General features: G+C 31.1%; 5 protein-coding genes and 1 long non-coding RNA gene across 6 annotated transcripts; 2 read left to right on the forward strand and 4 right to left on the reverse strand.

Annotated features, from left to right (window-relative positions):
- Positions 1-1,016: 1,016 nt before the first annotated feature.
- On the reverse strand, positions 1,017-3,897 carry LOC145642217 (GDSL esterase/lipase 7-like). The gene is made up of 5 exons (XM_081693325.1): positions 3,572-3,897; positions 3,359-3,486; positions 2,726-2,974; positions 1,477-1,726; positions 1,017-1,377 (listed from the first exon to the last, which is right to left on the reverse strand). Exons 1-5 carry the CDS (start codon positions 3,831-3,833, stop codon positions 1,157-1,159), a joined length of 1,110 nt encoding a protein of 369 aa, XP_081549451.1. The 5' UTR covers positions 3,834-3,897; the 3' UTR covers positions 1,017-1,156.
- LOC145642218 (uncharacterized) lies at positions 3,654-6,943 on the forward strand. Its single transcript, XR_014115659.1, has 4 exons — positions 3,654-3,781; positions 3,879-3,934; positions 4,035-4,075; positions 5,932-6,943. It is a non-coding gene; the product is annotated as an uncharacterized LOC145642218 (long non-coding RNA).
- A 5,965-nt stretch (positions 6,944-12,908) lies between these two features.
- LOC145556507 (uncharacterized) lies at positions 12,909-14,596 on the forward strand. Its single transcript, XM_081618166.1, has 3 exons — positions 12,909-13,049; positions 13,655-13,725; positions 13,871-14,596. The coding sequence occupies exons 1-3, from the start codon at positions 12,953-12,955 to the stop codon at positions 14,069-14,071; spliced, it is 369 nt and encodes a 122-aa protein (XP_081474292.1). The 5' UTR covers positions 12,909-12,952; the 3' UTR covers positions 14,072-14,596.
- An 11,949-nt stretch (positions 14,597-26,545) lies between these two features.
- On the reverse strand, positions 26,546-35,836 carry LOC145556508 (GDSL esterase/lipase 7-like). Its single transcript, XM_081618167.1, has 5 exons — positions 35,602-35,836; positions 34,930-35,045; positions 28,313-28,534; positions 26,899-27,154; positions 26,546-26,796 (listed from the first exon to the last, which is right to left on the reverse strand). Exons 1-5 carry the CDS (start codon positions 35,834-35,836, stop codon positions 26,546-26,548), a joined length of 1,080 nt encoding a protein of 359 aa, XP_081474293.1.
- A 1,569-nt stretch (positions 35,837-37,405) lies between these two features.
- Positions 37,406-42,984, reverse strand: LOC145555463 (GDSL esterase/lipase 7-like). Its single transcript, XM_081617200.1, has 5 exons — positions 42,744-42,984; positions 42,250-42,371; positions 39,085-39,330; positions 38,006-38,258; positions 37,406-37,620 (listed from the first exon to the last, which is right to left on the reverse strand). The coding sequence occupies exons 1-5, from the start codon at positions 42,982-42,984 to the stop codon at positions 37,406-37,408; spliced, it is 1,077 nt and encodes a 358-aa protein (XP_081473326.1).
- A 1,417-nt stretch (positions 42,985-44,401) lies between these two features.
- Positions 44,402-47,115, reverse strand: LOC145555464 (GDSL esterase/lipase 7-like). Its single transcript, XM_081617201.1, has 5 exons — positions 46,866-47,115; positions 46,532-46,665; positions 45,073-45,315; positions 44,710-44,962; positions 44,402-44,616 (listed from the first exon to the last, which is right to left on the reverse strand). The coding sequence occupies exons 1-5, from the start codon at positions 47,113-47,115 to the stop codon at positions 44,402-44,404; spliced, it is 1,095 nt and encodes a 364-aa protein (XP_081473327.1).
- Positions 47,116-59,005: the final 11,890 nt, after the last annotated feature.

A 59,005-nucleotide genomic window follows, 5' to 3' on the forward strand; every position in this document is an offset into this window, starting at 1 on the left:
TATGAAAGTATATATGTACATATAAAGCTTCTTCAGAATCAGGACTGTGGAACTGTTTGCCTGATTAATCTGAGGTCTGCAAATGTATGACTTGAGGTGGCCATGAAAACGGAAGAGTTGTTCCTTTGTTGCGTAGGATATCTTGGCGATACACATGTGGAGGGAATTGAAATATGTTCTGAAAATTTTCCTGCTGAGTTTCGGACGTACCGAAGAATTCAGCCTAACAAGACTTAGGTGATGAGGCTGTGCCATTGTGTACATCTTCACCTCCCAAGGCAAGATTCAAACCGGGTGTTTTATTTTGATTATTTCTATCTGTGCCTGCCTTTTGCAGTTCCTTTTTTTTTTTTTCAAATAAAATGTATTCCCTCATGCTCACTTCTCCTTGAAACTTCACTGTTAGATTTTATTCGTCTGATTTCTATTATTCTTTTTGCTTGTTCTTCTAGTTAACTTGTTGCTTGTCATGTGTGAGGTTATGTGTTTTTTTACTTACCATACTTATGCTGGGTTTCTTGGGTCTTATTGTTGTATCCTTCTATCTCTATGGGTCTATGGCATAGGAAATGTAAATACCTTTCAAGTTATTCAACAAGGGCATCTTATGAGAATATGAGTTGTTTTCTTTATTTTGGGGTAACTTCTTTAATTCTTTCCAGATTAGCCTCATCTGCTGGTAAAATGATAATATAACGATAACGAATACAGTTATACAGGTGACAGCTGGATTTTCCATATTGGGCTAATTCAGTTAGATAATATTCAGGTGATGTGTCATTCGATTAAATTTTGGTTTAGTTCTCGTAAAATTTTGGTTGCTTCACATTGAGGGTCTTTCGTCAATAGGATAATCATATGAAAATCATTGTGATTTATAAATGTTATGGTTGGTTTAGTTTAGGTTAGGTCAGTTTCAGTTGGGGTCCAAATTGTTTTATCTAATTACCAACTTACTTTGTGTTTCGGGTCAAATAAGTTTTTCCAGGTCTAATGACAAAACAAGTAATAATTGATTTGGTGTCATTTCTACTTTCAATGTTTTATTACATAAGAGAACAATGCAATGCAAATTTCTTGCTTAAATAATAAGCTAACATAATGCTATGATAGAGAGGGTTTATAGGAGTGAGTGACTACATTGAGCTTCATGAACTTATAGTTGTGCTAACTGATAGATGCTGATTGGAATGCAGTCAGTGGCATACTGGCTGTAGCCTCTGCGTGCTATGATTGCATTTACAGCTTGGGTTGGGTGGAAGGAATCCCAGAAGACATACTTATTTCTGTCTGGACATGGTTGCTGCAAAGGAAGACAGGTGACTTCCCCTCCCGCTTTTCCATTCCCGCAGCAGGCTTTGGTTGCTTCAGAAAACCCTGTAACAGAAAGCAGGGACATTAACTAGTTAGTAAGTGTTACTCTTAAAAAATATGCACCTTAAGTAATATCAAAGTGTAGTTGATGTTGCTTCTCACCATATTTAGAAGGATTGTGGGTCATGTCGTTGAAGAGATCGTAAATATTCTGATAGACAAAGTAAGAACCTGGAAGGCTTTGGTTAAGTGTATTTGTCATTTGAATTAGACGGCTATTGAATGTAACCATCAAATTATTGACGCTTTCTACACAGCCGTTGTCTTTTGACTTAGATAAGAAAGAAGGTATACATCCGAGGGGACCCGATCCAACCAGCGCCATTTTTCTTGCACCTAGGTTATATAGTCTCTGTAATCAGAAGGAAACAAAAATATGATGAGCTATGAATCTATGATAGTGTATTTAAGCTGCTGTAATGATTATGGTATAGTAATATAGCGCGGAGTTGCTGAAGTGAGGTTAGGCTGTAGTTGTGGTTGAATGCATGGATTTTAAACAGGGTAACTGGTTAAGTAGGAAATTATAGGTGGTTTGCTTAGTTTTAGCATATCTGTATGTTGTACTTGCTATTAATTACTGAAGTCAATATTGACTTGTCATTACATAAGTGAATTGTGCTATCTAATATCTATATGCCTCAGAACAATTGCTGTCTTTGAGATTGGATTGATATTTTTGTTAACATACTAACATAAAGGACTTAATGTGTTTATTAACAAAGACACTACATAAAACCGTAATTTTACATTAAACTTTCAATTACTATGGACTATAAACTAAACTGTCCTACTTTATTGTGAATTAGGTCACTCAGTTTTGTTTTGGATCAACAGTTTAACGGAAACAGCCTCTTTACAGTTGTGTAATAAAGGTAAAAGAACCTCTTTTCAGTTGAAGGTAAGTTGGCATACATATGAGCTCCTTTATATTATCTTAGGTGAGAGTTTCTCTTTGGAAGAATAACCACCACATACATAGCAGAGTTATTGGTGTGATAAAATTATGGATGGAATTACTATAGAATACTTTCAGCTATATCTTGTGGTGAATGGTATTTTATTGAAAAAGCTTTGAGCATCATTAATTGTGAATTATTCCCTTTATCCCTGTTCAGTTAATACGCTTTAACTTTAAACACAACTTGGACCATTTGTTTTGCTAATATACTAAAGCAAATGTTAGTAAGTTAGATGTTAATTACATATATTGAAGGTGAAAACTGAAAACATGTCAACTAAATAGGGATGGAGGGAATATTAAGAACAATCAGATAAATTTGAAGATTAGACCACACTTTATTTTTTGTCTTCTTAATATGTATTTAAAAAGTATACGAAGGAGTCTTACTGTTATCTGGGAAGTAAGTGTACTCATGAGGAGATCAGCGAAGGATTCCCCGTCGTAGATACGACTGCTGTCATATCTCTGAGGTTGCAGATAGTTGTTGAGGTAGTCATTGCCTCCAATGTCGATTAGAAAGACCGACTTTGCGAGATATTGGCTTAGCTCCTCCTGGTTTCGGAAAAGCATTGGCAATTTCAGTGAAAGTGTCTCCTGAAATTGGGATATCTGCCCATTCAAGGATGTCCGCTGCCCCTGAAAAGTATTTTTAGTGTACAAGTGTTAAATGCTGCTCACTGTCACTTTCATATACTATAGTCAATTTATCTTCAACTCGATTAAATTTGATATCAACATATTCATGGCGTCTTAGGTGGAGCTATATGTCATTATCAACTTGATTACTTCCTCTTATGTTTTTTTAGTAAAGTTTCTCTTCTAAAATGTAATGTTTTTGTTTCTTGCACATATAATACTTTCATGAACCCGAGTGCTCATGAATACATACACGTAAAAAAATAAACATTTTGTTGATAAGCTCTAGAATCATGTTATACATGGTAAAATGGTTGCTTAATAAAGAGCATGTTTATTATTAGAAAGATTTTATATTTTCTATTCAAGCATAACTAAGCTTACATAATGTCTTCCAGTCTCATCAAGTATCCCTGCTGCTGCTGATGCGTAGTTGATTCCTCTAAGGATATTCTTGCCAAATGTTGTAATCGAGAAGTATGGTGGTATATATGGCAATCCCAGATACCGCGCTGTTATGAGCATTTAAAAAACAAACAAGTCAGCATTAAGGAGCGAAAAAGATTAAGAAAGATGGGTGTGTAAATTCCAAGTTACCTCCATAATCTACGACAGTTAAGCCGTTGCTGAACCGGCCTGACGGACCTCCAGTGTCTATCCCATAAGGGAAGTAATTGGCCTTTGCTGCCGTGAACAAGTAGTTGTTGTTTCCATTATCTATCAAAGAGTCACCAAAGATGAACAAAGCAGGGGTGATTGGTTCAGTTGCTGCACCATCTTGAGCATTGGTTACCACATTTAGCTCAGGTAATAATAAGCAGAGTAATGTGACAGCGAAAATTACTCTTGTCTTCTCCATTTCTCTGCGTTTCTCTCTTACTCTATATGAATGGGTTTGTTTCAGTTTGCAGAGTGCAGACTTCGCTCGATTGCTTGGCTGTTTATAACTGCAGCGAAAGGGTCAGTGTTATTACCCTTGAAGGATAAAACAGTAAAGTCATAGCTTAGTTCTTATTGATTTACTTCTATTTTTGATGTGTTTTTTTCCGTTTTTTTACAGTCGCCCCGTGTTTGCAACTTTGGATTCTGACTGCAGTCAAGGTAAATGATTATGAGTTTTGGTCCACATTTTTTACTTGTTGCATTTTCAAATTTTTTGTAGTTGAACTGCATTCAATATGATAAACATACGAGTAGGCGAGTAGCAGTAATTTACTCGTATTATGGGGTCATGGTATCGGCAGAGGTTACAGTTACAGGGATGGATAAAACCAGAGTAAATGCGCTTCATTTCTCTGTTTCCAGTTGTGATTCTGGAGCCGTCCCTGTTTCCGTCTGCAGTTTATGCAGAGCTACTAAATACTGAATAACGTGGCTTTTAGTTCGTTGTCTGGGTTTATATTTTGTTAATTGTTTTAGCTCTTACATTTCCGTGCTTTTTTCTTTTTCTAATTCCCCTGTAATTCTGTTAGTTTTGGGTATCGGAAACAGAGCTCGCAGGGATGCAGGAAAGGACTAGCATAAGTAATTTGGTTGCCCTTTGATTTGTGTTTCATTCCAACCTTTTGGGGAAAATTTGGGTCCGATTTTCACCAAGATTAAAGTTAAAATAAAAGGAAAATCTCCCATCACCTATGCCTTAGTGATATTAAAGTGTGTTGTGCTATTGGCTCACAAGTCAAAAGTCCTACTTCCTACTTCAATCTTGTACAATCATGAATTCATGATGATCTTAAATTAATATGAAGAATTGAAGATATGTACTCGTAGTATATTTGTTATCTTAATTAACTTGAATAATTGAATGGATATCAAGGGAAATCTTAAATGGCTGTACTATCACTTCTCAGCTTGGAAGTTGGTAGTTGGATTTTCACCTTTCTCAACCCCTTGGTTAGTTGGGAGTTTTTACTATACCTGTGTCCAGCCTTTGAATTAGGGTTTTTTCATAGTCCGATATACTCCTTCGTGTCCTTTCTTAAGGGCATGTTCACATTTACTGAGCTGAACTGAACTGAAATTAAGCTGAAGTAAACAGACCCCAAATCTTATGTGCTCCACGATCAACAATAAAAAAAAAAAAAAAGGATTAACTCAAATAATGCATAACCATGCAAGGAGCAGCCTTGCTGTGAATGAGTAATTATCTGGCCATAAGCTCGGTCTGGTGATGTTAAAGATCAATTAAGATTCGTACAAACTACAAAGGCTCTTTGTTAAAGACCCACAACAATGTTTAGTTTGTCTGAGTTGAAACTAGATACTTATGTTCGTACTTGCTTGATTACTAATTCTTCTCTAATTATAGTTATTGCAGTTAGACTTGTGTTAGATCCAAACTGAATTTTGACCTACTTGACCTGATAATTACTGTGAGGTCTGGACTCACCTTGACTAAATTCATCATAATAATTCTAACAGTAGACCTATATATGACCTGACCAAACAAATCCGAACCAAGTCACTGAGCACTTGAACATGACCTTAACAAAACCCGACTTTAATAAATCTGTTTTCCACATACTGTTTAAGGTTCTCCATAAATGGCATATGCAAACCAAGATCCAAAAAAGTTTCCACCTTTAAATTTCAGTTAATCCCCTGAATGTATCAACTACCAGTTCTGCAAATTGCCCTGGTTACTTATTATCCACCATCTTACAAGAACTTGAGGCCCATGCTTCTTATAGATTAATTTCAAAACTACGCAACCACCTCAATTCAATTTATTCTGAAAAAATTACCAAATTCTGACATCTGAAGAGTAAAACCTACCAGCTAAATGCATGTTTAATATTCTTATTTTTTTACTTTGTGTAAGGGACCAGTAAAAAAAGGTTAAGTTTGACCTTCATAAAGGAAAAAATGTACTTAACCAATTTGGTCACTATATTATCTTTGATTAAATTCATTATATGGTTATGTTTATATTTACTAAAACAGGGTTTTATTTGCAGGTGAAATGTAAACCACATAACATGAAACCTTCTATTGTGCAGCAAGGAAGGTGAGAGTTTCATTTATTACTCCCTGCCGTTTCTTTTCGGGCATTCATGGAGGCGGGCCCGCTCTCTGTCACGGATGCTTCATGAGATTTGGCAATGGTAAGATTATTTTAAGTACTAGTTTTATTTTTCTTGATCATCCAAATTATTCGATATAATTAGGAGCATCACAAACATTGAAGTTTAGATGTTTAAAATCCATCAAGTAACTTGTTGAGATATGTGCTTGGTGTGTGTGTGTGTGTGGTTGCGTAGTTTTGTTCTTGCTTGATACGATTTAGCAACTTTTTATTGCATGTATAAGAGATGTAAGTCTCAAAATAATCAACCCCGAAGAGTACTACGAGTATAATGGATTCTTTTTTAATTGTCTATATGGGGCTGGAAGGCTGTCCATGCTCTAAGTCCCTACATTGCTAAGGCACAGTTAATCATTAATACACAGCATGTCGAAATGCTAACTTCTATAGTCTATGGAAGAGGGAAGGCCAGGCAGTAATGTGCTCACTAGTCCAGATTTTCGAGTCTTAAATATCGAGTTTGAATCTTCATAGTGTTAGGTTAGGACTACTTCAGGATTATATAGATAAAACTTGTGTTAACGTTTTATTCATAGTAAAGCACTATGCAACAATTGCGTGGTGCTCTGAAGAATATTTGCTAGTTTGATGATGGGTAAGACACTAAGACCAACCTTAAGAGAGGCGAGCCACGTAACATGTTCTGTTTCAAAGTCTTATTAGCCCCCTCTAATCATATTAACTTTAACAATTGGAATTTAATGTTATTATTAATTTATTCGCTATTAAAATCCTTTATGTTTATGGTTCATCCTTAAAATTTATATGATTTTTGTATAAACCATATAAAAGTTGCAAATAATTTGCTACCTAGTGAAATTATTCATGCACTATAGTAGCATTTCTTCATTTAATCTACTCATACCTATCTGTTACGGATACCAAATACCTAAATCCATCAGCATTTTCAAAATCTGACAGTAGTACGTAACTGCAATAATAAATAAAAATGAATAAAAATACTAAGATTAAGTTAGTTGAATAATGTAGTATCACTGTATCTCTTATTAATTATGTGTATGTTAGAATTTTTTATTTTTATTTTTTCTTTTCATGGCAATTTGGTCGGTAGAATTTTGTCGGTAAAGTTTAAGCAGAAAAATTTGAGGTTTGTGTTAATTAAGTGGGAATCTTGTCTTGGGTTGTTTTCCATTTACCAAGAGAAACAACATTATTATGTTGCTTAACTACATTAGCTAGAAAAAACCAGACAGACTTAATTGTGTATGGGTTCATAGTTCATAAGAATCAAAATCTATATCATTACGTTTGTGGCTCTCTATTACTATTTACGCGGGAAGTAAAAAACCCTCTCGTATTAGGTGACTAACAATTACTGTAATTTACGTGTTGGACTTATTTGTTCATTTACCATGGGGGGTATACACCTGCAACATGACCTTACTGTGGACTGTGAAATTGTGAATCAATTTGGTCATCGCCTTAATGAGCATTTATCTACAATACTATGTACTGCAAAATAGTATAGGTTGCTTGTTATCTGATTAAGGATGTACATCACTACATGTATGGCGTGTGTACTGCATTATTTTCAGTATTCTAGTATTTGATGTCTCATTCAACTATTACTCGTACTTTACTTGTGTTATTGTTATATCAATGCGTAGTTAATTAAGCCGTAAATGTAAATCTGTGAACGTTTATCGGATTTTGATTTGGTACTAAACTATGTGTGGGTAAGGAGAAGTCTTTTTTGTTTTTTTTGGGGCTAAGGGGTGAGATCGAACCCTTCTTACAGAGGTGGAAGGAGGGCTTTCAAACTTTAAGCTAACCTCGATTCTCAAATATATCAATGCTATGTTTTGTGAATCAAGAGCTACAAAAGCTGATGAACCAAAGAGGACTTTTTATTCAAGGTAGATGAAGAAAAGACGAACACGGTTGTGGTACTTGGGAAGTAACCATAAGCAATCTTTAACCTAGATCAAGTTCAAACCTTGTATTGTTTTACACTTATACAATGGCGGAGCTAAACTTTCATCAATTGGGTTCAATGGCTCAACTCATATACTTGTATTATTGTTTGTTCATGTCAATGTATATATTTTAATTATATTTTTTAACAGTATCGAGAAAGACCTTGATCATAACTTAACCATCACCAAAAAAATAAAATAAAATAAATAAATAAATAAATGTCTTTGTCAATGTTTGATGGTACTCTGTATACAAAGTATAATACATTAGTACTACATACATTAATACTACGTATATACTTTCAAGTGTTATCAAAGAGCAAAGTTTTGGGCCAAACATTAATTCTCTGTATTTGTTTGTAATCACAATTCAGAAGACTATCAACCTAACTAGCCAAGTAACGAATGAAAGTCAAATCTTTTGTGTGTGCTTAATACAACCACTAAATAGTGGGCTTCCTCTAAAGAAGCTCTCTCCCAACACCACGTACGATATTTACCCTAACGAAAAAAGATAATATGAGATATTTTAACATTACACCCGGTTGTAGATTTGACACCTTATTAGTAAGATAACATGTATAATTTGCTACTTTTCAGCCAATTAAGCTGGTTGATACTCACTATAATTATAAGATATTTAAAGTTGAAGTTAAAGCAAAAAATAATTGATATTTTTGTGTCAATATTTGTAAGAAGTATTGAGTACGACAATTGTTTCTAGTTTAATTATTTGTCTCATTATAATTTGTAATAATACTTAATGTATTGCTGATATGCTTCCAAAATAAACAACTCTACCTACAAATCCACCCCAATCCCCCATCTCAAAAAAATATCAAATAAATTAATTAAAAAAAGGAAATGAGCCTAAATTTGGAGGAAATAAAGAAAGGAAAATGGGTAATAAAATATAGTGTGACAATAGTTTAATGCAAATTGAAGGGCAACTTTAAGCCATGACATGTGGCAAAAACAGACTTGGTAGTAACACAACGCAAAACACCGTTATCAAGGAAGAACCACTACGGTTTGGTTGGAAATCGAGCCCTCGTGTTCTTAAACACTTGCTTAAAACATTGTGTTGTTCGTTATCTTATTAGTTATTACCACTAAAGATTGGTTTGCCGCTGATTTTTATTAATTCTATGCATTTATCACTTGCCATCTTCTTTATGCTCTCACTTTCATGCTTTTTGCTCTTTGCCAAATTCACCCTTGCCACTATTACCGGTACCCGGTACGCGTACAGTTCTTTACATACTTCATTCGATTTAGAATAATTGTAACGCTTTGATTTAATTATTACATCCATCCTGTGCACAATATTCATGAAGTCATGGTGCGTCTGATTATATAATATAAAGTTCATTTGTTTTTTGATATACATGTTCGTTTTGAATAATATGCTCTTTTAAATTCTTTTTTTTTTTTTTTTTTTTTATGATGACCCATTATTTTTTTAAATTTTTGAATAAAAATGAACATATGTTTTGGCTATGAACATACATGTTCATTAGATTTGGACGTGGAGATTAGACATGTTCTTTATTGCTTTTGGAATTCATATTCATTCATTTTAATATTTATTGTGTATTTGGTATGTAGGGTTCTTGTTTTTTTTAGGTTGCTTAAATCGATCTTTAAAGTTACTTAATTTTGAGAAATCTCATTTGTGTGTTTTCCAAAAGAGTATATTTTTAAAAAATTTATATGAATTGACATATAGTACTAGTATTAAAGTTTATATTAAGTACATAATTTTATTACAATGCATGGATGCTACGAGTACATAGTTACATTCCATTCTTCCTTGAAAGATAGAAATGAACTTCATGTAATGTAAGACCCTATCCACTTCACTTTATTTTTGTTGAACTGAAATTATTTTTATTGATTCTCTAATATAGTTTTTCGTTAGTGTTACTATTTTTTTGATAAACTGAACTTAGAGTATGTTCTATTCACCTAATTTTCACTTATATACGATCTTATCTGAACTTATTAGACTTTATTAAAATTTATTTTAGTTGTAATTTGTACTTGGATTACCCTTATTACTTACTAGAATTTATTTTTCCTGAACTTATTTGAACTAAACTAAACTTATCTAACTTTTGTTTTGAAAACTTATCTCAACTTATTACACTTGAAATAAGTGAAAACAAGTTGAACACAACATACTCTTATTTTTGAAATAAGTGAAAACAAGTTGAACACAACATACTCTTATTTTTACTGAACTGGACTTATTTATAGTGAATATTTTTTTTTAAAGATGAAATGAATAGTGCATTAGATAGTTTTTTTTTTTTTTTTTTAATTTCGATGATTTGTGGTATCTGTGTATCATAAGATTAATAGCTGAAATAAATCACTACGAAAATCATGCAGGTAAGCCAAAAAAATAAAAAATAAAATAAAAAGGGTTACATATTTTTTTTTTAATAATATTAGCTCGCTTTCTCCCTCTCATGAATTTTATTCTAATTATATTTTAAAGTAAATATACTACTACGCGTCTACGCGTACGTACAACCCAAAGAAAGCATCCAAAGAATGTCTAATTTGTCTCCACATTGACATGTACTCGTATTTTAAATAGATCAATGAAGAATAATTAGTCTTCAAATCTTTAGAAATCATGATAATTATATTTGGCCTAATATAAATACAGACCTTGTAAGAATGTCAATTAGCTTAACTAATTAAAATATTGTATAACGGAGTTATAGAGCGCGATAAAATTCCGTCTATATCACTAGTACCCTTAAACCTCTCTATACATCAAAAGAACACTTTGTACTATTGATCAAGATTGTGGACTATCATACATGGACGTTTTTTTTTGTCCAAAATGTATGTAATGAATGTACGTGTAAACTATATATTTCATCTAATTACTAGAATATATATTTCAGAAAATTACAGCTTTGAGTGGAATCTCTGACTAAAAAAGCTTTAGCAAGGGCTTTGACCTTATTAATATCTTATCATTGAATTGCTAAATATGGTTAGTTGATCATCATATAAAATTACTAATATAGTATGTGTAACAGCTTGAAAGCTGCATTGCCTATTTTTTTCCATTTTGTTATGTTCGTTTCCTTAATAAGAGGGGTAAGAGCGAGGGGAGGGTTGTTAATCGAAGGGTTTTGGAGTTATATTTTTGTCGGTGTTTATAGTATCTTAAAATAATAGATCAGTTTATATGAATTTTAAACGTCAGAATACATTGATTATATAGGATAACTAATTTAAGAAATCTACTAAGATATGTCGTTATAAACTTTTTATACTACTCCGTAAGAAGATTATTTGAGTCAATAATTTAAGACAAAGGGAATTTTCCTCGTTATGTATAACCTTATTTCGAAGGAAAACTTTTGTATACACCCGGTTTTCAGTAATTTAGTGTACATCGGATACACTTTTGTCAGATTTAGTGTCACTTTTGTCAAATTTAGTGTCACTTTTGTCAAATTTATCAATGAAGCATAAATAACTTTTATATATGTCAGGGTAACTTTTGTGCGTTTTAGTGTAACTTTTGCACATTTTATTGTCACTTTATAACGGATGTTCAGTAATTTACTGAACATCTGCTTTATTTAAAAGTTTCGAATTACAAGTCACAAAAAACCTAGCTATAAGATTTTTCATGTCCTTTGCAAAATTTAAAACTTCCTTGTGGTAAATGCCTTGCCAATTTACTGATTACCATGCACAGTTTAAGCCACATTATTGTCTTAGATTTTTCCTTAACAATTGTTTGTGATACAAAGTACAACTATAGTGTATGTAACAATATGTATCACTTACACCATGTCGTCGATGTCGAAAAATAAAAATAATCAGGTTGATAATGTACTTTAACTAGCAATATATACGATATGAAGTACAATCTCGAATATGGACGCAAGTGATTAATTTTTTTGTTTTGGATAATCATAGAAGTGCATCTATATCATCTTATAGTACAGCAGTAAATCAGCCTCTTTCAGTCCATGTTGCATGCAAACGCTTATCTGTCAAAACCATCCATAAACATATATTTAATTATGATAATAATATTCAAATTAAACCATATAAAACAACATATTACATAATACAAATGGCCTGACATTGGTTTATGTATTTATGTTTTTACTCTAATGTTTACTTTGTAGCTAATTTAACTAGCGAATCTTCATATATCATATGACCGCATTCAACTTTAGAATATAAACAAGTAATTAATTCTGCAATTTTCTTGATTTAATTTTTAAGTTTCCCAATGCTTTGTCTGTACGAACAACTTATATTCTAATAATCTTTAGGACTTAGGAACCCTAGCTTTGACTTGAGTATCTCTTCAAACTAGCTAGCTCTATAAAATCTTACTTTGAGCTTTTTTTATGCTTCTTCTCTTTTTTCTTTTTTTCCCTACTATACCATCAAAACTAAAAAAAGAAAAATAAAATTGTGTAAAAAGAAAAATGAGAAAATTGGTTTCCTTAAGATTGACTAGCTTAATTTTGGCTGTTTTTCTTCTTATGCATGCTCTAAGAAATTCCTTAGCTCATGCTCATCAAGGTGATTTTTTACATATTTTATTTTCTCTTAATCAATTATTGGAGTAATCATATATTATCCTAAAAGAATGAGATTTAACAATGTTCTTCCTTTTCTTTCATGTAGCTAAGGTATCGAATGCCCTATCGAGGCAAAATCATGTATTTGCAAGAAAGGTATGCTATTTTTCCAATCACTTATCTAATTAAATAATTGAATTCATAGAGATATATCACTATTTACCTCTTTTTAATTTGAATTTCTTTAATAAAAATCTTTGTATTTATTTAAATTATTACTAGCACCAATATTAATTATATTGTTACATATACTCATAGACAAAGTTTTGTGTAGGAACTTGTTGATGCTAATAATCATGTCGAAAAGGCAAGAAAAGGCGCTATGGTAGGAGGAAGGAAAATGATGATTACTCACCATGAAGTTCAAGAGAATGATCATATGGTGACAATGAAGAAGAATCAAACTCCGGTGTTCTCAGGTGCTCCTAAAGTTAATGATACGAATGATTTTGGAGTAAAAGGGGATCTTGATATGCATTATAAAGTTAATGATCATACTACTACAAGTGGTTATAGCTCTATGAAGTTGAATGAAGCATTTAGTGCAACTGATTATCACGGTCCTCGGTCACACCCTTCTAAGCATCACTAAGTTTACTTTTAACCTATGATTGAGTTGTATGTATAGTAGATTGATCTATCTTGGTATAAATAGATTCAAAATTTTGTTGTGTATAGTCTATTGAATCTCCTATTTAAACCTTAAACTAATGAAATAGTTTATTTAGGGATCTAGGTTATTTTAGCTAACCTATATGTCAAAGGTTGTTTCCAAGAGTTAGGAAATTATAGTTAAATGGCTATATATGCATGTATATGAACCCCTATGTATGAATGAAGTTCCTTTTTTGGCTATATACTCCGCCTATTATAATTTGTGGCATTGATTTTAGATTTGCAAGCAACCAATTTAATTGTTTATAATTAATTAGCAATTAATTTAAGAAAATTATGATTTTCATGGTTTATTTAATTTAATTCCTTGGCTTGATAGTATTATCTACAACTTTTTTTTGGAATGCAGGAAATGATCAAGAGAGAAATGCTTTGAAGATCAACTCTTCTTTGAAATTTCATGATAAATCTCACAATAAGGTATTTATACATTATTCATTATATTATCATATATATGTGTACTTAGTAAATAAAATTGTAATTTTCAAATTCATTGATAATAATAATCTTTGACATGGTCTAATAATTTAAGCATTCCAATTCTTCTTTGCAACATGATTAATAGTTGGAGAAGAAGGCAACACAAAGCAACACCAACAAGGCAAAAACTACTCAAGATTTTGATACAAAAGCTAAAAAAGATGATGAATCAAAGAGACTCTTAGACGCGACTAAAGAGATTATGAAGCTAATGCATAGAGATTACCGAGGAAGGGGAAGACCTAAGAGAAGACCACCCATTAACAACCATAATCCCAGACACTAAAACAAAATTAGCTCTTAATTAACCTCAGTTAGGGTTTAAGGTTCACAATTTTGACCTTTTGTAGTTAGTGAACCTGTAATCCTCACTGAGTATATATTATAGTCCTGTATTATTTGCCTTTTTTTGCGGCTTGCTGTTCAACTTATTTTCTAGTTAATTTAGATTAATGTATTAGTCTATAGAAGGAACATAGTATAGGTCATGGTCTTACATGACATATATAGCAGCACAGTTTTTTTTTTTTTTTTTGGCTAGGATTTTGTACAATATATATGCTCAACTTCTTCCTATATGTATCAAGTTTAGCGGAATTAAATAATACGAGTATATGTGTTACTTAGATGGTACTGGGATAAATATATGCTCCTTTCGCCTCTTAATGAATGCCTCAGCTTGTTTGCTTATGGGACGTAATTATTACAGGAATTGAGTTGAATGATGCAAGGTATTTTGAAGGGTAATACTTCTATATAGGCTTGCTATAAGTCTAGTTTACTAAATGTAGAAAGTGACCTATCATTAATCTTAGAGAAAACATCAAGATGTTTCCTTGCGTCAACCAGGGGCCTACCTTTGCTCATTTCACTTACAACAATTCTAGATTCGATGTACTACCTCCGTTTCATATTATTTGCGTAAGTTTTTCGGCGATGTATAGTTACCAACTTAATTTAACAATTTACTACTCACATTGACAAACAAATAATCACAATTTCTTAGTACTAACCTACTTTTGAGCCCATATCTTGATTTTTATAGACAAGCCTATGTTTTTGGGCTCAATTAACTACTATTTAACAGATTCACTTAATTATAATTTGTAAGCTGGGTTTTTAGTTTTTTACAAGACCATAAAGGACCCTAGGACACACTTAAACCTAATTCTATGTATTCTAGTAATTTTACTTATTTTCATGTTGCAATATTTTTAGAGAAAAAAAGTATTGACATTTCATAATTGTTTATAGATATTATATATTGAGATTTATGATGTACATTCTTTATATGTTACGGAGTAACCTTTTTATATATATATACTAGATGAAATCCGTGCGATGCACGGTTTGTTTGAATTTTTTTAAATAATTTTTTTATATATATATATTTATGTGCTAAAATTTGTTATATATAGATAAAATTCCTAATATCAAATTAATTTAAAGTGGGAAATCTCATTCGTCAATTTTGCTTACATGTCATTTAAATTATTTAATTCTTACAGAAATTAATAACCTCGTATTTAATTGGCTACCACTAAAATTTATTAGCCGCACGCTGAAAAAATTAAATCCTACGTGGTTCTCTAAAAACTCGGTAAAAAACTCCCTTATATATATATTAGATTATTATTGTATATATATTGGCATTTTGCGTCACTAACAGATTAAATTGAAAACTATAAAGATTAATCTTAACAATAACTTGTGCTTTACTACTAATATAGTAATATTGGGTGAAAATAACTTGTATCAAAAAATTCAATTCACTAAGAACATTACGTAAATAACATATTACGTATGTATATACTACAAAATTTTTCGAGGAAAATTACAGAATTAAGATGAAGTAAACTAAAGACCTTTCCTGTTCCTCAAAAACGCAACTTTCCCCTGTGCCTCTGCCTCTGCCTCCGCCTCTGCCTATATCGATCCCACTCGAGCTTCCGAGCTTTCGATTGAGGAACACTTACTAAAGGCTGCCTGATAATTAGAGTTGGCAAGCATCAACGCATTGTACGAGCTTTGAGTAGGGCTAGAGCTGTATACAGCCCCGGCTGCGTCCCGATCCTTGCTCACCCTCTCGAAGAGCTTTTGGCACTCAACTTTAGTTAGAACTAGTGTTGGATCAGCTTTGGCAATTGTTAAACTACAACTAATGATCACAACAACAACCAAAAATATCATGTACACCACCTTATTGTTGTAGCTCATTATATCTAGCTTAATGCTTAAATTAAGCACAATTTGATTATATAAGCTAAGGTGATCTATGCTTAATTGTTGGGCTTTTAATTTGTTGTCTTTGTAATTTTGTATATATACTATGGTATAAAGTTTGGATTTTTTACTTTTTAAATTTATATATGTATTAGTGGGAAACATGGAAACATGTAGCCCCTAATAATTCCATTATATGTTGGATTATATAAAAAGGTAGGTATATAACTAATTATTATGTTGAATATAACTGGTCATATTTTCTAATTAGTGATAGTGAAATCTTGCATTAAACCTGCAAACGCATATTTTGAGTTGTTAAATGTTAAATATATTTAATCAAAAAGTTGTTTGTGTTATTATATTATAAATGCAAAAGTCAATAAAATAAACTAATTAAATTTGGAAATGATTATTAATTCTTGTGTTCCTATTTTTTTGTTCCACCTGGCAATTGTGTTTGTCTTTAAAATTAAATGGATTGGAAAGCCTCAAGCCCTCAACACTAACCTCACTCATTTAATAAACATGTCGTATTGTGTTTGACCCGTTTAATTAAACGTGTCGAAAATCTTTGACACTAACCCGCTTTTTGTGTCTGGTTCGTGTCGTGTTATATGAAATAATACTCCGTATTAGCTAAATTTATCAAAATTTTCATAATTTATTAGGGTTTTTTTTTCTTGGACAGGTTGTGTCATATTAATTTCATTTTAGGAATCTCAACGCTAACCTGACCTTTTGAATAAATATGTCATGTCGTGTTGATCCATTTAATTAAACGTGTCGAAAACACTTGACACAAACCCAATATTTTTGTATTCGGTTCATGTCATGTTATCGTATCGTATCGAGTTTTGCCAGATCTAATTAAAACATACTTGTATAAATCTCAATTTTAAAAAAAAAAAAATTTAAGTATATGAAATGGAGTATACTCAACAAAATCGCACGATTATATTAAATTAAAAAGTTATAGATAGAAGAAGTAGTTGGTGTAACAACTTTTTCTCCCCTGATTCTTTGCATAATCCAATATTCCATATATCCCACAAGGCCCCCTTACTTTCCGGGCGATATTAGCTTTTTGCCTTTTGGGCCGCTGTGTGTAATAATTGTAATGCCGCAACTTTTTGATCACTTTTTATAATATCTCATCCTTTCAATTCTCACATACACATTGGTGGGTTTATGACTTTATGGCGCAAATCACTTAAGCGGTTAAGCCCATTTCACCTTGTAAATTACAAGACAATGTTGTACAAGGAATACTACTTTAAGAATCTTTGATGATTTACATATAAAAATAGTTATACGGAATTTTGTTGGAGTTTTCTTGACAAATTTTTAAAATGTCAATAATAAGAGGAATAAGCAAGTGATATAATGCATTTACAATCATAAAACAAGAATAAGTATTATATAAACAGGAATTTTTTTTTTTTTTTGCGTACACAAGTATGGAGAATGAGAATCAATCCTTAGACCCTTTAGAATCGGGGGAGAAGCTGAGTATAGTAGACTTGGCAATCCTAACCCAAATCCGATGACCCAACCCAAATGACCCGATCCATGGCCCGAAAATGACCGAAAACCCGAAACGGACCCGACTCGATCCATACCCGACCCGAAAATGTAGTTGACCCGATCCTGACCCGACCCGAAATTCACCAGAATTGTTTGACCCGAACAGACCCGATACCCGAAATTGACCCGACAAACCCATATCCGAAATGTCCTGAACTAAAATTACCTTATAATTGAACTTAAAATGTCTTGTACCAAAAATTACTCAAATTTTCATCTTTAATCGTAGATAAGCTCATAAACTGAATTGGTAGTGTTGTTATAACAATAAGAAAATATATACAGCATATAAAATTATTGATTTGAGCTTGATTTACAAATGAAACAAACCGAACATGACCCGAACAGATTTTGACCTGACCCGAATATGACCCGAACATACCATGTACCCTACCCTCGAACCAGCAGCCTTCGCGCCGATCCGAAATTGACCCGAAACCCCAATCGACCCGACCCGAATGTTAGCTGACCCGAAATGACTCGACCCAAAAGTGACCTGACCCAGACCCGACCCGAATGACCCATTTTCCAAGGTCTAGAGTACAGTCATCCCTCACTTTCATAAAAACTGAGATATTGTCATCAATTGAATTGATTTGTGCGTCCCTCTAATTAGACCTCTAATATCATGGGGGTTGAGTTGATTTTACTTAGCTCTATTATACACCTAGGCACCTAGCACTAAGCCACCTAGTGCACCAAATTCAGAGTTTTTTTTTTTTTTTTTTTTTTTTAAAAAAAAAATAAAATAAAAAATTATTATTATTTTTTTGAGGGGGGAGATTAAAATTCATTAATAATAAGCCATACGGCACTTACATAAGAAATCGTAATCAAACAATACAAAGACCAATGAAACAATTTCAAGTTCGGAATAAAATGAACTACAATTGCACGCGCAAAATGACTTTCTGAAATACCCTTGACTCATATAACGTTGTCCTATGCAGCCTCTTGCAAGGGGGTCTGGCAATAAGCTGTAGTTTCTGACGTGAACTTTCATTGACTCAGAATCCTGTACTCCTCGACCTGAAATCAAACTTGGTGTCGTACACTTCACCATTGACAATACAATCTCCGATTCAAACACGGACTCCAGCTTGGAAGCATAACCCTTCAGCCCAAACCAAAAGAAGATCAAACCAAAGCCCCATAGCCAAAAAACCCGGTTCAAATCCTGCACCAGAAGATCGGCACACCGATCTGCACACCCCATAGCACACAAACACACCACACAAGAAGAAAAAAAATAACAAATCCGAAAGAACAACACACACAACGACTAAAATAAAAAACAGAAAGAAAATTAAAAACGAGAACTACAAACGAAACCCTAGCAAACGACCCCGCATCCAATCCGAGTACCACCATCCAAGCACCGAGGTTCACCAACCCAACCCACATACCACCGTACAGGAAAGCCCGACCCGCAAGGACCCGCCCGAGAATCCCAAACCCCATACACCCCTGAACCGCGGCAAACGACGGCTGGAAACACCAGACTGAGAACGGCCCTATGCGAGGGACTCAGCGGGAGATAACTCTCCCTCCCCGTTCTCCTACAAAACGTCGCAACGACGACCAAGGCAGTGGAGCAGAGACACGGCGGGAAAGCGGAAAATAAGAGCGGCGGCAAGCCGGCAACAAGGCCGGTGAGGAATAGCGGCGGCCGAAAAGGGGGAGCGGCGCAAATTGCTAGGTCGACCGGACAAAAAGCCAAAGCGAAAAAAGAAAGAAACACCCTAAAGAGGTAGATCGGAGGCTCGCAGACGTTGTGGCATGGGCGGTGAGCCGCACACCCGCCGGCGAGCCTCATGGCCGGAGCGATTTTGAGAGAGACGGTTGGGTTTTTTGGGGGAAAGAGAGAGCGCTAGGTTTTTTCTGGCGACTTTTTTGTTCAATATAGTTTTATTATTATTATTATTATTATTATTATTATTATTATTTTCTCATTTACTCCGTATTTTTGTAGATTTTGAAACGTGCAAGTTATAGAATCCTTACATGCATCTAATATACTTGTACTAGTTAGGTACACCAAAGTGCATGTAATGATTCTAAAAATAATATAAATTCTTTGTATGTCCCATTTATGCATTCATTTTTTTTTCCTGACTTGTTCCAAGTAAGTGAATTGGCATTACTTATAATTTGAGTCAATACATCATCTAGAATTTCTTGAGAATAAAATTGACAAAAAAAGAACTTTAAGGAATCGTAATAATTAAGTTAAACACAAATAAAGACAATCAAACAAATACAAATACAAATACTTTGTGTATATGTTGATAGATGAACATACATTTTATGGAACCAAAAAAAAACATGAAATTTATAATCAGTTAAATAATCAACATTTTATCCAAAATCTTCCACAAACAAGGCAACAATAATTAAGTCAATTATTGATATGATAAACGATTAAACGGAACGAGATCCAAGTGTAATTGAGGTATCAAATTAACCATTAACAATAATCTAGCTTGTTGCACTTCATCATCTTGTATCCTTCTAAGACGTATTATAATGTTAAAAAAACTGTATATATTTGGATCTGTTGATCAACTTGCTAGGGTTTGTAGTTTGTTTTTAATTTGTATGGAATGAAGACTAGCTCACTAGGCACTTAGGCAGTAGCCAACACATGTACATATAGTTGTACCTATGGTACGGTGTGATAACTTCTCCTAATGCTGAAATTGAAAAACGATCAATGTTGCATGTTGCACGTTATCTCTTTCAAATTTCCATTATTGAATAATAAGAGAGACATATGTTATACTACCTCCGTTTTTTATTAGTTGATATGTTTTGATTTTAACACTATTTACATACCTCCCTTTGACCATGTTTTGTGATTTACATGTTGTTGTAATAACTTTTTTTCTCATAATAATAAAATCCTCTTTTCTTCTTTGCTCTCTTCTCTCTTACTTGAGCATTTTAATAGCGGATTGATAGTTTTAACATATGTAAGGAAAAATATAGTCAAGTGAGATCTTGTTTATATTTTCAAAATATCATTTTTTTTATATAATTTTTACTTATCGATAATTAAAAATATTAATGATTTAATTTGTGCATTGGCAAACATAACTTAAAAAAACGTGTCAATAAAAAGGAAACGGATGAAATATGAATTACATGTTAAAATCATAAACAATCGCAACTACAAACAGACTTGTCGTGACTCGTGACTAAGAAGATCTTGTAAGAGGTATATGGGTGGCACACTGGCACATGTCCCATTATCTTCTAAATTCCACGTTGCAAATTAGGTTTTTTAGAAAAGATAAATGCTAACAAAAGTCTTCCAATATTAGATCAAATAAGATGCTTCTAATTGAAAATATTAAATTAAAATAAACATTAATTACATTGATAGCATGATTTTGACATCTATATATATAAAAATTAATAATATTTTTAAAAAGAAAATGCTAACGAACGCCTTGAGGGCGTTGGATAAGCTAGTTAAAAGTAGAAAGATAAAATTAAAACTAATATTAATTACACCGATCGATGCGTGATTTTGTCATACTTTCTCAAATTAATACCACTTTAGGTAAGATTTTAAATGCTTATCCAAGCATATTAATCCGTTATTATCTTATATGATACTCCGTATTATATTATACGACTCAATAATCTTGATTTTAAAGATAGGGATACGGATCCTTGGTAATCATACTCTTCCGACCGGTGATATATTTTTTTAAAATTAGAATTATTCCATTCAACATAAATATATACGGGATATCCTGCGATCTAAGAGCAACTCTAACGACAAGCTTGCCATGCCACCTAGGATTGCAAAGCTATTCTTCCTTCTAGCTAATTTATGCCACAATGGTTAAGCTAATTAGTATTTAGATTTTTCAGCTTTATTTTTTAAATAATTAGTATTTTATTAGAGACAATTAATTTCTAAGTTAATTAGCTTAGCTAAGCTAATTTGCTTGGCATTAGCTTGGCCAAGCTAATTATTAAACTATCCTCCAATGGTTTGGCTATAACTTGAAAATTATTAAAATTGCAAGCTAGTCCCTAAAAGCAACCATTGGAGTTGCTCTAATGGCGCAAGAAGAGTGCGTGCTTATTGGCATGTGGAAATCGCTGAAGCCAAAGCTGTGCTTGAGACTAGTGAATAGATATGGGATACATAAATACATAATGCCATCATTGAATCCGATTGCCAACTTGTCATCAACCGTCTTTCCAAGGGAGCAATCTACTTTTCCAATCTTGACTATGTGCTAGGAGATATTTTATCCTTAACTACTCTCTCCGTCCCTAAATTGCATTCCTACTTCTCTCTATTATGTGAGGAATAAGGTTCTGTTCTCTTACGTTGAAATTCAGTTCAGTTCAGTTCAGCTCAGTTCAGTTCAGTTCAATTCAGTTCAGTTCAGTTCAGCTCCTAATTTCCTTCTCTTATAAAATATTCATTTCATTTCAGTTCAGTTCAGCTCCTAATTTCCTTCTCTTATAAAATATTCATTTCAGTTCAGTTCAGCTCCTAATTTCCTTCTCTTATAAAATATTCATTTCAGTTCAGTTCAGTTCAGCTCCTAATTTCCTTCTCTTATAAAATATTCATTTCAGTTCAGTTTAGTTCAGTTCAATTCAGTTCAGTTCAGCTCCATTCAGCTCAGTTCAGTTCAGCTCAGTTCAGCTCAGCTGAGTTCAGTCAATGAGAACATGCCCTAAATGTTAGAAATAGGAATGTAATTTAGGGACGAGGGGATTACTTATTTTGATTCGATTGTATGGTCCCATGTTAAACACGATGGTAATTGTGTCGCGCATAATCTTGCTAAGCTAGTTCTGTTCGGGTAGAAGAAGTATGAGAATTTTATTGTTTGAGTGAGGTTCCTCCCTATGTAACTATGGATATTTTATCCCTTGATTAATAAACTAGCTATCTTTTTTTTTTTTTTTTTTTTTTTGAAAAAAAAAACGACATCATGTAAGTTTCTTTTAATTCAAAACAAAAGTCAATATAAAATTGTAAATGCAAATAATAGGTGTGAAATCGTTTTTAATTTTTTTTTAAGTAATATACATGGAGGAGTTTAGGTACGTTTTCTCATAAGATCGTGACTTAAATTATTAAGGAGTTAAAATATGCAAATTTACTATCTAAAAATGCATTTATATCTTAATGAGTAGAAGTAGAGTAGCCAAGAGCGACAACATATAGTTTGTTCTCCGGTTTTCATCCCGATAAATATGTCTCACCTGGAAGCTTGAAAAAGAATTTTAAATTGTATTGACATCCGCCATAAATCTAAAGTTTTCAAGCACAACTGAAATGAAATATAGTTTTGTGCGTGATTACTTGTTGGAATCATCTCAATGAGTAGATTATTGATATTCAATTGTTATAATTTATAGTTATTGATAATTACAGATTTTATTGGTAAAAGTTTTACATCAACATGGAAAAATAGAAAGAGTAAGTAGCTAGCAACATAACCGCAACAACTTAGTTTTTTTTTTTTTTTTTTTTCAAAATAATATATTTTAATTATTTTATTTGATTTTTCACATAATTACATTATTTTCAAAGATGAAGGATCTACTAAATCAATATCTCTCATCAGCATATTACAAACTTATCATCACAAAGTTAGCAAGCCAATTAATGTACAAGGTAAAAAAAATTTCTATTTCCAACTAAAAAGTTCACCAAACATGATTGATTCTTACAAAAATAAAATGATTCATTTAATTAAGTAAACATGACAATCTTATATACAAAATACAATTTAGATTATATCAATTTTAAAATCTAATTAATACATGCTTTATGCAATTTGGCAAATTGTTAAACAATTGCAATTGGATAGTTTTATTTACATTAGTTATTTTTTTTGCGGTTTTATATTTATTAATATCATGATTGAAATATGTCAAAAAAAAAAAAAAAAAAAAAACTATTAACTAACTATTTACAATAATATTTGATCTTATAATTTTTTTTTTCAAAACTATTATAATATTTATCAAATTAAATTATTGTTTTTTTTCTAATTTATCATTGGAAGAGAGAAAGGTGGATGATTGGGGTTTGATTGACAAAATGAACGAGTTCAATAGATATGAAACAAGTTATATAAAAAATTATTTGTAAATTAACAAATTGCATGAAACTATTATGTGTATCGATAGAAGACTCATAATTTTCAATTCTATCTCATATTCAATAAATAGTTCAGAACCTGTGTTATAAACGGTTTACAACAATATTTTATTATTCGTTTAAAACATAATCATTGTATATAAAAAAAATTATAAATAAAAAATTATAATAAACATTGTGATATTATATACTATAAGTAATGTGAGATAATGGAAAAAAAGCGAAATCTGTGACAGACTATATAAAAATGTGATTGATATCGGCCGGATCACACATAGAATCCCTTTAAAGCTGTCAATGCACACCCATGAAGGTTATTGCGTGCATTCTCATCAAAATCGACGATGATTGCATATTCTGTGTGAGGTAGAATTGTTCAAAAAAAATCCGACCTGATTTCCCAATGACCAGGTAAATACCCGATAGCAAATTTGGGGAAAAAAAATTGTTTTTGCGGGACGGGTACCCGACTCAGAAAAATTGCATGTTATCGAGGTCGGGACATTAGTCACATTTTTTAATATCCGGGTACCCGGATTCCCGAAAATGAATTAATATTTTAAAAAAAAAACCCTCAAACTTTAGCCCAACCCATTAGAACCCAATGAAAACCCTAATGAGAAATGAGAAACCCCCCCTCAGCCGCTCTCTCTCTCTCTCTTCCTCCTCCTCCTCTCTCTCTCTTCCTCCTCCTCCTCCTCTCTCTCTTCCTCTCTTCACGAATCTTCCTCTCTCTTCCAAAGTAAACTATAATGCAATCAGATGGTTAGATTAATAAGAAATACGGAGTACTATAATGCAATCTGATGGTTTTCGAAAAGAAAAGATTATTATCGACAAGCCTTCACAAGTTCAAGCCTTCACAAGTTCAATCCTTCACGATCTGCCTTCATTCAAGCCTTCACGAGTTCACGCGAGTTCAAGCAACTCAAGCCTTCAATTTGTGGTATTTTTAGGGGTATTTTTAAATTCGTTGTAATTTGTGGTAGATTTGAATTTATGTAATCCAATTGATAGTATTATTGTGGTAATTGGACTAAATCCATAGTGTATTTCGTTGAATTCATGGTATTGCATTTGTCTATGACTATATTCTTCATTGTTCATGGAATTCGTGTTATCCGTAGTGTATTTGTTTCCTTGGTTTTTTTTTTCTCCATTGAATTACAGCAGGATTTTTCTCCATTGAATTACCCGAAACTCCGTAGTGTATTTGTTTCCTTGTTTTTTTTTTTTCTCCGTAGTGTATTCGGGTCGGGACATGGGACAAATTAATAACTACCCGAAACTCCGGGTACCTGGGTTTTCGGGTACCCGAAAACCCGGGTACCCGGATTTGAACATCCCTAGTGTCAGGTAATAAGTCAGCGATTACGCCAGCTGACGCCGCCTTCACCCGGCGGATTGGTATTCGAGTATTTGCATTGGTATTCATGGTTGACAAATAGGGTATCAGAACGACGGAGTAGATTCATATGAATTAATTAGGGTTTTGAAGTTGTAATAGATTGTCTCTTGACACCCAAAATTTATTGGGGGGGCTTTTGAACGTAGACTAAAAAAAAAATCGTTGGCAATCATACCCTTGAGAAGATAAATGTCGTCATTTCATTTTGAACGAAGTTGTAAGCTTTTAGTTGTTGCAACATGGCTTTTGTTGTGAGTTATAATATACATCTTCCATTACTTTTAGTTGCAACATTTGAAAATTTACATACACTATTCACATTTTTATAATGGACTTTTGTTTGTATTGATTTTTTTTGTTGGGCAAAATAATCAAATAGGATTTAATTAAATTTATCTCGATTTACATATATCTATAATTAGAAATACGAATGATTTAAATTATGCATTGGTAAGTGTGAAAGTTAAAATGTTATAACGTTAAGTGAACAGAGAAAGTTTCAAAGAAAATTATCTATTTAGGTGATGAATTAAGCTCAGAGGGTGTGGTTTCGGTGAGTCTTTTTTTTAAAGGAAACTTGTAACAAAGTGGGTTATATCCAGCCTATTCCCCCACCCCTTGAGGAAGATTATTATTAGGCTCAACCATTTTGCCTTCTAACATGACATCAAATTCAACAATCTCCTCCTCTTGCTCTTCTTCTTCTTCATGTGGCTTATCATCCACTACAAACACACATAAAAGCATAAATTAACAACAAAAAAATAAGCCAACGTTTCTTCTTAACAAAATGAACAAATTTATCCTTACTCCAGGTCTAAGTTGAAAAGGATAATATTCATATATACTTAAACATTTTTGTCCAAATAATGTATACTTATCCACGAAAACAAAGTATGAAGTGGAAAAAATTAAAAGGAAATTAGGCAATAAATAAATAAATAAAATAAAAATAAATAGAGAGATGAATTTTATGACATTGTTTTCTAAAATACAACTCAATTAGGCATTAATTATACACTTGTTAATGCATGATGAAAAAAAATTCAAAAGCCCCTCATTTGTGATACAATCATTAATAGGTAGGGTTAAAGTTAACATAAATGGGCATATGAAAATAATCAAGTACCTGAAGTACAAAGTTAACTACAGATGGACATATGAATAAATAAACATTTTTAGGGGTAAAAAAGTTATCACACTGTTAATAAGAGTTGTTTTGAACTTTTTATATAGGTTGAATATAAAAAGTGAATAAAAGTCAAATAAAAAAAAATGTCAAAGATTTAGATATAGTATAAACTGCAAGTACAAATCTTTTATTGAACTTTTTTAAAAAAGTAAAATACATTGCTGTTTCATTTAAGCACTTTTTGAGGTCTCGAATCCTAATCTTATTATGCTGCACTATGAAGAGATGCAGTGTTAGTTTGCGCTTGAACAAGTTGGTGGATATTATTAGGAACACATATATCAGAGCCATTGAAGCAAGCAGAGGCCAAGATATTGTGGCTAGCTTGAGTAGGATGTGCACCATCCCAAAATAAGTATTTTTCAGGGTTTGCACATGGTCTCATATTTGCATAGCATGCTAGATGCCCCAATATTTCTCCGGTTACGCAACACGAATGGCTAACGTTGCTCATACCTAAACACATTCATTTAATAAAATTAGATATAGACACGATCAGATAATGTACATAAAATTTTAAAATCACCCATTGACATGAATCTAACAAAATTTACATACCATAATACGTAGGATTTTTAAACACGTCATTAGTGAGATTATATAATCTCACAAGAGTGTAGAGGGAATCTGGATATGTTGAACCCAAATCTTCGAGCATGGGAGCAAGACGGTCATTGAACATTGTTGCATTCATATTTTTACCCTCATCACACCAAGCCTCATCGTAACCACCGGGTCTACGATATACTGGTAGACATCCAAGGGGACCCACCTCGAGCACTACTACCTTTCTGGCTCCCAATTCATGTAGGATCTGCAAATATTGTCCAAAGATTTGAATAACAATATAAGATTTTTTATTAAATAGTTGCATCAGTAGGTTAAGTCCCGTGCCATGTACGGTCATAATTAAATTTTATAACAAATAAATAATAAATAATGATGTTAATTCAACAATAATTTATCCAAAAAAATTATTTGTAACAAAATAACTTGAATTTTAATTAGTTTATACCAATACTAAATACGTAAAGGTTATTGAATTGGATTATATAAATAAATATAGTTATAGAAACTTAGAAGCTATAAGGTTTTATATAAGAAAATTAAAATTTTAGCTTAAGTTATTACCCATATACGAACTCATATACATTTGTCCTTAAATTGTTGAAACACTTTGATCGACATAATATGAAAGTTTAGTTGAGTTCATTTTATTTTAGGATAATTTGTATTCAATAATCAACTTTTTAAATATATCTTTAGTTATAATCACATAAATGTTTAGAATAATTAAATAATTTTCCAATATATGTTGTGTACGAAGTATACTATAACAAATTGTTTTTGTTCTTATAAATGTTACGTATAATTTTAAAATTAGTACAAAGTATGCTACCAAAATGATTTTTCTTTTTTAATTCAAATAAAATTTATTATCAAATTATAAAAGTTGGAGAAAAAAATTGATATTGATAATATTATAATAATTTTGGAAAAGAATATATTCCAATACATTATTTTTAATCTATGTTAGTATTTTTGTGACTAAAAATTTCCAAGTATATAGATATAGAATATATGTAAAAAATTTAATTGATTATAATTGGATTAAATATGTTGTCAAAAAAACTAAGAAGGAAAGGAAAAAAAGGCAAGAAAATTTTTTCGTCTCGATGTATAAAAATATTCAATTGTTATATTTTTCACTAATGAGCAACAAACGATATTTTTTTTTTTTTTTGGTGTTCCACCCGGTTCACCCTTTGGGCTAATCCGGATTCTGGGTGGTTAGGTTCCAGTCCCCTCCCGATTGTTGTTGCGGGGGATCGAACACGAGTTCTCCCTACCAAGTGTAGTCCCAATCACCACTACACCAACAACCAATTGGTACAAATGTGTTGTTGATTTATATACTCTATCATCGTATTCGTATTCAATACTCCGCTCATACTATATAGCTTTGAGTTACCTTCAACTTCTCTGATAAACTATCGATAAGGGCTTGGGCAAATTCTTGAGGAGAGTATTCTGGGCTCAGCCCACTAAAATAGTTGAGGAGATAATCGTTGCTTTCGGCCCAAATGAGGAATATAGAGTTGCCCAAGTATTGAGATAGCTCTGTTTCGAATGTCAACTCATTTTTAATTGTTTTCTGGAATAGCTCTAATTGTCCATCCAAATTCAAACAACCCTGCATTTGCAATTACCAATATTAAATACTACAAATTCATTTAAATATAAATTCATTTTTGCACAAAATTATAAATAAATACTCCGTAAATAAATAAATAATGAAATTTTTTTTAAAAAAAAAAAAAAAACTCCGTAAATAAATAAACTGAAAAATTCATATAAATATGTTTGTGTTATAAAATTAAATAGAAGGAGGAGGAATTAGAGAGAGAATAGATCAGTCTATATTATTCCATAGAGAGGAGATATATATATACATACAATATAACTAGGGTTTGCTTAGATAACAATATACCCTAGTTCTAGAACATTCCGAAATGATAAAGGAGGATAATGGATATCCATACAATATTTCATAACACTCCCCCTTGGATGTCCATTATCGAAGATTGTGCCTCGTTAAAACCTTATAAGGAAAAACCCTGTGGGATAAAAACCTAATGAAGGAAAAAGAGTACAACATTTTTCGTAATACGCTCGAGATGCTACCTCATTAAAAACCTTACCAGGAAAACCCGATGTGGGACAAAACCATGGTCAAGGGAAAAAGAGTGCAACCGTATTTTCTCCCCCTGATGAATACATAACTTGAGATCTTCTAGTGTCGCAGCAATGAATCCAATATGTTGGATATCTTTAATAAGTTGGTAAAATATCACTTGTTGATCTTTGATCCTCCTAAATTGAAATTGCATCTTCAAGTCTTCACGCTAACATGTGAAGTGTCTTCATTTCACCATATATGTGTTTATCTCTAATATCAATATTTCAAATCTCTGTTTAATAGTTGATTCAAAGGATAAACTTATACGGTTATGACTTCTTCTGGAAGTCGTTGATAATAAATATTGATGATCATTATTTGATCAAACATTCATTAATACGAGTAATAATTTGATGACAAAACTTAGCTTGATATTATTAATATCATTCTTCTCATATGAATTATAATATAACACACGTAATTATATACGCTAATTATGGTTCTTCTGGACCATAAGAAATCATTGTCACGCATAAGTGATCCATTGATATTCTTTAGACGTTTCATAATTGATACGATAGCTCTCTTGCAAATACAAATAGTTAATTTCATTAACTCTCATATGCTCAAACTTCAGGTTGAGATGTTAATAATGTTGTCACGTACATAGATTTTCAAGAGTTTGATAATAATTGCAAATTCAAGATATAAACTTTGTAGGGCTGGATATTACAATAGGTCGTATATAAGTTCTTCAGGAACTCTTCTTAATTCATAATGTGCAATTAAATCGGTGTCATCAATAATTTCATCACAATTATAAGCCCATTGGAATATTAATCTCTTTCTAATTTTTCATCAAAGTTGTAAACATACCTTACTATACTTTGAATGAACATTTACATATATACACCACATTTATTGTATGAAATTAATACATGCAATATGAGATATAGAAAATATGATAACATATTAACATATATACAATAAAGTAATGCATCTAACAACTTCCTATATATGCAATAAATATCCATTAACTTATGACTCACACATGCACATGAAAATAAGACTCAAAATAATGCAAGACACTGTACAGTGTGGATTTAAAAATCCATATTTCATTGGACTTCGGGTCCATGATAAACTTATGATCATTATCATTATGTCGACATCAAAATGTACATACATTTCAGATCCCTTACTCATTAGTCCATTTCATTATGCATATGCATATTATTCATCGATTCCATTATGTACCGGTATTATAAAATTCCTTTAACTTACATTCCGCATGCTATTTTACTATGATATCTGAATACATTTCTCATTGGTACCATCATAACTTTTCTTACATCATAGGCCATCTATTATAATAATTCAGATATCTATACCACTTTTAGGGTATTTCATACACTATGGTATTTATATACTATTACACTATTAGTGTCAACTGCACTATCTTGCCAAATATCATATCTATTAAGCAAATCTTTATTTTGGAACCGGTCATATACAACCTACACTTCAGGTGTAGTGATTCAAGTACAATTGGCAAGATTCTATCTCAATGTATAAACATAATTAATATGACCAAAATGTGTCTTCAACGCTATGCAACATGAGTCATAACTGAATACAAATCAAATCATAAATATACAACATATCTTGATAATATATATACAAAAGTTGGCATATATATAACTTTTGAAACTACCATTATAGGGATCATAAATATTCTTTATTTATTTAATTTTTTTTTTTTCGATTTTTCCAACTTTTGCTATTTCTTCTCCCCCAAAGTTGGTAAAATATCTCTTTTATAGGGGCGTCTAATTCTATACCAACTTAGTATATAAATTTGCATTAAAATTCATTTCATTGGGAGGATCACAATCAAAATTTATCTCTTCTGGAGAACAATTTTGATAAAGAATCATTTATTCATTAACTTTATATTTCATGTGTATTTATTATTAAATTTTCAATAATATTTTCTCTTCTGGAGATCAATGTCAATGGGGAGGCATATGTTGTGCAGTTGTACATTTTTCTTTCTTCTCCTATTTCATATGTGCTGACATATAATAGCCCCAATCAAAAGAATTGTTATACAAGCATAGATCACTTGCTTGTAATTCTACTAGGTGGTGATCTTCTGGATCATTAAAGCTTTAAATAATGTATTTGGTGAGCTTCTGGTTCTTTAATAGTTTACAATAATATATACGTTATTTTGGTGAACTTCTGGTCACCCATTACTCCTTTTTATAACCTATTAACTCTTGAAATTTTCATCAATACAAATTAGTATGAATCACAATCCAAATATATATAGCTCAATCTCAATGTTATGTCTTGCCATTCAATTCATTTCATACATCTAACATTGAGAGAGCGTCAACACAGTATCAAACGAAACTTCAGGTTTCCATAACGGGTAATTATTAAACCCGGATGGCCTAATTTAATTATCACATCCAGTCACTTCTCTAAATTTGAACTCTGGTTAGTTTTCAACACTAGTGATCACTTTATTAAATTTACTATATGCATGGCTATGAATGTGATGTGATATTAGAACACATGTGTTTCTTTATACAATTGGCAAGACAATCAATTAATATTTTATCCAATAATTACTCATACTCCACTAGAGCATTGATTGTAATCTTGATACATGCTAACCTTGTTGGACAACATTTTATACTCTTCTGGAGTACTTTATATAATCATATCACATTTAATGTATTAAAAATGATCTCTTCATGAGATACATAAAATGTGTCACTTTTTCAAATTTGTCATTGTCAATTAGTGCTTCTTTCCTCTTCCAAGGATTCTTATCGTTGTAACATTTTGCATTACTACACTTCAGGTGTGCTAGTTCAATAACAACTGATCTTGTCTAACTAGGACATCAACTTAATATGTACATTTATAGCTAGTATATAAGTAATGACATTTATTCATATTCATCTTCGGGATGATATCTTTCTAAATATTTGATTATCATGTGGTCACGACCTCTATTAAATAAATTATTGATATTTAGGCTAGTGTATCTGTGTATGTACCAAACTGACCATTAACAGATTTAATTATTCATGTGCAAGGATTACATAAAAATAATGGAATAAACACTGTCTCCCCCTAATCCTTGCATATGGGGGTATAAACTAGTCCAACAATCTTTATATTCATTCTCTTCTCAAGCCATAAATTCTTTTAACAATGCATGTATCAAACATAATAAAATTATTCTTATAAACTCTTACTCGTAACTCTTGCCCAATTTTATTAACTTTATATTAAATCTTCTCAAAATTAAAGTATGGGCATGATGCATGAATACATTTTTCAACTAAGAAACTCATAATGTCATACCTAGTTTCTTTAGCTCATAATTAACATTGTTTTTTGCTTAAATAGAGATTCTTATAAACTTTTCATATAATAAAAAAAAATTATGATGTAAACATACTTGTATCCTATTAATCACACAAATTCCTGTTCACTTCTGGGATTGAGTAAATCAAGTAATATATCAATCATCAATTCTCACCTTAAGTTCGGTATTCAGATAGAATATTATACAAATCTTTTGTATATTTATTCTCATGCTTTATAAACTAATATTTTTCTTCTCCGATTTTCATATTATTTTACTCATCATTCCGATAATTCAACTTTACGTTGGCATATAACACCATATATAATTAAATTCAATCACACATAAATTAATATTTCAGCATTTGTGTCGTGTTGCATGACTTGCATCTATATCATATTAGCGGAAAACTATACTTGAGATATTAATCACAAGATTTATTAAGGTTATACATTAAACTTATAAAGCACATAATTTATCATATACATCACCCACAATTTTACAGATCATATGCCATATGTGTAACACTTTAGAGAAATTAATTCATCATAGTTGGAAACTCCACATCACGTGCGTATATCATATGGGAATAAACATGGCTCTTATCATGGTTTCAGAAATGACAACTTACTTCATGGGGAAAGCTTATGATACGCTAAATTGCTCAAATATATCTTCTAATTCAATATAACAAATATTCACAAAACATTCATAAAAATTTCAAGACATGAAATCTAAATTCTCATTCATATATACCACATAGAGTAGTATACTAGTGCGTACATATTAGACTTGGTTCTACCTTCCTGATTAAATTAGTCTCTTGCCATATCATACCTTTTGGTTCTTCTTAGAGACACAGAGAAATAACTAGTATCATCTAGAAAATATTAACTTGGCACATTCTCCACGATCAACAATTACATAGTCTAGGTCTAAAGATCAGGGTGGAAGTTTAACAACTTGAATCATTCAAACCAAACAAACAATCCATAATCAATCAAGACAAATAATAAGGTCCATAATCAAACATACTTTATCAATGGACACAATTGTTAGTAGAGATAATAAACATGTAATAAGTAACTAAGCAAATACTACAAGAAAATAAACTCCCATAGAAAGCTCCTTAATTAGTGAGTCTTATTAACTCATTAGTTAGTATGACTAACCAACCCCGCATTGCAATACATTACATTATCATAATAAAAAGGATATAAAATAAAACACATCAGAAATTTTGCTCAATAATTAATTTGCCCGGCGAAAATCGATCAGATATATGAGACACATATTAATCAAATACGGAGTACCTTAACAGTTGTTGATTTCTCATGGGTGTATTACAAAGCAATTTAACATGATATATAACCTAATGCCAATAGGAAGTACTATATTTTATCGATCCAAGAAGCAATATATATATATAAGAAATATTTCTTTCATATATAAAGGCATAAAGTATGAAATCATATAGCCAAATTAATAAAATTAAACAAACAGTCATCATCAGAGGACAATCGAAAAGAGTAATTTTTTTTTTTTTTTTTTTAGTATGAGCACAATACATAATGATAGATCAATATATATACCAAAGGTACAACAGTGATATAATAATAACCAGAATACTCCATGTCAAAAATAAACTTCATCAAAATTATGAATTAGAATATATCCAACAGTACGATTATTTACATGCTGATTTGTAAAAGTGTGTAATATTATTTACCTAATAATTTGATAATAACAAAGTATAGACATACCTTTGATTGTCATTTGAGATCAGTCAATTTATGAAGCTTTGATTGCTATTGAAAACAATGTAGAGTTATGGTGCTGATAACGTGTTATAAAATTAAATAGAAGGAGGAGGAATTAGAGAGAGAATAGATCAGTCTATATTATTCCATAGAGAGGAGATATATATATACATACAATATAACTACAAATTCTTAAATGGACCTGGTTCACATTAATTTATTGTGGACCACCAATATTAGAGACAATATGATTGTTTTGTTAATAAAAAAAAAGTCACTATATTAAAATAAAGGTTATTATGTTGAAATAAAAGGTACTGTGTCATAAGCTATAAGAGGTTAATTAATTTTTTTAATGAAATTTTTAATTCAATGGTCAATATGAATAATAAACACCTCTATGTTAAAATTAAGTTACTTTCAACATAATGTCGTACTTTAATTTCATAATAACATTAAAGGTCGCACAAGTTTTTAAAAAGGTTACTATGTTAAAAATAAGGTTACTATATTAAAATTAAGGACACTATGTTGAATATAATGCCAGCTACGTATGTATAAATCTCAGGTCCACAATAATATTATTGTAAATTATTGTGGACCAGGTCCACGCAAGATTTTTTGCAATATAACTAGGGTTTGCTTAGATAACAATATACCCTACTTGTATAACATTCCGAAATGATAAAGGAGGATAATGGATATCCATACAATATTTCATAACACGTCTAATTTCTCAAAATTAAAATGTCATTACATACCAAACCAGTCCCAGTTTTTGGCAATATCCCACACCCTGCTGATGCGTAGGTGTAACCTGTTTTTGACCTGCGTATTTTACGATAAGCTCGTGGGTTCGGCAATCCCAAATAGCCAGCTACACGTAAAAAAACATACCAAGTATTAAATGTTATGTATGCCCAATGACATAATGTACCGAATTCTTAGTATGGTACCACATAAGGTAGTAGAATGATATATATACGATTATAATGTCGATATAAGATTTTTTACTTTTTATTTTATTTTTGAAGGATTTGATATATGTTGTGTACACTCATCGAACTCAAGGTACGGTGAAGTTTGTCATTTGTCAAGGTAATGTAGAATTGTAGATTATTATTATTTTTTATAGAGGTGTAAATATTTCTGCATAAATCAAAGTCAACTTATTTATACTTATCTACGTATAATTATGGACTATCTTGTTAACTTAGTCATACAAAGTAGGATACTCCGTATATAATTCAATCATATATACACCAACAAAATATCGACTCATTTGGTAGTTTTCTTGCCTCACATCCTAGAGGTTTGAGGTTTGAATTTCGTGATGGTTGAAATTTAGTCACCAGGGTTCTCCATCCTTATCATAAAATAAAAACTATCCTATGTATATAAAATATTCGATAGTATGCAAAAAAAACAAATACCTATAAAATCCGCGATAGTTTTGCCATCGGAGAATCTTCCGGTAATAAGGCCGTTTGGAAAGTTGACACCGTAAGGCGGGTAATTAGCCCTAGCAACCCAGGAATAGTAGTTGTTATTCCCAGCATCAGTTAATGAATCTCCAAAGACAAATAATGCAGGAGCAAGAGGTTGTGAACTACATTCACTTGAGAAAATAGGGGAGAAAATCAACAAGGAAAGAATTAAAGCTATCATTTTTCTTAAAATATTATTTAACTATAAGTAATTAGCAAAGAACAAGAAATATAAGTGAGGAATTGATAACTTGATGGGTACTTTCACTTAAGAATTTTAGTCCTTTATATAGAACAAAATTGCAATTAAATTAATCAAGTGTAGCTTGCATTACTAGCAACCTTTATATTTTTTATTAGTAGTATATTACATAATCTGATTTCGATGATACTTTCATTTAATTTCAATAAATGTTCAGTATATAAAATAAATCTGATGATCCATGCATGATATATTATATTTTGGGTCTACCTTTTCAATTAATTTTTAATTCAATTGGTGAGCGGTGACCTAGCAGTCTAGCACTATTTTTATTGAAATGAACTTATTTGTGAATTTATCTAAATAAAAGGGATTGAATTTTCCATGATCCATCTGATTTTATTTGAGCTTGTTATTGCTAATTCTTTCGACTAACTAACAAGAAATCGTGGAAAATGACATGACTACGTCGTATTTAGAACACGGTCATACCACATGACAAATTAAAGTAGAGACTATCAATGCATATACTAGTGAGTTGTGATTGTGAGCACGTTGGAGATTATTAATCCTTCATAGAATCATATATAGGATAAACACTAGCGAATATTGATCATCCATAAATAATGTCAAGTCATATATATGTAAATTTACTTTTGTTGTGTGTTGCATATACGAAATATATGGAGTATATATATATCAAGTTGACCACGAATAGGATTTATAGTACATACATATATAGTACTCGTATTTTTATATATTAAACAAGCTAAGGTTTGATACTTTGATGTATGTACTCCGTAGTTGATTGATTTCACTTTAAAACATTGATGTCTTAAGGTCATAATTTCCCAATTATAGAATTTCTTACTTTTTCTCCTCACTTTAAGAAATCGTCAATTGCTAATAACCAGATGGAAAAAGATATATGCAGCCCTTAGGGCTGCATATAAGAAGCTAAAAATGGAAAGAATTGACAATTAATAAACATTTATTACACCGATTTACTCGTGAATTGTCGATAAATTCCCAACTTAATACTAAAAAATAAAGTATATTAAATGCTTATATGCAGCCCTAAGGGCTATATTACCCTAAACAGATAAGGTTTAGAGTTACTCCAACCTTAGCTAGTTAGAATCTTCCGTATCATTAATAAAGAGTACAGGAGATGAAGTGGTTGGAAAATGTTACATTCCACTTTCCAAGGGATTATTGTAATAGTTCTGCATTCATGAAATCATCAGTCCACATAATTACTTGTCTTTTAATTTAAATGTAAATTCAGATTGAATTGTCGATTGCTGACTTTGGAGTAGTGAGTATCTTAATCACTCCGTATGTATATTATTTTTTTATATTAAGATGGTTTCTTCGAAATAAATTAAATAATGGATCTTGTGAGATTGTATTGTAAAACTCATCAGTTTTGAATATCAATGCATTGAAGTACATACGTACAAGTATTTGGTATAGTTTCGCTTTATAGACCAGATAAATAAGTTCAGAAGTTAAAGATCGATATACAAAAAAGAATTGTTGGTATGTCTACACTTGAACGAGTTGCTGGATATTGAGGGGAAGACAAACGGAGGAACCATTGATACATTGAGAAGCAATGAGAGAGTTGACAGCTTCAGTAGGATGACTACTGTCCCAAAAGAAATGTTTGTTTGGATTTGGGCATGCTTCTAGTAACGGGATGCATGTTAATGTGCCATTTCCCCACGTTTTGCAACATGGATTTTTACTATCTCTTAACCCTGCAAAATATATGTGTCATATCACACGCAATTCAATAAATTATACAATATGTTAGGAAAGGGAAAAAATATAGGTATAAAAATGTTAGTAAAAATAACATATTTTAAGGGATGGATATTAAGGGCATGTTCACATTTACTGAACAAACTGAGCTGAACCGAACTAAAATGAACTGAGCTGAGCTAAAATGAATATTTTATGAGAGAGGGAAATTAGGAGCTGAACTGAACAGAATTGAACTGATTGAAGCTGAATTGAGCTCAACTGACTGGAGCTGAATTGAACTGAAGTAAATGTGAACAGGCCCTAAGTTAAGGGATAGAGCGAGCATTTAAATTGCATAGTATTAAAGCAAATTGATTAGAATATAGGTAGCATACGTACCATGATTACCGGGGTTGATAATAGCATCATAACCAAGCGAGTTTGCACGTCCAAGTATGAAATGAGAATGTTCAAGAGTGGAACTCAATTTCTTCAACATCACATCTAGCTCAGTGTTGAAATTTATTACTATTTGATTTACATTTTCATCACATCTTCCATTGGGCTTGAAACGCTTAATCATAGATTCAAGGCAACCAATTGGTCCGACCTCTAACACTACCACCTTTCTAGCTCCTAATTCGTATAATCTCTGCATCAAAACAATAAAAACTTTTAATTTATTTTGAAAAACTCAATCTAAAATTTTTATATAAAGAACAAGACCTTAGTAGTTTCTTCATGTTTTGATACATCTATCCCAACCCAAGACTTTGCTAATTTTAATATTCTAAATATTGCAAACACAATTTAAATGCTCTTATAAGTCAAGAGTGCATATCCTATAAATTTCTTTTTTAGTACCTCCATTTCATATTAGTTGCAACTTTGGAATATTTTATATTGCAATTTTGAAATATTTTATATCTCACAAATAATACTCCAAAGTTGCAACTAATATGCAACGGAGGTAGTATATGTGTTATATTTGTATATATATTGTACGAGCAGGTATATAAAAATTTCATATATTAATACTTTATTTTTGTTTCGGGATAAGTTATATAAAATAATAACAAAAACTTTTATATACATCCGGTTTACACTAATATTAGTGTACATCGAGCAGTATAAGGGTAACTTTTTGTCTTTTTTGGGTAACTTTTTGTCTTTTTTGGGTAACTTTAAACATAATACAATTTTTATATAAATCAACAACAAGAAAAGTTTTATAAAGGTAATTTAATTACATTCAAACACTAATAATTGATTTTTAGTCATTTAAAATTTGATTCTTTACTAATAAAGCGTAGATAATTTTTATTTGAATTGGGTTACTTTAATTCATATTGGGGTAACTTTTATTCATTTCAGGGGTAACTTTTAATCACTTTAGGTTAACTTTATAATGGATGTACAATAATTATTGTACACCCGATTTTTTTAAAAGTTTGTGAAATAATAATTGTGATGATCACCTGTAAATTTTGCGATAATGAATCAACGAGAAGTTGGGTAAATTCTCGAGGATTGTAAAGTTTCCTTGTTTCAGAAGACTTGCCAAAGTAGTTGCCGAGGAAATCATTACTGCCCATGGAGACCATGAATATGGACTTAGCCAAGTGTTGGGAAACCTGAGTTGGGTTTTCCAATTTTGATGATAAATGTTTCTTCACCGTCCTTTCAAACAACTTTATTTGACTATCTAAATCCAAGCATATCCCCTGAAAAATTTGTGTTTTGTATTAATATAATTAAGTTAAATAATAAACATACAAAGTACAACATATTCCGGTATAATTGTAATTAATAAACAAGCTATTCCATAAAAATGGAAATATTTGTCAATAATTTTTTTTTTGTTTTTCAAATTCGTATACATTACTCACATTTTTTTTTTTTTTGACAAGATATACAATACTTACATTAATCCACACATCAATATTATATGTAGTAGTACTCAAAAAAAAAAAAAAATAAATAAATAAATAAAATTATATGTAGTACTCGGTATTGGTATTACCATACCCATTATTATATCTAGACAATTAGATGAAGTTTATTTTGGCAAAATCTTTGAACAATCTTTTCCAAGGTTAATAAATGGATCTCAAGTGAGGTAGCATGTTTCATTCTGAAATTCATGTTCCAACATTAAGTAAAAAATACTCCTACTATGATTATTGAAAAATGTATTAAAAAACAAGGTCACGAAGCAACATTTGGTAACTTGACTAATAACATGAGTACGAGTACAAGAGAAATTCAGTAAATTATTATGAACTCCTCAAATTTATATGCAGTGATACTCTTGGTAGTATCAAAATTTCAGAAAAGTCGTAAATTATAACCTAGCCAAAAACAAATAAAAATGTCACCCGTGTTCGTTTTGATCCAATTTAAGAGTAAAAAAACAAACAATGCTCTTTGGTATGGATGATTATGTAGTTATTCTCAAAATATAACTATTATTGTACTCTCTCCATTTTATAATGTTAGTCTCATATGGAATCGATCACATAAAATAAGAAAAGAAGAATATTTGGAATCTAGCATTAAAGTACAAATAATTCATAATTAGGTTACCTTATTTAAGTTTTTTGGGTTTTTTTTTAGAAAAGCATAAGTCGAGCATAATGCATATAATTCATTAATTCAAGGTAGTAGAGTCATGTCATTAATCCACATGCAACCAATTAATTCCAAAAAAAATTAAGTTAAAAATTGAACATATTCAATATGGGTATATCTTTTTTAAAGTTGAAACACCCAAAATAGTATATGAGACTAACATTATGAATAATGCTAATTTTTTATTAGCTGATTTTTTTTTCTATTTTAATGTCAAAATTAATTACTACATATAATCATTTATCAAATTTTCAAATTTCATTCATTAACTTAGAAATAATTTTTGAATATTATTTATATAACTTTTCTAATTAATCAACAAAATTTAGGTATTATTATCACTGAAATTTTAAAAAATCATTATCAAATTAATAATAATAAAAAAATATTAATAAGAATAAACATTTATAATTAAATTTGATATAAAAAGTAAGTTAAACCAGCTAATAAAAAATTAGTATAATGATACTCATTTTAAGACCAAATGTATATCATAGAACTATTACTTAAGTGTGCACCACATATATACTCAAGTTAATAACTTGAAACAGTGTATAGTACGTGATGGATAACTACTACTCCGCAAAGCGACATGATTGCTACAAGCACAAATTGCACAATATAAGGAGTAGTTTTATTTGGTCAATCTTCTATTTCTCATATCATAAGTTGGTCAATTAAGTTGGTAGACCTCATTGTATCAATGGAAATATATTTGAATTTGAGTATAATGTTTATTGAAAAGATCATCAATGGAATTTCATCACATGCATGCCGTCAAAATCGGGATTATTCTTGATTGTTTGCCGGTATGTTGCACGAGTGATTTCACAATAGTTGACAACTTGACACTACGTAGATACAGGACACCTTATTATTATTATTATTATTATTATTATTATTATTATTATTAACGGGTTTTTCATTCACTATATATCCATAAACTTTTTAGGATTTATAATATACTTTGGAGTTTTAATAAAAATACACAATATATTTTTATTGACTAATAATTGTTAATTTGTCAATTATTAGGGTTAATTATGACTTGAAATCACCCTAAATACATTCTTTTACCTCTGAAATCACCCACAATTTTTTTCCCACCCCAATTTTTTTTTTCATCCTCAAAATCGATCACACGGATATGATTTTGGAGATTTGGAGTGGTTTCAAGGATTGGACAAAGGAGATTAGTGGTTTCGGGGATAGAGGGATAAATTTAAGGTTGTGTCAATGCATGCATAATTAATCAAATTTCACTCATCTTGCTATCAATCTGTCATTAGGTGTATATGGTGAATTTTTGTAACAATTCAAGAGTATATGATGAATTTGAAATTTGTCGTGGGTATATGGTGAATAAATAAAAAATTAAGAGGTATATAGTGAAAAAAACCGTATTATTAAATATTAATGGAAGTGATAATCTTAAGAAGTACGAGTAGGTGAACTAGTTGAAGACCTGAATTAATTGGAAAAATAAAGCTCTTCTTCTATACGAATAATTTTGTAACATAGCTTTAAGTAGGCTAAAGGATTGAAATACTCCGTAACTAATTAATTAACTAATCAACTTTTTTTATTTTTTAATAAAGACCATAAAATAAACGGTGTAAATTGATCAAGAGTTAAAATAGACGGTGTCAAATACAAGAATTATGCTGTGGCTTTAAAGTTTAATGTAGTCCATGAATCTTTCCATTAAATTAACGTGCATGCATTAACTAAGTTTAATCCGTGGTTATCAATATGAGACCGTCTCTTGCCGTTTTATGTACGTGCAACGTGCATGAATGAGATTACGAGAGCAATAGTAAGTGTATGTACTATGTAGACAATGCATATAATTATGGAAAATGTAAATAAAAATTGAAAAATTATTTTCCTTCAAAACATTTTGCATCAAATCAAACCGAATCTAAGAGTAATAAGCTAATTAATTGAGAGTCTGAGAGCATTATGTAAAAAATGAAATGCAATATTATTGATATAATTGGCGGATATCTTACTATATCTTTTCCAGTTTCGGATAAAATGCCACAAGCACCGGATGCATAATTATACCCCGTAAGTGAATTTGTCCGGAATGGCTTTATATAGGGTGGTGAGAATGGCAGTCCAAGATACTCAGCTACAATAAAAATTGAAATAAATTATTAACTTATTAATAGATCAGATAAGAAACTTGTACGCGTACCAAATCTAAAATTGGAGCATGAGCAATGATGATAAAATCATTAACTAACAATGCATACGTGTAAAAGATAATAAAACATGCATGGACTAAAAAACATAAACAACTAACGCTAGCATTATTATAGAAATATAGAATTACATACATACAAATAATTTCCAATTATACATACTTCGACATTAAAATTGGACACAAATTAAAGAGTATGAACACTAAGTATTTGTTGATCCATTGCATATATAATTCTATAATATGTATAAAATAGGAATTAAATCTATTTCGAGTGAGCACAAGTAATACCATACATACCTATAAAATCGACGAGGAGTTTGCCATTGTTGAACCTTCCCGTAGGGCCTTTGGGGAAATCTTGACCATAAGGGAGGTAGTTTGCTTTGGCCAATGTAGGCAACCAATTGTTATTTCCACCATCAAATAATGAATCTCCAAAAACATACAAAGCCGGTACTAGAGGTGTTGAAGTACAATAATTACACCACAAAAATTGTGACAAAAGCAACACAAAGCAAATATGTTTTGCTTGCACCATTTTTTTTTTGGGGGGAAAAACTCTCGTACCTAAGAAGAAGAAAGGTATGTAGTAGCTAACTAAATAACCTAAATTAAGTACATTATTAATTAAAGAAATTATTGTATATATTAATGTAGGAAAGTCAATGTTTAGTTTAATAATTATGGTGTATAATTGTATTGACATCAATCATATAGTCCATTATGAAAATAATAAAGCTGAATTTGTTGAAGGATGACATGCAAGCAAGTCATATATATATACACCAGATCAATTCAAGTTAGGAAAATTAAAATTATTTGAGTCAACACTTTTTTTTATTAATATAAGTATACTTGGCAATTTTAATAATTAGCATAATTGCATGTAATTAATGAAATTAAAAGTTATCATGATCTTTATGTATTGTACCCTCAATAGTCAATTTTGATACTTCGATCATCTACAACAACGAACGAATAGACCCTTATTACTGCTAGCTTTGCCATGCCCTGGAATAATGTTGAAAAGTATAGAAATTGGACTCTTACTTCCTTTCTTTTTTTGACGAATTAAACTTGAGTATTCAACAATGTCGAAGCAGGCTGCCCCTTGCCTTGATAGTAACGTAAGGTCACTAGGCTACGTGAAGCTACAAAGAACTCAATCAACATTAGCAATATTAAGCTCATTACTAGGTAACACGTACTATTATTGACACAATAACATCATCACCCGCGGCCAAAAGGAGACAGAGGGAAATACTTCTTAGTAAGTTGACACATATAACACATAATTTTCATTGCATGTAGCATGTACTACGCCACAAGTTTCAATTCATAACTCGTCAATAATTGCAACAATTGAAATTTTGCATTAGTTATATACTCGTACTACATACGATTTGGAACACGTATTTTTTACGAGAATATTTTTAAAAAAATTTAATGGGGTACTCTTATATTTGTAAAATGTTACTAAGCTGGAATTCCAATTGTTGTAGTAACTAATAAGTACATTGCAAACTGCAAGATTATATTGTTGGACTCCCCTATTAAGGGTCTGTTCACTTCAGCTTAATTTTAGTTCAGTTCAGCTCTTAATTTCCTTCTCTCATAAAATATTCATTTCAGCTCTATTCAGTTCAGTTCAGTTCAGCTCTAATAAATTAAATTTAGTTCATTTCAATACAGCTCAGTTTAGTAAATATAAACATGTGCCCTAAGAGAAGTAACTCGAGGATAAATCCATACTGTATTTAAAGTGGAATGCAAAATTGTTACTTAGCTTGTAAAATTTATCCTGCTTTTCAATTTATGGCATATTACAGAGTAGAGAGTACAATATTAATATTGACGCAATAAATCAAATAATAATAAGTGTGTCAATAATCATTATATCTATCAATGTTGACGTAATTGTCCATGCATTAGGACTCCATGCAAGCAAATGAGTTTTAAACTTGAACAAGCTGTTGAATATTCATAGGCACGCAAACATCAGAGCCACTGATACAATGAGATGCAATTACAGAATAAGTTGCTTGAGTTGGATGATAACCATCCCAAAAGTAGTGTTCGTCGGGATTTGAGCATGGTGTTCTCCCCGGTTTGCACGACAATGTACCATTTATCCATGAGTCGCAACACGGATTGCTACTGTCGCTTAGCCCTATAATATAACGTATGCACAAGTTACTTTAACAAAAATAATTGATCATGATTTGGGCACGTAAAAAGATTTTTTAAAAAAATGTTGGCATACCATATTTTGTGGGATTGATGACAGCATCATACCCTAATCCATGTGCTTTTCCAATAATAAAGTGTGAGTCTTGAAGAGTAGAAGTTAAACTCTTGAGCAATAATGCAAGTTGAGTGTTGAACATTTTAACGATTTCATTTTTATTTTCATCACATTTATCATTTAACTTGGCCTTCCTAACACTTGATGGAATGCAACCAATTGGACCTAGCTCGAAAACCACAATCTTCCTCGCTCCTAAATCATATAATTTCTGTATAATTAAAGGCAAAAAATCCAGCACTAATATTAATCAAAATTTAGTTGTCACGTACAATCATGTAGTATATCACAAATTAAAAAGGAAAATCATAATAAACTCACCTTTAATTTTAATGATAATTTCTTAGTAAGGAGTTGTGCAAATTGTTGAGGATTATACTGCAATCTTGTGTTTAAAATGCCAAAATAAGTGTTTATGTAATCATTATTTCCAACGGAGAAAATGAAAATGGACTTGGCCATGTTTTGGGATAGCTCCGTTGAGGTTTTGAACTTTGAGCGCGACAATTTTTTCACGGTTTCTTCGAACATTACCATTTGTTCATCCAAATTCAAACACTCGCCCTGTAAATAAATAAGACAGGTTTGAACATTAATATCTTTAATTATATATTTACATACTAATGTTTTTAATTTTGAAATTATGGTTAGTTAAAAGAAATTTTACAAATCTACATATGGATCATAATTAATTAACTTCCATGATGAATTGCACAAATTAAAGTATGAATTTTAACTATATATATTTATTTATTTTTCTTTTATAATAATGTCACCACTTTTTTTTTTTTTTTTGAACAAATAATAATGTCACCACTAATGCACTAATAATCGAGTATCTTCTATGCATGTGGATTACACCATTGACCATTTTAAACTTCATTTAGTATTATATATCTCCGTTATCTTTGGAGGTCAATTTGAGGAAATAATACTTACGAAGTAGCTTGTTAGGTGGTATTCTACGCGTATGCATTGCAAATAATATAATTTGCGTTAACCATGCATTATGATGCATATATACGTTAATATACATCTCAAAAGGTATATATAAGTACTAATATTTTAAGGATCGGAGTGAAAAATTTTTTTATATAAAAACCCAGGTATAGGTATATGTTATAGTGCACCCAACTAATCCAATATTAGTTTTTGCATTTTATTTAATGATTAAATAAACAATTATAATCCATCTTAATAAGAAATAAGTATAAGTTACATCATACGCCCATGTGTATATAACAATTTCTCATAAATTAACCCTCATATAGATAGTATTAAGATATATTATTGATGATGGAGATACTTTGGACCAAATATGGTAAGAAATATACATATACGTACTTATTTATCATATCACATTAAAATAATGAAATGAGCAAAATATTTTCTAAGTGAAAACCATACCAAAGTCCTGCTATTTGTATATTAAGTTGAATTTGTATATTATATGAAACAATATTGATACACTTGCTATAAATTTTTTCAATATTCCTATATGTTGAGATATACTCTTTCAAACAACACATAATGTTCCACTTTTATGAAAGGAAAGAAAATTAAACTTTTATTAGGCTAAGTGGCTAAGCTATTCCTATTTGATATTTAAAGTGGAATTGTAAAGTGGACTCTCTCTCGATAATGGATAGGGCCATGCGCCCATGCCTAACACATACATACTATCAATTCAAACATATGGTGTATTTCAACCAAATTATTCCAATTTCCGAAAATAGGAGAAATAAGTATTTAAAGGAGATCGATGGATTTAATTACTTACAATAAATTTTCCAGTTTCAATAAGAATTCCACAAGATCCAGAGGCATAGTTATACCCCATATACGACTTTGATCTTAGCAGTGTTGATAAGCTAGCAATTCGAGGTGGAGGATATGGCAGTCCAAGATAATCAGCTGCATACATAGCAAAACTCATAATCAAGTCAATCAAATACTCATACAAATTCATATTAAATAAGTTATCAATAATAAAGCTAAGTCTTGGTTCGGTGTTTTAGACTAAGATAAAAGGTTACAGGTTCAAATCCTCCTCCCTTAAACGTGACTATTAAATGTTGTGTAATTAATAGAGAGTAAGAATTATTAGAACATACCTATGAAATCGACAACGGTTTTGCCATTAGTGAATCTTCCAGTAGGTATACCTCCAGGAAATTCGTGACCATACGGAGGGTAATTAGCCTTAGCCAATGTAGGCAACAAGTTATTGTTTCCACTATCAAAAATTGAATCACCAAAAATATAAAGTGCAGGAACAAGAGGTGGTGGTGATATACATTTGGTACACAAAAAATTCGTGAAAAATAAAGATATGTACATGAATAATTCTATTGGTCGTACCATTTTTATTTTATTTTGTGTAGTTGAAATATATATGCAACCTTTTTTTTTTTTCTATTTGAATGGGAAATTAGCTTGTTTTAATAAATCCCAAAAAAGATAGATGGGGATACAAACAATCTAACATGAAAGTTCCATTTATTTATGGAAATGAGTGTTTATGTTGCTTTTTATAGAAGGAAGAATATGAAAGGGTGCTTCAAGGAGTAGTGAATAATGATGCAATCCGCGTATAATTTGATTGAGCCACGAGGATACCATGCATTATTAGGTAAACAATTAATTGAATAATAGGAAATAATACTTCCATTTTTTTCGGAATAATTTCAACGTTTTTTTACAAGTGACCATAAACACTCGTTAGAAAATTGAATTACGATTTAAACTATCCCTTATCCGAAAGTTTTTCATGGACAAAAATGTACTAACTAAAAGACTGGATCATGTGTCTTAACGCATTGTGAGTTATTAGTGATTTTTTTTTTTACATGTATCATTGTTAATTTTTATGGGAAAAGTATTTTTTTTTTTTTTTTTTAGACATGCATACAATAGAGTGTCAGGCCAATTTTTGTTTTAAGCAGAAATTTGATTGATGATGGTGGATTTTATTTTGTTTCATCATCAGAACAAATTGAAGTGAAGACAAAACTTACCTTACATAATATCTTGGCCTAAAACTTCATCAAACAAACAAAAAAAGGCTAGAATTCATCGATAGATAAGATTCATATTCAAAAAAAAAAAAAAAAATCATATTCAGTGTTATTAATGTAACAACACGAGAACTAAAAAAAAAATGATAAAGTACTACTCCGTATTGAACTATTATTGGGTAATAATTGGGTCGAAAATATTAAATGATGCAAGTATATATCAATATAAGTGTCTAAGTCTAACTTGTTAATTACTCCGGCTATATATATCTCATTCAATAAACTACAAGAAAATAAATATCAACTAATGTAATATCAAATCGTGTATACATGCACTTCACAAGTACTGTATAATATATATATTAATGAGAGCAATGGTTAGAGCTTAGAGGCTTAAAGTTTTCTTCCTGGTTCTAAGGGCCTGTTCACATTTGCTGAATTGAGCGGAGCTAAAATGAATATTTTATAAGAGAAGGAAATTAAGAGTTGAAATGAACTGAACTGAAATTAAGTAAATGTGAACAGACCATAAGGTATCGTAGGATCAATTTTCATCATCCACCTTTATGTCTCTTTATCACCAAATATTTAAAAAAAATGAAAAGTATGATTATGTATATTGATGTCTCTTGGTTGATCTTTACTCTTTAAAAAAATTTAAAAGTATGACATAATTGTTAATCGTCTTAAAAACACACAAGTAAATCACTTTTAGCATTTTTTTTTCTGTCATTTGAATGAATCACTTTGTCTTTATACATTTAGTTGGCGAAAAATATTGTTTTTTTTTACTACGTAACTGAAAAGGCGCTAATCAATGTAGCAAATTAATTATAATATCATTATATCTCTCTCCTCCTTTCTCTCTCCAAAACCCTAGCCTCCATTGTTGATTTTTTAAGGGGCTTCCATCGATTTTAATCAGTGGAAAGCCCCAATCCTTGTTTCTTTATTGTTTTTTTAGGTTTATAATAATGCTTCCTCCTTTTGGGAGGAACTTTTCTCCCTCGAAAGAAAGGGTTTCCGATCTCCTTCGAAAGATAAGGGTTTTTCGACCTCCTTCGAAAGACAAGGTTTATCTCCTCTTTTCGAAGGAGAAATTTCTTAGTTTTGAATCCATGGCAGCAGATCTAATGGATTGTCGTGAAATTATTTCGTTGGTGAAAAAGTTATCAAGTTTTCGAATACGAACAGATGAATCAGAAGGAAAACATCCTCAAGACTACAAAGGATCGTTAGATTGTCTCTTCAACAAGGCTGTAATTTTCAGCGATATAAGTGGGAGATGCTCCGCGGTGCAAGATCTACTCAACGATTGTAGTTTTTATGAAGGAAAATTCTATTTGATTCAATATCTTATGTATTTGTTAACATCGAATCTCTATTGTAGATGTCGTATGACTTTTAATTAATGAAATATTTTTGTTATTAAAAAAAAAAAAACTAAAAAGGCACTAATAACTCCAATCAATCTCATGGTTAAGGAAAAAAAAATCCATTACCACGCTATTTTCTTAGATAGTTTATTATAATATCTAGGGGTGAGCAAAAATTCAAGGTATCTGATGAGTGTCATTTCCGACACTATTTTATATATATGTTCCTTAGATTTTAGGTTAGTTCCGTTAGCATTTAGTGTTTTTATTTAGGTTTTTGATATTTTGTGGGTTGTTTCTCTTTTGTGTGTTTTTATTGGTTATTGAGTTGTTTTAGAAGATAAACAGATAAACCAAATAAAGGAGCCAATTTGGAACGCAAATGGAAGTTCCTTCGAAGGAACTTGAGAAACTGACGGAGATGAAAACAGCTTGTTGGGCACGTTATGTTCGTCTACGAATTTGAATCCACGAATTTGAATTGGAAAGTCTTGGGGAATAATTCACAAGATCTACTGCAGTTGGAAAAGATATAAATTAAAGAGAAGATCTCATCAATCGGTTAAGATATGGAAAGAGATATATTTTCACAATCTTATCTTATTACTTTCCTTATCTTTGAAAGATTCCCAATTATCTCTTAGCCTATTTAAAGCCATGAAACCATAGAGAAAAGACAGACGCAGGCGAGAGAAGGGAAGCTTCACTCCAAAACCCCTCAAGGGTTAGGATTCGTTCATCACTGTTCGTGATACATTGCATCGGAGGAATTGAACTCGAAGTTGCCTGAGAGGAACTCAGATCTGAATCTCTTGTTTCGTTTTCTTTTCTTATCTTTGTGTTATGAGTCCTTAGCTTATTATGCTCAGTAACTATTAGTTTGAAGCCATGTATTAAGTATTTGAGACGAGTATTGTTGGTTTTAATGATTAATGCTTTGGAGTATTCTTGAATTATTGTTTTGTTCATACGAATGATAATTTCTTATAAGTAGGTGTACAACTATTTGTTTGTGTCTGATTTATTTTGCTAATTAAATTAATACTACTAAGTCCGTAATTGCTTGGGAACATTAATCGAGTAGCAAACAATTGTAGAGGAGGACGCTTCACTCTATTAATTGAAAAGTATTTCTTGATCGAGGCCAAATCATGTAAGTTCCGGAGTGTTGTTGTTGTCTTGGCTTGATGTTTTCCTAGTTCTCAATGTTGTCATCAAGTTAAATTCCCCCCTCGTAGTATAGGGGTTATCGGTTGGTTAGGGTTAGTGAAAGTTCCTTATCTAAAAGGTTAAGTAATATGTCTGTGATTATACATTTGCATGGTGGATTTCTATATATAGTTGTTGAGTACCTCAAGTTCCTTATATGTTCTTGTTAGCTTAAGTTCCTAGTTGTCAGTTGTTCTTTATTCTTAAACTCCCCCCACTCGTTCTTTTACTTTTTTAGTCTTAGTTAAGGGTTTTGGATCTTATTCTTAGTTATTTGCAAGCACATTCTTCGTGGAATCGACCCCTACTTTCGCTAATTACAAATTAGTATTTTAGGGTAATTATTATTAATTTGTGTGCGTTTCGACACCGCATCAGTATCCAAAATCGGAACCGGAACCTATTCAGAACCTCAAGTTTCAAAACCGAAACATAAACAAGAGGTTCTGGTTCCAGGTAGTAAAATAGAGAACCAATTGCAATTAGTTTCGGTTATGGTTCTCAAAATTTGGAACCATAACGTGTAGGGTACCATGTAACTTAATAAAATTGTTACTTAAGCCCAAATTATATATTAATTTAAGTCCAATTTTTACTTAACATAAATAAAAATAATTGTTAGAAACTATATGTATTAAATTTGGTAAACAACTATTTTTGGTTTGTTATATTTGCAAACTGTAAATTTATGACCCTATAATTTTTTTTAAAAAAAATTCAAAATTAAAAAGTACGAAATATAAAAAAGACAGGGTTCGATTCCGATTCCCAATTTTCAGGAACAACAGGTTCCAGTTTTGATTTTCAATTTTAGGAACCTGTTTCATGCTCCAAAAAATTTAAACAAGATACCCTGTTATGCTCAGATTGCTCACCTCTAATAATATCAATGCAAAAGAGATTTGCAATTTCTTTTTGAATTAAAAAAATTCATTGATCACATAAGCAAAATAACAGAAGCTATATACTAAAGATTCTTTGTCTTTTCATTTTTCTAAACTAGGAGACATTAAAATCATAATGAAATAAAAAAAATAAAATTAAAAAAAAAAACATAAATAATATTCTACACACTTTATCTTTGTTAAATTTAATTTGACTTTTATTATATTGATTGTTTATTTAGATAGTCTTTGTATTCTTATACAGAGTATAAGTTCTTGAAAATAAAATTACCGAGTTTTATCATATATTTACGTATAAATTTATTAATTTTAACATATCAATTGTTTTTTTTTAAAATAATTTTATCCTTAGATGTATCTTAAAAAATGAAATAGCAAAAAATAATAGTGAAGATCAATATGTCATGAAAGTTGTATATTGCACATGTAACACCCCAATAATTCTCTCTTTAAATCTGTGAGGACCCTGAACAATATTCAAGAGAATTACTGGCGTGCTACCTGATGTGTCTATTTTATATAGTATTTTACCCCCGTCCCTTGGTCATAATTAGTAGTGTTTTTGGCTCTTTAGAGCCACTTTTATTACTAATTGGTGTTTTCTAGTGTTTTCGTAGATTTGGTTGACTTTTGCAGGGATTTATACTTTTTGAGTATTTTTCCGAGATATTTTGGAGCAATCACGAACATTGGAGAAGCACGACCAGATTTTATAGCCCAGGGCCGGTTAGAGCCATCAAACCGGTGATTAAGGGCTTGGTATGTGTGATACCGGGGCATTTGGACCGAGTATTCAAGACCCAAAGAGGAAACCCAGATTGGCCCGAAGAATTGGAGCCCAATCGTAGTCCAAATAGTGGCCCAAGAGAGCCGCCCGGCCAAAAAGGTTGGCGCCCGGAGGCGCGCCCGGCCGGGCGGGAGAAGCTTAGTCTGGCGCCCGGTGACGCGCCCGGCCGGGCGCGAGATTAGTATTAGAGTCAAAAAAGGCGCGCCCGATCGGGCGGTGCCTCGCCCGATCGGGCGCGTGTTTTATTAGTTGATGTTTAACGTAGTTTTAATTTGTTTTAGCTTAGGATTTTTGTACGGAGTATAAATACTCCTCCGTAATACGTTTTTAGGATCACTTCTTCTTCTCTTCCTCTCCTCTTTACTCTTTCTTTACTCTCTTAATTATTCTCTTAGAATTCTTTCTCTAAACTTTTGTCCTTAATTCTTCCATTAATTCCATATTACTTTTGGTAACAATTTCTTCCCCTTTAATTTCAGTTATTTTATTTACTCCCTTGATTATGCTTTTATTTATTTATTTGATTAGTTTAGTCATGATGATTTGTGAGTAGTTTAATTTCTAGGGTTTATGGGGATCTAATAAATAATATGAAGGGGTAAATTATTGTTGTTGATTATCAATGCTAGATTAATTTCCTATTGATTGATTTAATGCTCTGTGACTAGATTAGGCCTATCTTTTATGCATGAGTTTGACAATATTGATTCAAGAATCGAGAGATGAGAATTAATGTTTAGGTCTAGTTTCAATAGGCAAGTTAATTTATAAATGGTTAAGTCAAGATTCGAGAGATGAGATTTAATACCGGTAAATTAATTGTGTGATTGTAATACGTAGCGAGAGCCCTTTACAATCTGGTTAATTGATGCATTGATGATTGACTATTATTGATTATTGGTATTGCATGATAATTTCTTATTGGATTGTTTTAATGTTTTACAATTGCGGCTTGTAAAAGTATAGCAATATTAAATTGATGAATCGAGCAGATGTTAATTTGATATTAAAGGCTATTTTCAATAAGAACTTAGATCTAGTAAATTGCGAGAGCCTGTTAGATCTATGTTGATTAATAAATTGCGAGAGCCTGTTAATCATGTTATTTATGCAATGTCAATGATTGATTACTATGTTTTACCCTGGAGTATTATTTATTGGTGAACCTATGCCCTAGATCCTTTCATATATTGTTTTCTTCCTATTCTCAACCTTAGTAGTTTAGTTTCTTACTTAATTATAAATATTGGTTAATTAAATAATTTAGATTATAATAATTAATTAGAATTAAAAAGACCTGTTTCCCTGTGGAGTTCGACCCTATTTCCCTATCTACTTTAGTTAGAGATTTAGGTAATTATTTTTTATTAGGGGATACGACTTTACCCTGTCACTACCGCTACGTGTTCAAATGTTAAGGCTTTATCAGAAAATAGCAGCGGAAAAACTAATTCAGTTATAAATAAGTTTCAAAACCAATAACCAAAACCAAATTAAATCATACAACTTGGAACCATTAAGGCCCCTATTCAAAACCCCACAAAAGTAGTAAATAAATAAAACCAGAGTTTAAATAAATTTAAACTTATGAAAAGAAATAAAATGCAAATAATAACCAACTCTCCACTCAAAATCCCACAACCCTGATGCGAATGCTGCATGTGTAAGAACCTGTGGTTAATCTGCTCCCCGATATTACAAGTGTAAAAATTGGATCTTCAATTCACAGGGTCATTGAAAGGTGAAGTCCATGACCAAAGAAAGACACACACAAAAGCACGCAAGCAGCAAAGCTGAGTACATACAAGTTGTGAAATAAATTAAGAAAATACCTAGCATGCTACTAATAATCAATCATCATGCATCATTAAATTATAGACTTAACACACGACTCAATTATCAATTTTATTAAGACTTCACTAGTTAATAGTAGCAAACTCATTTTATTTAATTCTTTGGATTAAGCAATAGACAAGGTTGTCCAACCCATGCTCCATTTGGAACATTAATAAAGAAAACCCTATGCCTCCTTTCGGAAACATCAATAAACATCCAACGACCACGGGCGCGACTCCGTGATCGTAGTTAGTATGAGATCTCACCTAACTCCTAGTTTTAAAAAAAAAAATATATTTGAAAAAAGAGACTCGTAGATCAGACGACCTCGAGAAAAGCTAGTACACGGCTAATACCCCGTGTACCCCAACCCCTGATTGTCATTACTCCAGAAGTGCACCAATCTAGAGTTTTATTGCTCATCCATTTTGCACTTTACATGATTTACAAGTTTAAACTTGGTGATGACTTATATGCAAACAATACATTCAATCCAATATCAATTCAATCAAGCAAAACAACTTTCCAATTTCAATTATTGATTTATTAGTGACAAGCAACATTTATTATTTATTCCTTTAACTACCTCGGTGTATAAACACCTTGAGTGCATAAGGCACCCCAAAACCTTAACCTCGTCTTATAAGACTTAAATCCTTTCTTAACTCATCCTGTTTGCATAATCATGAATGAGTAATAAATTAATCTTTACACCAATTACATACCTTTGCCTCTAAACGCACCTTGCATAATTAGAGCACAAATAATACTTGCAATATTAAATAGTGCACATCATATGAAAATCACAATGTATAACCAAACAATTTAACCCAGTCATCCCTATACATGATACTAAGTTCTCGATCCGTCCTTAAACATGCACCTACAAGCAAGGTTTCGTAACTTGTACGTACCTTGTGTAAACAATTCGGTTGGCCACTTAAAAACTAGAAATCACCTTCAATAAACTCCTCTCCTAAACCAAATAATAACATCTCAATCAATACCCAATCAATCAAATTTACAGCAATACTAACTTACTTTAAAACCTTCAAAATCCAATTAATAAACAACACTTTAATACCTTCCCTTTAATTAAAATCAAAAGCTTATACATAGCTCCTTATTATATTTCCTTCATAAAAACCTTAAAATACACTCTTATACATGAAATTACAGCAAGTTCAAAGTCTAATAAAAATCTGAAAATTATTTAAAACCCCCTAATAATCTCCCTTTTTAATGGGTGATTAAACCCTCTTTATAAAACATCAAAAGTAATACTTAGAAACTATTTTCAGCACTTAAAACTTCAATAAAAACATATATTTATGCTTAATTAACTTTAAACATAATTAATTTTATCAATCAAACTCAAGGATAATATTTTAAGTATAAAAAACTTCGTTAAAATAAAAAACTGCCCGAAAATCATATGTAAAGGCTGAATTTGGGTTTGAAATGTGGATGCAACACAGGCCCACCTATACCTGGTGCGAATATTCCACTTTGAAGGAGGGGTGGATGAGATTCGAACCCGTGACCTCTATGTCACGTTGGCTCCGATACCATGTTAGAAAACCAACTCAACCAAAAGCTTAGGCTTATGGTTGAGGCCCAGGAATAAACATATTCCTAAAGCTTAGAAAGTAATTTTATATAATTGGTATTTACATGATAGTAAACTTGTTACTTCGGCTTATTTTTTAGTAGTAAATAAGTTAACTTATTAATAATTTGTAAATATAGTAGTATAAGAACTGGAATAAAAAAAAGTCTATAATTAATTGTGGTCGGGTTAAATTCGGATCGGATAAAAATCAAATCGAGTTAAAATTGGGTCGGGTTGATATCAGTTTTGGTCAAAATAGATCGGATTAGATCGGTTATTTTTCAGGTCGATTTCGGATCGGGTTGAGCTCGGGTCGGGTAAAATCGGTTCGATTTAAGTTCAGGTCGGGTCAAATCGGATTCGAGTTGTGTTCAGTTCGGATCAAATCGGTGCCGAGTTAAGTTCAAATCGGGCAAGTTCGAATTTAGGTCGAGTTCGGTTCGGTTACAGATCAGGTTTGGGTCTTGATTTTCTCGGATCAAATCGGATCGGTTACAGTTCGAAACGAATAATTTTTTCGGTTCGATTCGGTTTTAACACCTCTATATATGATATGCATGTAGTACGGCTGTGGTATGCAAGGAAGATAATATCAAGATATCTCCTTGATACTCTGATCAATAACTTAATACTAAAATAAACATCGGTAGTAACACAATGTCACATTCTGGTGTTATTTCCCCCCCTCCCCCCAAAACTCCCCTTCCTTTTTAACCAAATCTTTTTATTTTGTGAATGTTTGATACAACTATAATAATATTATTCCAAATCTTTTAAATTATATTTATGACCAATATATTCCTTTTTATTTAGTGTTTATGATTCTTCTATACTCTTTTACTCAACTCCTTTACCTTTTAAATGGAGTTTTATTAGATTTTGCCGTAAAAAGTAATGATAAAATTGGTTAATGTAATTGATATAGTGTATTATAGAATTTCCTTTAAACCATCACTTAATTTTTTTTTTTTCAAATCAAATACCTCTAATATTTTATTTCACTTTAATATTAACAATACATTCAAATTAATGACAATTTTTTTCTAAAAAAAAAAATTAAATAATTACAATTTTTTTTTTTAGAATTTATTATTATATATATTATCATAAATTACGAACTTATAAGTATGTTTCAAAAAAAAGGACTTATAGAGTATTAGTATGACTATAAAATAAATTCTGTGATCGACATATATCATATGCCTAATTCTAGGGACATGTAAAGTATCAATCAGTTTTTGTAAATTACGTAACTAGAAAAATCAATATCTTAGTAAATGCAAAAAAAATTAAATAAGTACATGTTTTGCTAAGACACTAGGTTCAGATGATAAATTGATTACATTTGACATAAATAATCTGCATACTAAAACACATCAGTCGTACGAATAGATCATGATAATATAATTTCTATTAAACTTTTGTTTTTCCATTTAATATAGATCATGATAATATAATTTCTATATATTTGATGTCTATATTTTATCAAAAAAAAATTAACTAGATTAATTAATTTTTGTAAAAAAATTAGGGCTTGTTCACATTTACTGAACTGAACTGAACTGAAATGAATATTTTATGAGAGAGGGAAATTAAAAGCTGAACTGAACTGAAATGAATATTTTATGAGAAAGGGAAATTAAAAGCTGAACTGAACTGAACTGAACTAATTAGAGTTGAACTGAATTGAACTGAAATTAAGCTAAAGTGAACAGACCCTTAGACCTATCGTGCATGGCACGGGGTCTAAGCTAGTTATCTACAATAAGGGACTCCTCCATTGTGTATCACTACATTTTGTCTTAGATTTTGTTCATTAATAATAATATTATAAATATAATAATAATAATAATAATAATAATAATAATAATAATAATAATAATAATAATTGATGTAAAGTAAGAGACTCCTCCATTGTATTTATTAAATTTGTTGCTATTTCCTATAGAAAAAATAAAAATAAATTTGCTGCTATCCTTAGAATTGTGATGTATTCGTGTTGGGGCAATACGCCAATACATAGTTGAATAATTGATTGTGTCAAAAAATGGAATAATTGATAGTTGCATGATACAAATTTGGATTTTGATCCGAATCCATTTTGCACATCACATATTACAAGTAGGACAAACACTCAAATTCACAAATAAATCACAATACAATACATTTAAGCCTATCACCACAACTTGGTAGGGTAATAGCCGGACATTATCATGGTTTATCTTTGCATATGCATAAATCAATATAACATGCATAAATCAATTGATAATGATTGATTATGATGCCCGTCAAAAAAAAAAAAAAAAAAAAAAAAATCATGCATATATATAATATCAATTGATAAAAGCTTTTCTCGCTGATCGAGGAGATCATTCGATCGATTCTTACTCTATGTCCTTAGCCCCAAATCGCATGATCCATAAGTATGAATCAAATCTATATACAATGATAGTCCGACGTCCCTTAATGGTGAACAATGACCGGCTAATTGAAAGAAAGAGAAAGAGAAAGAGAAAGAAAAAAGTAAGGGCATGTTCTATTCAGCTAGCTTAATATCAGTTCAGTTCCTAATTTCCTTCTCTCATAAACTATTCATTTTAACTCTATTAAGTTCATTTCACTTGTTTTTAGTAAATCGAAATAAGCTCTAAGTACTAAGTAGTTTTTAGTTTTTCCCAAAGATTAATTATGTAATCTTATCATTGCTATTACTAATCTATTATAAATAAAATACATTTTTCGAGAGCATTTGCCGCGCTAAATAAGCAAATGTATTATTTCAACCAATAATAAAAAATAGATTTTTATTGGAAAAATTAGATTTTTTGACTTAATAATAATATTTAATGGCTCGGTTCAAGAATCAAAGTTTAGCACAACGACAAGTTTGACAAACCACAAAAATATGCTAAGCTCACGTTTTATCAAATAATCAAACTTCAAAGATGATTTTTTTATTTTTATTATCTCTTAATTACTTATTTATAAGCTAAACAATTAGTCTGAAATCGTGTAGAACAAATTCTAATCTAACTAGGAAACTAATTAACCCTAACTTGCAAATATGATCTTTAAAATTAAGGCTTAAAAAAAAGCAAAAAATCTAGATATGTAGGCCAATTGACCAGATTGGTAAATAAAAAAGACCCTTAGCGACAATTTGGTAAAAAAAATAATTCTGACGACAATTTGGTAAAAAAAAATAACCCTAAGCGACAATTTAGTAAATAAAATAATCTCAGGCGACAATTAACCCAAAAAATACAAAAATTTCCGACAAAGTACTCACGAAGTCACGAATGCTTAATTTAGTTCGTTTTTCATGTTTTTTTTATCAACCCTTTTAATGGAAATAACAATTTCAAGAAAAAAAAAATGTTGAAGTATCAATTTCACTTAAGTTTCATACCCCTTATTAACAAAATTCTTGTAAAAAGGGGTTAAAAAAAATTGGTATTGGGATTTAGCAAAATAAATAGGGGATGACCATAGTAATTCTAAATCTTAAATGG

Source organism: Chenopodium album, chromosome 8 (genome assembly GCF_948465745.1).
Source record: "Chenopodium album chromosome 8, dcCheAlbu1.1, whole genome shotgun sequence".
In the NCBI taxonomy this organism is placed as follows: Eukaryota; Viridiplantae; Streptophyta; class Magnoliopsida; order Caryophyllales; family Amaranthaceae; genus Chenopodium; species Chenopodium album.

What these genes read in the sequence shown, in the direction of transcription:
- LOC145556507 (XM_081618166.1), top strand. Translation starts at nt 12,953, where the DNA reads ATGGTAGGAGGAAGGAAAATGATGATTACTCACCATGAAGTTCAAGAG. An exon ending in TCAAACTCCGGTGTTCTCAG is followed by an intron (nt 13,050 to 13,654) that starts GTGCTCCTAAAG and finishes TTTGGAATGCAG; the next exon opens with GAAATGATCAAGAGAGAAAT. An exon ending in ATGATAAATCTCACAATAAG is followed by an intron (nt 13,726 to 13,870) that starts GTATTTATACAT and finishes CATGATTAATAG; the next exon opens with TTGGAGAAGAAGGCAACACA.
- LOC145556508 (XM_081618167.1), bottom strand. Translation starts at nt 35,836, where the DNA reads ATGATAGCTTTAATTCTTTCCTTGTTGATTTTCTCCCCTATTTTCTCA. An exon ending in AACTATCGCGGATTTTATAG is followed by an intron (nt 35,046 to 35,601) that starts GTATTTGTTTTT and finishes TTTTACGTGTAG; the next exon opens with CTGGCTATTTGGGATTGCCG. An exon ending in TAAAAATCCTACGTATTATG is followed by an intron (nt 26,797 to 26,898) that starts GTATGTAAATTT and finishes GAATGTGTTTAG; the next exon opens with GTATGAGCAACGTTAGCCAT.
- LOC145555464 (XM_081617201.1), bottom strand. Translation starts at nt 47,115, where the DNA reads ATGGTACGACCAATAGAATTATTCATGTACATATCTTTATTTTTCACG. An exon ending in AACCGTTGTCGATTTCATAG is followed by an intron (nt 46,666 to 46,865) that starts GTATGTTCTAAT and finishes CTATGTATGCAG; the next exon opens with CTGATTATCTTGGACTGCCA. An exon ending in AATTATCATTAAAATTAAAG is followed by an intron (nt 44,963 to 45,072) that starts GTGAGTTTATTA and finishes TTAATTATACAG; the next exon opens with AAATTATATGATTTAGGAGC.
- LOC145555463 (XM_081617200.1), bottom strand. Translation starts at nt 42,984, where the DNA reads ATGGTGCAAGCAAAACATATTTGCTTTGTGTTGCTTTTGTCACAATTT. An exon ending in CATTATCGCAAAATTTACAG is followed by an intron (nt 38,259 to 39,084) that starts GTGATCATCACA and finishes GTTTTGATGCAG; the next exon opens with AGATTATACGAATTAGGAGC. An exon ending in TATCAACCCCGGTAATCATG is followed by an intron (nt 37,621 to 38,005) that starts GTACGTATGCTA and finishes TATATTTTGCAG; the next exon opens with GGTTAAGAGATAGTAAAAAT.
- LOC145642217 (XM_081693325.1), bottom strand. Translation starts at nt 3,833, where the DNA reads ATGGAGAAGACAAGAGTAATTTTCGCTGTCACATTACTCTGCTTATTA. An exon ending in AACTGTCGTAGATTATGGAG is followed by an intron (nt 3,487 to 3,571) that starts GTAACTTGGAAT and finishes TGCTCATAACAG; the next exon opens with CGCGGTATCTGGGATTGCCA. An exon ending in CCACAATCCTTCTAAATATG is followed by an intron (nt 1,378 to 1,476) that starts GTGAGAAGCAAC and finishes TTTCTGTTACAG; the next exon opens with GGTTTTCTGAAGCAACCAAA.